At 41.5% G+C, this 70,026-nt stretch overlaps 6 protein-coding genes across 9 annotated transcripts in view; 4 read left to right on the plus strand and 2 right to left on the minus strand.

Annotated features, from left to right (window-relative positions):
* The first annotated feature begins 7,752 nt into the window (after positions 1-7,752).
* LOC133956963 (dysbindin-like) lies at positions 7,753-19,288 on the plus strand. 3 transcript variants are annotated; one of them, XM_062392341.1, is made up of 4 exons: positions 7,753-8,218; positions 16,491-16,640; positions 16,787-16,936; positions 17,401-19,288. In XM_062392341.1, exons 1-4 carry the CDS (start codon positions 8,176-8,178, stop codon positions 17,700-17,702), a joined length of 645 nt encoding a protein of 214 aa, XP_062248325.1. In that variant the 5' UTR covers positions 7,753-8,175; the 3' UTR covers positions 17,703-19,288. The 3 variants fall into 3 exon arrangements, with proteins under 3 accessions (XP_062248325.1, XP_062248326.1, XP_062248327.1); XM_062392342.1 differs by lacking the exon at positions 7,753-8,218 and adding an exon at positions 14,510-14,630; XM_062392343.1 differs by lacking the exon at positions 7,753-8,218 and adding an exon at positions 15,341-16,183.
* Positions 19,289-20,710: 1,422 nt separating this feature from the next.
* LOC133956965 (cadherin-like protein 26) lies at positions 20,711-30,047 on the plus strand. The gene is made up of 19 exons (XM_062392345.1): positions 20,711-20,758; positions 21,573-21,632; positions 21,725-21,820; positions 21,930-22,082; positions 22,187-22,322; positions 23,086-23,255; positions 23,362-23,490; positions 23,582-23,767; positions 23,885-24,156; positions 24,271-24,413; positions 24,525-24,755; positions 24,842-25,063; positions 25,156-25,280; positions 25,404-25,478; positions 25,929-25,994; positions 26,181-26,252; positions 27,295-27,333; positions 27,416-27,499; positions 27,816-30,047. The coding sequence occupies exons 1-19, from the start codon at positions 20,732-20,734 to the stop codon at positions 28,032-28,034; spliced, it is 2,505 nt and encodes an 834-aa protein (XP_062248329.1). The 5' UTR covers positions 20,711-20,731; the 3' UTR covers positions 28,035-30,047.
* A 4,989-nt stretch (positions 30,048-35,036) lies between these two features.
* Positions 35,037-42,221, plus strand: LOC133957126 (cadherin-like protein 26). Its single transcript, XM_062392568.1, has 12 exons — positions 35,037-35,189; positions 35,294-35,432; positions 35,780-35,949; positions 36,056-36,184; positions 36,276-36,461; positions 36,579-36,850; positions 37,029-37,171; positions 37,283-37,513; positions 37,600-37,821; positions 37,959-38,083; positions 38,207-38,281; positions 41,673-42,221. The coding sequence occupies exons 1-12, from the start codon at positions 35,037-35,039 to the stop codon at positions 41,889-41,891; spliced, it is 2,064 nt and encodes a 687-aa protein (XP_062248552.1). The 3' UTR covers positions 41,892-42,221.
* Positions 42,222-45,558: 3,337 nt separating this feature from the next.
* On the plus strand, positions 45,559-53,465 carry LOC133956952 (cadherin-like protein 26). The gene is made up of 19 exons (XM_062392327.1): positions 45,559-45,622; positions 46,103-46,162; positions 46,253-46,348; positions 46,458-46,610; positions 46,714-46,852; positions 47,235-47,404; positions 47,511-47,639; positions 47,734-47,919; positions 48,037-48,308; positions 48,475-48,617; positions 48,728-48,958; positions 49,045-49,266; positions 49,404-49,528; positions 49,652-49,726; positions 50,199-50,264; positions 50,451-50,522; positions 50,859-50,897; positions 50,987-51,070; positions 51,380-53,465. The coding sequence occupies exons 1-19, from the start codon at positions 45,596-45,598 to the stop codon at positions 51,596-51,598; spliced, it is 2,508 nt and encodes an 835-aa protein (XP_062248311.1). The 5' UTR covers positions 45,559-45,595; the 3' UTR covers positions 51,599-53,465.
* Positions 53,466-59,619: 6,154 nt separating this feature from the next.
* mtg2 (mitochondrial ribosome-associated GTPase 2) lies at positions 59,620-62,571 on the minus strand. The gene is made up of 6 exons (XM_062392335.1): positions 62,151-62,571; positions 61,054-61,201; positions 60,783-60,898; positions 60,462-60,680; positions 60,241-60,379; positions 59,620-60,117 (listed from the first exon to the last, which is right to left on the minus strand). The coding sequence occupies exons 1-6, from the start codon at positions 62,337-62,339 to the stop codon at positions 59,723-59,725; spliced, it is 1,206 nt and encodes a 401-aa protein (XP_062248319.1). The 5' UTR covers positions 62,340-62,571; the 3' UTR covers positions 59,620-59,722.
* Positions 62,572-63,175: 604 nt separating this feature from the next.
* LOC133956961 (calcium-responsive transactivator-like) overlaps positions 63,176-70,026 on the minus strand; it is a 7,564-nt gene continuing 713 nt past the window's right edge. Inside the window, exons 2-10 of one of the 2 annotated variants that reach the window (XM_062392338.1) lie at positions 69,743-69,819; positions 69,566-69,650; positions 69,150-69,267; positions 68,556-68,762; positions 67,657-67,821; positions 65,937-66,029; positions 65,672-65,791; positions 65,452-65,579; positions 63,176-65,043 (exon numbers count right to left, since the gene is read on the minus strand). In XM_062392338.1, the coding sequence (XP_062248322.1) occupies positions 65,017-65,043; positions 65,452-65,579; positions 65,672-65,791; positions 65,937-66,029; positions 67,657-67,821; positions 68,556-68,762; positions 69,150-69,267; positions 69,566-69,650; positions 69,743-69,819 (1,020 nt within the window). In that variant the 3' untranslated portion in view covers positions 63,176-65,016. The remainder of the gene's footprint in view (positions 65,044-65,451; positions 65,580-65,671; positions 65,792-65,936; positions 66,030-67,656; positions 67,822-68,555; positions 68,763-69,149; positions 69,268-69,565; positions 69,651-69,742; positions 69,820-70,026) is intronic. The other variant, XM_062392339.1, reaches the window with a different exon arrangement.

A 70,026-nucleotide genomic window follows, 5' to 3' on the forward strand; every position in this document is an offset into this window, starting at 1 on the left:
ACGTAATGATGTTAAAGGACGCAGCTTACGAACCTGGACTCGAATCATTACGTGCCAGCTTGTGTGAACACGTCTGTAAGTGTGACGACACCGTCCACCCTTTTTATGATATTTATGTGTTTTCATGGGGTCTGTTACGTGATCATTTTCTTGCATTCAGCGGCCTCGCTCTTTCACTCTCTTTCTCGCCTTCTCTTTCACTGTGTGTGTCTGTTTATGTGTGTGTGTGTGTGTGTGTGTGTGTGTGGGTGTAAAAGCATGTAGCACAGCCCCACTACCTGTATTTTCGACAGGCCGTGCTGTCTCATTATCAGAGTGACATTTGTGCAGTCCTGTGGAGCCATCTGGATCCGTCCCACACACATGTGAGAGAAACCAGCCTGGGTTTGGATCTGACTCACATCAAACAGCCTCTCTGCCCACACGCGCACACTAAAACACACTAACACACACACACACACATAGGAACACAGACGGCACGAATAGAGCAGTTTCCAGTGGCGAATATTTGACATTTAACGAATAGTGAGAGATTGAGTAAAACATTCCAGCAGATGCTTCACAGTAAGAGTTTCCAATCACAACAACGCAGGGTCATTGAAAATACAATGCATATAAAAGCTGTTGATGGCTGAAGAGCTTAGCCCAGTGGCCCACACTGCTGTAATGTCAGTATCGGTGGGGTGTGTCATCTCAAACTTGTGTGTATGTGCGTAGGTGTGTGTGTGTAAGTATGGGACAGCCCCACGATGAAAGCACATGGCTGGTTACATGCCACAGGTTGGAGTTGTGAAACTGCGTGCAGAGCGGGCACAGAAGAAGGAGCCGAGGTACCCCACGGCTTCATGGTCCCGGAAAGTCCCGAAGTTCACTCTTTAATCAAAGGTGTCACTTTGTTCTTAGTTTCTACAAGATGAAAATCACAGTGAAAGAACCTGGCACAGATAAAACGACCTGGCAGCACTGAGGAAGAAGAAATGAACAGTTTCTGTGTAAATAATATTTGCAAATAAGGAAAAAGTTACAATGGATGGAAGCACTGTTTTGTGTTAATTCACAGGTTGTTCTAAATTCCTAGAATCACTACTCTGTGAAAATGTCTGTGGTCTGGTTTGTGTTCCGTATACTGAAGTTATGGGAGAGAAGAGAAAGACAAAAAAGGCCTGTGTGAGTCAAAAACAGAAGAGATCTAAGAGTGTGTTTTTTTGTGTGTGTTTGTGTGTGTGTGTGTGTGTCAAAATGCTGCATCTGGAAAAATTGTATATCCTTGTTACCGAGGGACGTTATGACTGTGGTGAAAAGACCAAATGTAGTTTCACTATGACTGTGCCAGTTCAGGCTGTCTGCAGAGAAAAACAAGCATGTGCACATACACTGGTGACCCAAAAGACCTCGAAGTCAGCTAACAGGGTCATTATCAAACAAATGCTATTGGTGCAGTGTGAAAAGTGCATGCACATATGTGCACATGACCATTCTCTCTCTCTCTCTCTCCCCCTCTCTCTCTCTCTCTGAGGCTCTCTACGCAGAATCGCGGGCCTCCAGAGTCCATTACCTGAGTGGCTGTGTGCATGCAGGTTGCAGTGTGCCCCTGTGATGTTCATTTGCATGCTAAAGCCCTGCTGCATGCAGGGTAGGCCTCTCTCTATCCCCCCTTCATCTCACTCTCTTTTTTTCCCCTCCTACCTTCTCTCATCCATAATTGATCGCTCCCACTGTACCAACTTCATTTGCTGGCGGTGAATAATGAATGAGACACGGAGTGGAGGCGCTTTTTCCTCTCCACTGGTTTGATGCCCGATTAGCCGTTTACAGTGTATATAAGCTATCCGTGACCGGGCCTGGGGTTTTCCAACGTGTGCCACCGAGTGAAGAGATGCTGCCAAGAAGGCTGCCCCGCCACAGGGAGACGAGCCATGACAGCGTGAAGAATTAATAAATATATATATGTATATATACGTAGCATCCCATTGATTAACATTACATAAGACAAAGAAACAAGCATCATTCATCACCGAGCAGGCGTGTATTCATACGTGAATGAAGCTTGTGACGCAGGGAAACAGCTGGGCGGTTGCATGGAGATGAACCCCGTGACTTACGGTGAGTGTATGACTGCCATTAAAGCAGAGTCGTCACACACACACACACACACAAACACACACACGGCTGCACATGCTACATACTGTACCTGGCTCACAGTCGCACAGTTTCAAATACACACGCCAGCTCACACGCACAGACACAAACTGTGTCACCCTGCTGCAGTGAGCTGTGCCGAGGTTCATGCCATGTGATGCACATTCCACTAACCTCCTCGGCACAGCTCGATGGTCTCTCAAGCCGTGTCCAACACGCAGCCTCACTCACCCGCTCACACTCAACCACATTCATTAAAATGCACATTTCAGTTCCACAATGAGCTGCAGAAGTGCAAGGGAGGCAATTTAGAACATGCGGGCCTAAGGATGACGGTTCTGTTTGTTACGGGGGGGGGGGTAGAGTTACATCAAACAGAGCCTTGAAACGCCGCCTCACATGTCCTGGAAAAGCTGACACGAGTGGCATGCCCCTACCCGTCCTCCCGCACCTTCATCCCTTAGTAACACACACACACACACACATGCCCACGCAAACACAACCTCATTCATGAAAAAACATTTCGCTGACACAGGCATGCACAGATAAAAGAGCCACATTGTTACCAGTCTGCTGTTAGAGAAATTTGTAATTGACAGGAGGGGCTCAGTGTGGGCAGCAGAGGGCTGACCACACAGCAGCTGCTGGACTTGAACTGCAAACCGATGGAACCAGTGTGTGTTTGTGGTGGGAAGCACGGCGGCGGCGATGGTGAGAAGACGGTGACACGTGGAAGAGGAAGACAGCACTGAAGAGAAGGAGAAGGAGTTCAGTTTAATATCTGAAGTTTTAATATCTGAAAAGCACCAACATCCTTCTATATCAATTTGTATACCTCACTTTCTGGTCACACATCTACACAGACACAAACACACACACAGAGACCCTGTAGAGTTAGAGGCTGTCTGAGTCTGAATAAGTCCTGATCTGTGGAGGTATACAGAGGCTCAGCCAGAAAGACAGACAGGAGAAGGGTGACGAGTGAAAAGACGAAGAACACAAGGGAGCATGAGTGCGTGAGAATGAGAGATGTACTGTAGGGAGCTGGAGGGAGATGGAGAGCGAAAGAGCGAGCGAGAGAGAGAGAGCAAAGGGAGAGAGAATGGATGAGCATGAGAGTGTGTGAGAGAGATAAATAGAGACGGAGCGAGCGGGAGGAGGGGGAGAGTGTAAACAGCAAAAGGTTCACTGGGTTCAGTGTGCAGTAGAGGAGCTGAAAGATGGGCATCAGAACTCAAAGCCCAGGGGACCGGATAGTGGTGCGTGACTCACATACTCATGCATGCATTCACGCACACACACACACACACACACACGTACAGTATGCACATGCACACTCAGAATCCGGATGACAAACATCTAAACGCTATTTCATTTCCTAGCATGAACCATTACACACGGGAACCCCAGGGAGACAATATGAGACGTAAATAATGAAGCCATCTGAGGAGGGTGACACATTGACACATCTTTTTTTTTGTGTGTGTGTGTGTGTCTTTTTGTTGCAATACTGCCAACAAATGATTTTAACAACTTCTCATTAGTATTTGAAAAGATCTGAGCCGCTTTATGGCAGCATTCTCAGATTTACTCACAGTTATGCTTGACGAAACTCGCTGTGGTATTTTGTTGTGACTCACGAAATACAGTTTCACGGCCAAGAAAAACAAAAATATTTAAGTTAACAGGTCACTCGAACCATGTTACTGTGCGGTTAGCCATGTCATCCAGCAATGAATAAGATGCACAGGAAAACACAAGCTTCACTGCTGTGTATATCAGTGGCGAGAGCTCAGCGTGACGAGTCAGAGCGATACTGTCAGTCACCCGGTCCAAGCAGCAGCTTTTTCTCCACATGAGTCACCAGATCCCATTTAGACGCTGAACAACACTGCACACACTTTGCAAAACCATCGTGTTCGCCCATATAGCTGATCGCTCCGCGCACGCACACTTTCACGGCTCATGTGTGCAAAAAACACATTGCACAATCAAAGAGCTGTGACCATGTCAGATTTCAGACCTGACACCGGGTGAGCTGCGGCGTGCACAACACACGCAAAGATGTGTGTATCCACAGCCGTCGGAAAGTTTGAATAATATAACAGGTAGATACTGTAACTGTCAGATTCACTGCCGGCGAGGACAAAACAGGGAGAAGCGGTGGATGTGATGGTTGTATTAATAAAAACCCCGCCGCCCTTCAAAAGAACCTGTCACTCAGAATGTGGCTTTCTTCACAACGTCTGGTGAGACAAAGCTCCGCTGCGCAACAAAAGGTTGTGAGTCTCGCAGCCGAAGCGTCGCAAATCCCTAACAACTCTCTGCTCTCGAAATGGCTAATTAACACCTTGACAGAGCCGCCATGCTCCTTCTCTCTCCGAGAGAACAAAGACAATGCAACTGTCGCCCCTGCGTCCTGCCACATTCCGCAAGCGGCTGCGAGATGCTGTGGAACGCGGGGAGGCTCCGAGGCACGAGCTGGGGAACCGGCAGGCAGGTGCGCTCGTGGCACTTGGATGTCTGTTGCCATGGTGACCCCCAGAATATCCCCACACAGCACAATGAGATATTTTTAATAAAGTTCGAGGGCTTTGACTTTACTGTCTGGGGCGGCTGAGAAGATGTGAGGTGAAGATGTCAACTTTTTGTGCCTGTGTCTGTGTCTGTGTTTGTGTGTGTCTGTGTGTGTGTGTCTGTGAGTGTGTGCGTGTGTGAGATTGTGTGTCTGAGGCTTCGCTGCGTTGTTCAACCTGAGAAATGCCAGCTTCTAATGTCGGCAGGTTTCCTGTGTGTTTCTCAACCAAAGTTTAATATGCATGAATAATAAAAGCTATGGTGACCGTGAATAGTGCGTATGTAGGCGTGAAGACATGTGTCAGGGACTGTTGTCTTAAGTGTGTGAGTGTGTGTGTGTGTGTGTGTTTGTGTTTGTGTGTGTGTGCAGAAATGTGTATATTTACCACAGTATGACTCACAACCCACATCACAGACTATGCTGCAGAAAAATTGAGACAACACAGTTTCAAAGAGGAAGCCAGAACTGACAGAGCTCAAAGAGCAACAGGCACAAACACACGCACACACACACACACACACACACACATACACACACACACACACACACAGCCACATGTAGATTCACTCTCACAGATTATGACACTGGAAATCCCCCTTTGTTCACCTGAATGAATTAAACCTGGGAGCATCTGAAGCCTGAAATCTACATTTTAAGAATATGATCATGATCATGATTCATTTCCTTAAAGCAACTGGAACACGAGACACAGCTGATTGGTTGTTGAGCAAGATATCATCCAATGATAAATGTGTGTTTCCTGATGTTGAGAGTGATTGCTTCTGTGTATGTTATTTGTTGTGTTTCACGAAAATAGAAGCGGCAATGTCTTTTTTTTAAGCTCTCATTGTGGTTAACTGCACACAGCAGGTGCTTCCTTCAGTGCGAGATGAAAGTGTAATAGACCTTCTTCACCAGCAGATGCCAGTATCTTCTAACCAGTGAAGTTGACATGAGGAAACATAATGTATAAATGGACAAAGTGTTGTCATGTGAAATGTCCCTCGCACTGATAATATGTCAACAGTTGTATAAGTTGTTGTTCGAACATAATAGAACAGAGCCAACGCGTGGTGCTTCCATTTCTGAACAGTTTCCATATCTGACATAAATCAGCTCTCAAAAAATGAAAATACAGTTAAGAGACATCTCTGAGGTCAGAGGTCACTTCAGCGCCGGATGTGGCGGAAGGGGCCATGAATCATATCATGTTATACAGCATTTCTCCTTCTGCTTATGTCATCTGCAACGAGTTTCCCTTGAAAGTGGTTAAACTGCAACGAGCTCGTCCAGCTGAATGTAATTGGCTGTTAAAAGCCTCTTATTAGGGAACAGGGAGTGAGGACCTGCACGACTCCACGATGCAAGGCGCCTATTAACCCCCGAGTGTGACAGCTACAGTGTGTGTTTAATCCGGTGTGTGTGGGTACATGTGTACTTTGAAATGCTGCGTGTGTATACGTGTTTTTTGTAATGATGTGCATGTGTGTGTGTGTGTTTAATTACCTGTTATTACTGTATACTGATCAGACTTGCATTAAGAAACCTCTCTAACAAAGGCCGCAAAAAAGAGCAGGTTTTGATTTTTAAACAGCAGAGAAGTTACGCAATTCTTTTTATTGCATTTCACAAATGATATGCAGGCAAACCGCAAAAGATTTACTGTACCACAAACTCTACAAAGCCTCATGAGTGGAAACATCAGGGGCAGAGTCGGCTTTCGTTGCTGTTTATACATAATTAATGTCTTACTCTTTAATACGCTGCTTAAGACTAAAGGTCATTAATAAAGGGCAAAGGGGTTTTTCAGCTCTTAATTAGCTGCCAAGGCTGCAACAGTAAATGTTAATAACCTGTGGACGCTTCCACCAGAAGGGGCCAAATTGTCAATGCTACTGCATTCAAGTGCTTTCTGAACAGACAGAGCAACGCTGGGGGAGAATCTACGCGAGAAAAATTGATTTTGGGACCAACCTATCTCCCAATACAATAATTACCTATTATTATAATTATACATTTTTAATGATATCTAATTGAATTTGTAATTTAATTAGAAGATCATTTGGTTGATGACCAAAATACTACTGACATTCTCTCCAGACTCGGCTAATACGAATCATTAACTGTTGGCACCTGAGGTAATACTCAATCTGGTAAAGATCAGCTGCTTAAAGGGATAGTTCACTTAAAAATGAATCTACTCTCCGCTATGCTGGTGAGTGTTTGAGTCCTCAAAACACTTTTGGAGATTCAGTGGTAAAGAGGGTTGCAGCTAAATCCAATGGACATTAAGGCTGTGATCCCCACACTTCAATTGCATTGGATTTGGCTGCAACACTGTTTACCCCCTGAAACTCCAAAAGTGTTTTGTGGAATCAAACACTTCACCCAATCCTCCATCGGTATAGCAGTGAGTAGGTAATGAGTGAATTTTCATTTTTGGGTGAACTATCCCTTTAACATTGTTGCGCATTAGCGTGCCGCTGTTAGCGTTCCGCCGAAAGCTTCACTGTGCCTTACAGCCTCTAGGGATCGGAAGAATGTGCTCCTCTGTTGCATTGATTTTGTTCTTCCTTTCTTTCTCTATTGAGTTCCCTATGGGAATTGCGAAACCAGAAACCCCTTATAAATGTCGTAATCTTAAAATAGAATACAAATTAAAGGAAAAATGCAAAAGCGCAAACATGAAATGACCCGATGTAAAAATAAACTATGGGGTCAATTATATGTTTTTTGAAATATGTAGTAGGTGGTCAGAGTCAGTCGTGTAAATGCATCTTAATTTAAAGCATCACTTCTTCGTTCACAATAAATCACTTCAAACCATTTTTAAACAAGGTGTTTAAATAAATAAACAAATAACATGAAGATTGGGGAGTTTAATCCTGGTACTTTCCTCAATATTATGTAAAAAGCCTCTATGCTTCCTGATCCTGCTGACCCCCTCATTGTCACAAGATGGTACAGGCCACAGTGCAGTAGCCCACTATGAGTCTCTCCCCCCGTCCCTAAGCTGCACAGCTCCCTACAACCGTAGAGTGAGCCTGTCTGATAGAGAGCGCAAGACAGAGTGTGTGTCTGTTTGTGAGTGTGTGTGTGATCAGTGAGGCAGCCGCCGAGATGAGAGTGTGAAGCAGTGAGAGGGAAAACCCTAGAAAGAACAGCAGAGGCAATCAGAAAGAGTGAGAGGACGTCAGCAAAAAAAAAAGACAGAGCAGAGCAGAAGACAGAAGACAGAGAGGAGGAGAGAATCAGGGGAGGGGGGATAAAGGACCATGTGAATCTACCATCTTTAGACCAGGTCCCAAAGTCAACAGAGGCAATGACTAGATGACTGACCACCACAGACACACACCAGCATCCTGTCCTGGAGCCTCGACAGGGAGGGACGAGAGAACTCCACACACACTCCAGGAGTAAACAAGCGCTCTTCAACCAATCCCCACATCCACTGGATCATGTCGTCCACCGGGTCGACCAACCACAACAAGCGACTGGCATGTAAGTAACCAACACTGCCCAGAAATGTAGCCCAGGAGAAAGTGGCGCCTAATAGACCTGCAGTGCTGCAACTTTATGACCTGGAGCGGGAAACACTCTGTTGTATCTCTCAGTCATTCATCACATGAACTGGTCTCTTTGGGGTTTAAAGGAAAATGTCAGATTGCATGGGATGGGGAGGCATATTGAATTGTGCAGAGCAGATACATTCCACTGGTTGAGCTCCATATAAGCTCATTATTCACTATTCTGAGCAACAAAACAGTAACGGGCTAGTTCATCTAATAACCGTTTACACATTATACACAATATGCAATAGTCGGTTTATGCTTTGTCACTTCCTTTTAAGATTTTTGTAAGTTCTCAGAGAACTGCCCTGAAGGTAAAATTAAAATATTACTAAACTACAACCTAAAAGTAACATATCTTCATTTAATCACATTGCATCCTGTTCCAGCCCTGAACCCTCATTAGCAGCTCCTGCAAAGATCCAACTGTCCAAAGTGATAACAGCAGCCATTCACGCCTTTCTCGTTTTAGCCATAATAAGCCCGACGTGCTTAATGGAGATCCGACGCCGTTGAGCCAGATGAGGTGTAATTACAGCGAAGGGACAACTGCTGCTTCCTCGAGTCTGACTAAAATATCTGAGGAAGGTCTGTACTTAGCAACGCTAACTGCTACCTGCTCGACAGAGAAACGCTGACTTGCCGTCTAAACTGAACAAATGACCCCAGGAGAGCTGCGGCTTTAATGAATGAAGTTTCTCCGTGGGTGCGTGTGAGTGTTAATGTACAGAGAGCAGAGGCGCTGCACTACAGATGAGCCCTGTGCAAACTACTCAAAGCCCTGTTTTGATTGACCCTAATGGGGAGCAGTGGGCCCCGGCTGGAGGTCATCCTCGCATTTAGCCACGAGTGAAGTGCCTTAATGGCTTCGGCAATGGGAATGGGAATGTCCTGGGAATACACAATCTGATCAGACACTTAGAGAGTGGCTGGTCGGACAAGGTTCAAGGTATGAGCGCAGCATCGGGATCGTGTTGGATGACGGGGGAACTGATGGAACAGATACAGTCTTTCAGGATAGAGAGGAGTGGATAAGTAACCACATCGAATTTTGAATAATTTCATGTTAGTATTTATTTTTCAAGGATTATAAGGCTGAGCTTCCAGCAGTATGACGATGATGATGAGGATGGTGGGGGTGGGTGCTGTGGCAAGAGGCCGGACGTGGTTTCACAAGTGAATCGTCCGGGTTTATTTTCTACTATCGCTGTGTGTTTATGGATATGTGTGTGTGTGTGTGTAGAGACGGGAGTGGGAAGGCACTTCGAGGGAGGGGGGGGCTGTTGTTGTGCAGTGATCTCACCCATAAATGATTTATGCTCCATGGACTGCTCTGTCTAGCCCGGCAAGAGGAAAAGTGATCGGCTCTGTAAATAATAGCTGCAATACCTGAGAGTGATTTGGCTGTTTACGACCGGGAGCTGGGTGACACCATCTTTGAGTCCCAGCGGGGGACGACCGGGCTGAAAGGGGAGTTTTGAGATAGATGAGCTGTCACATGTGAGTGGTCACAGAGCGCAAACGGCCTTTCTGGCTCCATCTCAAACACGTAAACACCCAGAATCTCTGTTCTCTAAAAAAAACAGAAGGATGGTCATGGGACTTCTTTCCACTAGCCACAAGGGGATGGACGGCCCAAACCATGTGACTCCTTGGTTCAAAAGGAACATTTGTTCCCTGGTTCCAGTGCCGTTCCCAGGACTCTTGATATATGACTGCACCATTAAAGCGTTTTACTACATACGTATTGATTTAGAGGTTAATGTTTTCATCTTAGAGAAGGTGCTGGTACAGTAGCCAGAAATTCATACTGGGGGAAAATAACACAACACGAGGAACGGACGTGTCATTTTTCACACTTGTAGTTGACAAAAGAGACCAGCAGTGTGTTTTATCAGGAGCAGAGCAGTGGACGTGGTTAAAGGATCAGACCCTGGAATAAGCGCCAGAAGGATGAAAGAAATCATGTGCTTCAGCTCAACGGTCACCTCTGGCCTCAGACCACCCACCCCCACCCTGTGTCTAATTCTTGTGTTAGATTCTTTACGCGTAAAAGACACGATACGATTTCATGTGATATTACACCCGCTGAAATGATTCCTCCCACGTCTGCATTTGCCCTGACAAACAGCTTACACACCAAATATGCATGGAGTCACTGAACCCTCATATTTTTCAGTGCAAGGCTAAGCTGAGGAAAAGCCTCATTCAGTTAAGCTTAGCCTCAAATCACTGACACTTCATTTGATTTAACAGGAGTAAGGCACAGCAAGCTCAGATTGCATAACACCACGTCCTCCTTTTCTCCGACAAACACCTTTCTTTACTCATTTACTTGAAGAAGTGCATATATCTTCACCATAGTACACTATCTACACTGCCACTTGCATGCATGCACACACATTACAATCAAGGCTGTAAGCTGCAAAATCATGCTCTACAATGAGGTAGGAGTCCCATGTTACAGGGTGCACAGTTGAGGGATTGTAGCTGCATTATGTAAGAGTAAGCCCCAGGTAATTGTGGTTCAGTGTGGGTTTAATTCGTTTGTGTGTGTGTGTGTGTGTGTGTGTGTTTAATTCCCTATTATTACTGTATACTGTTCAGACTTGCATTATGTGTTATGGAGTTTCAGCAGGTTTGCTCCCAAAACAATGTAAAGCTAAACTGAGTCTTCCTGTAAACTGAAGTAACCCCTCCTCTATACTAAGCTAAGCTAGAATCTATAGGCTACATTAAAGGAGACGTGTGAGGCTGTTTCAGGTTTCCTCTCCTTCTCGTGTGGTATAACAGGTTTCAATGTGTGTAAAAGGTCAACAAAGTCTTGCAGTATACTCTACTTAAAGAGAACACTGCTCCTACTCAGTCATCCGGCCGATACTTCCAGCGATTCTGGAAGTCATGTGACATCACAAATCCCTACATTTGCAACATACACGGCCAAAGGCTGGTCCAGCGTGAACCCTAACAAAGCCGGGAGCAGCAGACCAATATTTACTTCCTGCGCTGAACGCGGTTAGCTAATCACAACAGAGTGGGCTAGACGGTCGATCAGAGGAGAATGGGCCAACCAGGAGGAAAGCCAAAAGAGACAAGAGCTAAAAACCAAGCATTTCAGAAAGAGTCTGAAAAAAAGGAGCTGCAGCAAATGACAGACTGAGGAAAGTGATAAGAGCATTTTAACCTTTTCAAATAATAGCCCAAATTAAAATGATGAACCCTAATACGAGCATTATATGTCTTATTTGATGGAGTGTCTCAGTATTTCATTTCATTATTATGGCAAAAAAAAACATTGTTGATCTGTTTTGAGACGTAATATTCCCATAATTACTATCCAACCTGAGAAGAGGTCATTAAGTGTCGGTTTCTTCTGGGCCAAAAGTACGAACATATTCACCTTCCCTAAAATGACACTGATAGCTTGTTACATCCTGTTCCTTTATAGTATTTGTCCAATTAAAGCTGAGCCACTATATGTAAAACAACGTCTGTCAAACTCTGGAAATAGCTCCACCTTTTAAAGACATTGTGTGAGGCTACATGTTGAAGTGCCTCAGGAATTTTCTAATATGCAAATAATGCATTGCTTTGATGGGAGTATTCTTACCCTGACTGGCAGCATTGAAAGGGCAGTCAGACATTATTTTGAAGGCGTAAAGGTTGTGTTAAAGGACAGGTTTGACAGGGGAATATTCCCACAGATTGAAGCTGAGACATTACATCCCCTTTAGGGTGAGAACCTACAATAATTCCATCGTAGGACATAAGATATTCATTTAATGTGAAGAGTAAAAACAGGTTCAGTGCAAAAGCCTTTACCCGTCAAAAGATTACACTTGCTTGGGCTGTGTGCCCTTCCGAAAGGTTCATAAAAAAAAAGTGGTCCCTGAAGTGAAACTCAATTTCTGATTCCTGGATCGTGTTATACAAAGGTGAGGGTAATAACACTGCTCCTGTGTACCAGGGTAGCCATTAGAAAAGTGGGTTTGAGATGTGAGACACTGCCAGAACCAGTTTTTGTTCAGCAGTTGTGCTGAACTTTTAATCCAAGCTTTTCGTTTCAGATCATTATGTTTTTTTCAGTTCCATCAGTAACGGTGCCGTGATGTGTGTTGGTGCAGCCACAGTAAATCAAAGTTATGAAAGCTGGTTCTCTCCTGCTCCTGTCCCCTCCTTACATGAGCTCTTTACATCCTGAGGCCATCACATCCCAGTCACGGACAAAGCAGCAGTCACAGCTGTTTTCTGTTCATTGACCCATCTACAGAAAATCTCTTCCACTTGACCTGTGTTTAATAGAATAAATGAGGGGGACGCGTTGACCTAAGAAGTAAATGAGTTGCACCTTTTAACACCATCACATTTTAATCACTGACCCTTCCACTAACTTGTCTCGAACACAACTGTCACAGTTTTGGTGCCAGCGTTCATAGATATTGTTATTACCAAGGAGGTTATGTAAACGCTTGGCCTATTGGTTTAATAGTTAACAGGATTATCGATTAAATTAAAGTGATTGGTGGACGGATGCGGTCTGAGCATGTCAACTAAGAACCCAGTGCATTTTGGCGCGGATGAGAATAAGAAGTGGATCGTGGGATAAAAAATAAAAAAGGTTATCAGACCACTTCCTTTTTGTCTATTACATTGTTACTATTATAACCTAATAATCATCTGTAGTATTGTTCAGCCCTGGCTGAAGTATGTGCTCCACTGAGTTCCATATGTTTTATTTTCAAAGTCTTAATTTAAGGTGGACAAGGAGGTCCTTTGTCCCCAGAGCCATTCGGCTTCATAACGCCACACAGAGGGAGAGTTGGGGGGAGAGATCTTCCCGGCATGAAATTACAATATCCGTGGCACCTATTGCACTTCTGTCCGTCCTGGGAGAGGGATCCCTCACATGTGGCTCTCTCTGAGGTTTCTACGTATTTTTACCTGTTAAAGGGTTTTTTCGTAGTTTTTCCTTACTCTTGTTGAGGGTTAAGGACAGAGGGTGTCACACCCTGTTATAGCCCATGAGAAGAATTGTAACTTGTGAATATGGGCTATTCAGGTAAAATTTGATTGATTGATTGATTGATTGATTGATTGATATTCCTATATATTTATATATATATATTTCTGCTGTTTTTATAATATATATACATATATACAGTTTATATTTTGTTGTATTAACCACTCCAGCACAAAATCACTTTAAATACTGGACACTGACACAATCACATCATTGCATTCCATACCTGTATCTGTATATATGCTCTCCGTATGTGATATATGTGATTTATGTGATTTATGTGATTTATGTGTATATGTCAGTGATGTGTTAAGTGTACAAGCTACTGGATGATCTGAATTTCACTCGGGATTAATAAAGTATCCATCTATCTATCTATCTATCTATCGAAAATGGCTCCACTTCCTCCCTCAATCCAGAAGAGAAGCTAAAATATCCGGAACCTTTTTTTAATTGCATAGAATAACTTATTACAACAAAACATACTGGAAAAACACTTGAAGATACATCAGTTTTATAAGAACAACCTAAAATGAAAGAAATCCTCTTTGAGAAAAAAATGAATGTAACTTTTTACATTGAATTTTTTATTTTGTCCATGTCCCACCCATTGACGTAAGGGAGACAGGATATATGCCCTCTACTGCGGTCACGTCATCTATCTTTTATAAACAGTCTGTGTTTATAGTGCTGCTTATTTTCCAAAAATATGTGTTTGGCCTTTATCGACCGCCTCTGAGAGACTGTAATTGAAGTATGAGTAAGAAGTGTAATATCGTCTGTCAACAACCAAGGATTCCCGTGTGGAGGTTGTCAACACCTCCGGGTCTCACAAAGCGTGGCGGTAAAATAATGTCTGTAGCCGGTTTGTATGGAGACCTCCAACATGTCTTCCCCAGCAGGGTTCATTTGGATGCGTCAGCCTGTCACATACATGTGTTTCTCCCACGCAAGGGCAGACCGTGTGTGTGTTTTTGGGGGGTTCAGGTTAAGCAGTAAAATATGATTTTTAGATGACGAGAGTAGGGGAGAGAGAGAGAGAGAGAGAGAGAGAGAGAGAGAAGTAGAGAGAGACAGAGAGAGAGAGAGAGAGAGAGAGAGAGAGAGAGAGCGAGAGAGAGAGAGAGAGAGCTAGAGAGAGACAGAGAGAGAGAGAGAGAACTTATTCAGCCAGTGGGCAAAGCTCAGGTTTACGTAAGCTGTGCAGTTTCATCATCATCATCAGAAGCCTCGTCATTGCCTGTTGGTGGCTGGTTTGTGTGTCTCAGGCTTTCCACTGCTGTAAAATGATCGTGGACACGAGCCGGGGACATCGAGGTGGCAGGTAGAGGCCGTCGCTCTCATGAGTAGATCTGGAGTCCATGCATTCCATCCACTGTTTTTACTATTTCAGGAGAATATAGACAAACACGTGGGTGACAAACGGAAAGCGGAGAATAGTTGTTGGGCCAACACGAGCCTTACCTCAGTGTTTTGCTGATGATGATGATGATGATGATGATGAGGATGATGATGAGGATGATGATGATGATGATGCAAGGCTTCGTTGGAACCCAGTGTGTCTCTTTCATTTGCCTCAGGCCAGTGCAGTGACACAGTTACAGTAACTTTCCAGGGTTGTGAGATCTGCTCTGACATGACCTGTCGGATCAGCTCTTCTCCTTTGCAGTAATTCATTTCTCTTTTTAGTGTTGAAAATTCGACAGCACGTTGAAGTGAGTGCAGTATGAAACAATCAACAGCAGCTGCTTGTGCAGAAGGTGTGACAACGTCTCACTTGATATTATTATTATAATTCCAACAAACTAGATGAAGCAAATCAATCCGTCGGAAATTCTTCATGACCTCAAACTGGTCCCTTCTTCTATTCATCCAGCTTCTCTAGTAATCAGCGGCAGTTCATAGTTCACATTTAACCACACCGTCAGCTTTTTATCCCTGTTCCCAGTTACTTCACCGACATCAGCAGCGAGAGGTTTCCTGCCTCCACAGACGGCTGAATGACAAAAGAAAGGTCCAGCATTAGTGCACAACAGTGGACACACACGCCTCCAGTGCAGTGACAGAATGACTGGCTGGGTCTCTGGGGTGGAAACTGTCTGTACAGGGAGGCTGCACGACACAGATGTGTTTTCATACAGGAGAGAAGGAGCACTCGATAGATCAGAATGTCAATGAAGGGAAACACGGGACCCCTCTGCAAGCGTGGAGTAAACATGTTGGGCATGGAGGGTTGTCACATGTTCGCAAACAGATTTATGTGCAGATAAACACACACAGTTTATACGACCACATTTCACAGAGACATGAATGCACAAGCACGGACATAAAAACACTGTTGACGTGAGTCAGAGTGTCAGCTCATGCAGCCCAATGGGAGAAGGCACAATGTGAGCTGAGGAGGTTACACAACCACCGGGTCGACCTGACAGAGGTCAAAGACCTGGGAACTGATGCTCCATTGATTTTAATGTCTATTCGCACCCAGAAAATAAAAAAAACAGTCCAGCAATGCGACACGTAACCAGTTTGAGGTTTGCAAAGTGGCACGCAAACAGCAAGAATGTAGTGCATGCTCATCCAAGTGATTCAGTGAGGAACGCGTCAAATGTTTATCCTAACCACACTCCAAGCCGGTGGCAACACACTGACAGAGTGTTGTTAGGATTCCACCCTATCTGAGAACAACAATGGTTTTGGCAAAATATTGGGCGCAAACTCTTTCTGTACTTATTCATCAGATAATTGTGGGATATGACAGGATTTGTTCTCATGAATTTAAACAGCAACAGCACAATGAGAACACACCGACTTGTGGTCCATAAACCAATCTTTCTGGCCATTGTTCCCAGTTTCACCCACTGGTTCCCCTCAGAGGTTAGTTAACAGCTCAATAAACAAACATTAGCACTTAACCCTAACATCTACATCTCAATTAAGACTTTTATAAATTTTTCTTTTTTCTCTTAAAGGTATTTCAGGGAATTATATCACAACAAAGAGCCACTGACACAAATCAGTGATTATGTGTTTCATGTTCGGTTAAATTTTTCCTAAACAAAGACTATTTAAATCTGAAAACTGAGAAACAAGTCCTTGTGTGTCAGGCAGAATAAGACATTTAATAATAAGACATGGTAAACTGCATTAATCGTTCATGTTTTTACGTTGTTTTATTGATCAGCGGAGACAGACAACTCTCAGCGGTTGTTGGATAACGATTCCACCGTGCACCTGAAGATGAGGGAGCGACAGCGTTTCTTCGAGGAGGTCTACCAGCACGATGTCGATAACTACCTGCCCTCTGCTCACTTGCAGATCGACAGCAGGAAACGTGAGCGACAGTCCTCTTATTTCAACACAGTGGCATGAACGATTAAATGAAAAGTCGGAATGAAATATTTTTGTTTGCTGATTGACAACTGTTTTGCCATCGTTCAACTTTTCAAGAAACGTGCACTGCTCTGCTCATGTGCACAGCTCCAATGGGCAGTATCTCATCTATGGAAGTGAATGTGGACGTCCTGGAGCAGATGGACCTGATGGACGTATCTGACCAAGAGGCTCTAGATGTGTTTCTAAACTCGGGCTCTGGAGCAGAGGATGGAGCGCTGGCTTCCCCACTGCCAGGTGCACGGGTTTCTTCAAAACGACCTTCAGCCATTAGTCTATAAAACAGAGTTTAAACTTTTAATAGAATTAAAATTGAATTCAAATTCATGAAATGCCCAGACATAATAAGACAGATGAGGTAAAAAAGTTTCAGTGTTAAATTAATCAAAGTCAAAGTCCTATCCTTCTGGTGATCACTTTTTTTCTTTTGACTAATGGAAAAACGTTTAAAGATCATATCTGGTTTCTTATTAATTCAGGTGAGGACAAAAGGCATTGAGATGGTTTGTTTTGTTGTATTTGGGTTTACCACTGTTGTTGATTGCTCTGATGTGAAAATTACCCGTAGAGATCATATCTGTGGTTTATCAAAACTGTAAATCAACACCTGACAGCCTGCGGCAAAACAGGGAACCACTGATCGACTATTTCTGAGATGACTAACGCTGCCAAGTGCTGACACATTTTACTTTTGTTCACAGAGTGTGAGGATGACGACGAAGAGGATGAGGATGAAGAAGCAGAGGTGGTCTACAGGGAGCGTGCGCCTTTGAAACGGCAAAACGAAGTCCACCGCGGCACCAAGTCTCGCATGTCGTCCACATCGTCTGGTTCCAGTGACACCAGTGGGGCCGGAGAGGACACGCCTGTGATCCAGTCTGACGATGAGGAAGTCCACGCGGACACTCAGCTGCTGACCTCTGCTCCCCAAACCAGGGATGAAGAAACAGAGGAGGAAGATGAGGAGGAAAGAGGCCTTGCGAGAGAGGGTAGAGGAGTCTGACATCCTTCAATCTGAGTGTCTACATTTGCGTTCCTTTCTTTTGGGGAGAACCTAAGCAAGGTTGACCTGGCTTTGATTCAATGTGTCTTCTGTACATCTCAAAATCATCTATGTTCCCCGAGTAACTTTTAAATACTCTGTGTTTGAGGAAATCAGAATGATTTGTGCCATGTGGCAATTTATAAATGAGTCAAAACACTTCCATGCACTTACATGTTCTGACCGAGATAAATTCATTGGAAGTTTGGCTCCTCTTGCTGTCTCCCCTCCTCCTCTCCATTTTTTTTTTCACGATTTCAAAGGAACAGGCTCAGAGCGGCCGTGTGAAGCCCGAAGGTGCCTGCGCTCGAACTTTATGGGCAAATCGCAAGTGAAAGAACTTAAAGCCGAGGGAAGCCATATAGTATTCACTGAACAAATGCAGGCATGTACAAAATAGCACTAAAATATTTAATTAGGGCTGCTGCACACATGAGGATTTTCAACTCTTGATCAATTTAAAAAAACGATTTGAAATCTTATAATCTTCAGAACACTAGATGACTTGGCCAGACCATCAGACCACACAATCACCATTTGTAGGAAACGATATCAAAGTGGCGATTCCAGAGACTTGAAATCTCACAGACACTTCAGGAAGAAACATGGAGGAGGAATTTTCATTGTGATTATAGGCATTTAGATTATGTTTAGATTACATTTAGAGATGCTGGAACGGTCCAATCGAACTGTGGTCTATCTTTTTATTTGTCTGCAAGTGGAAAATGGCTTTGTGCCATAGCATTTCGATTCCAAACCCTAGACTGCGTGAAAAGATAGACCACGTATCTCCATTTCCTCCTTAACCTTATCCAGTAATGAAGCCAAAATGTCCCAGATACGATCTCTGCCATCTTGCGTATTTTGGAGCCAATTGGTCGATGAAACCAACGCAGTGGTGAGGTGACATTAGATCAATGTATTTGATCTATACTTTTACTTTTTAGTTTGGTCCAGGTCCAAGTTTATGGTTGAGGATCTGTAATGTCATCCATCTTTGTTGATGGTTTATGCCTCAAGCTGACAGCTCCGTACCACACAGCCAAGAGGTCAAACTGTTCAGGGACCCTTCATTGTCCCATTGTGTTTTCAGATGATCCACATGAGGCAGAAATGAGTAAAATCAAACAAAAAGTTCCTTTTCCTCTACTTACCATTAATCGTTTGCCATGTGCATGTGCAGACGGTTTATAGTATCATCAAAGGAGCTGTGATAGTAAATGCATGCTGTTTTTGTTCTTGTCAATGAGTATTTCATAGTGTTTCGAACCTGTACCTACAAAGTGTTGTATTACGGAACGTATCAGCACCTGAAGCCAAGTTACTCCTCTCATCCAAGTGAGACGTAGTCTGACAGTTGAGTGTTTGTCACGTAGAGAGTGAGGGATCTCCTTGTGTGTCAGGGTGTGGGTGTGTGGATGTGTACGGTAGATGTGGACCATCAACATTTAAAAGACAACCGTGTTATTAATGTTGTGCATCTCTTACCCACTCTGATATCTTGCTGTGGACTGAATAAAAATAAGGCAGAAGTTAAACCAGTTGAATTTGGTGAATGTGGTTTTCTGTCTTTCTTTTCCTCACTGGTTATCGTTTCTAAACCTCCTTCAGAGCAGTTAAAAATTAATTATGACATAAAAAGAACGCTAAACACGCCTGCAAAAATAGAGCTCTACAAACTCAGAGTTTAACTAATAATCACATCACTTCCCATGTCAACATGTAAAAGTCCTGAAAATGCAGAGTTGAGGAACTTTGGCCCAGGACCAAACATACAACTTGTTGACCCCAGTCTTACTCTGCTTTCGAAACAACTGAGCACCAGCGTGACCGATCAAACAATATCCTGAAAGTCAACATTAGTTAATCCCTCCTTTCTAGTTCTACCTGTTTGCCACCCTTCAGTTTTCAAACATCACTATAGCTCGAGTCAAATTCTGCTTCCATGTCATTTGTGACATAACACCTTCAAAGCTCAGAGGGCGTGTTCTCATCTACTCATTACCAACATAACCAGAGTCTGTTAGACTGTCTTAAGTAAAATCACTATAGCTGTCACAATAGACAAACAGACAAACTTGTACAACTCTTCTTGTATTCATAAGTAAGAATCTTAATCTCTTAATTATGGCAATTACCGCATTACATTTTTGTGTTTGTGTGTGTGTGTCTGTGTGTGTGTGTGGGGGGGGGGGAACTGCCTGAACTGCAGATAATTAACCGTTGCTTGGAGTATAAGGTGAAGTTGTAACACCTCATTGTGAAACACGCAATAGAGCCTAAAGGGGGGTGGAGTAAGAGGCAATTTCGCTGCAAAGAATTTTATTTCAGTTTCCCTCGCATCTAACACCTAGGAAATATAAAAAAAAAAAGAGCAGGTTTACATTTTTTCCCGGAGGCATCTCGTCCTCAACAGTACCCCTCCTAGCTCCATTCTCTCACAGACACATTGACAATGGAGTCATACATATAGTTTACATGTCTTCAAAAGCATGTTTTGGTCCTTGCAAACAGACCTGAAGTGCTTGCCTATTTGCAAATGGGGCGTGGAAGTGAAATCTGATCAAGAGTAGTAATAGGACACAAATTCATAGTGGGTTTTAATGTGAAAAGGACAAACTTATAGCAACAACAGCTGTTCCAGATGCAATCGCTAAGCTTTGCATGTGAGTAGTTGGGATAAAAATGAATGCCAAATTCAAAAAGGTTGGGACGGCCCCCTGTGTAATGAGTGCTCAGGTAATGTCTATATACTGAGGCATCGTGAGTTGGAAAGTCAACGTATATAGGAGCTGGTCTGAAATCATTGCAAGATGGATCTATGGTGTAGATCCAAAAACACAAGGTATCACGTTGCACAGCTGAATGCATGAACAAAATGATCAGCCAACCCGCTGCCTGCAGGTATTGTGGGCTGTCACACTCTAACTCGAGCTGTATTGACTCTTTCTGAGCACTCCCACAGAGCACATTGTACAGAGTGGATCACAATGAGGACTTTTCCCCTGCTTCTGCTGGTAAGTTAAGTTGGGTAAAAGATTTGGTTCACAATGAACATGATGAACAATGTGAATGTTTGTTTTTATGGCAAACGTGAAAACTGAAAAAATGATAGCAGATGTACTGAGTGTCTAACCCTTATTTTTAAGATCAAGTTTTTCAAAACAAAACAGTTGCATGGATTAATAATTAGATTAGATTAAACTTTATTGTGATTGCACAGTAGAAGTACTTGTACAACAAAATCAAGCAGTTTAGCATCTAACCAGAAGTGCAAAAAAAGGCAGTAAAAGTGCAGAGTATTGTAAGTGGAATGTAAATAAATAAAATATGTACAGTAAGAAATATATATGGCATAGTACAGTATTAACAGGTATTGTTTGATATAAGAACTATGTGCCAGATAAATATATAAAAATATATAAATATTAATATACTACAGGCGTGATAATACAGTAGTAAAAAAGTAACAGTGTAGTGCAAATGTTCGGTGGTTGGAGGAGGGTGTGTGTTAAAAAAGTAAAAAAAAAAATACTGATATATATAATACCATGAAATGCAAGTTGTGGACATTGTAATATTATTAGTGCAACTTTATCTTATTTTTTTTACAGTTATTGATTCAAAGGTCTTTGATGACTTTACGTTTAACTTGAATGGTAAACTCAATTTACAGGACTTCTTCTTACGCTTTGGTTTTCCATCACAGTCAAAAGTCATAGAGCTTAGATGAAGTGGAAACTGTATTTGGATAAAATGCAGGGGGTGTTGGAGAGATAGTGATAGATCAAAGTTATATTGGATCACTTTGCACTTTTCTTGTCATTGTAGGTTGCATTAGCAGCCCTGGCAGAGTCTGACCATGGGAAGCACATGAGGCGTGCTAAGCGGGTAATTACTTTGCGTTTGGAATTGTTAACTTCAGCTAAAATGGTTTGATGTGAGCAAAAATAATAACAGCTATGAACTTCACTAATCCACAGGAGCTTTTGCTGCGTTCCAAAAGAAGGTGGGTTTTGTCTACGATTGAACTAACAGAGGAAGAACCTGTCTATGGGGAACGAACACTTGTTTCAAAGGTGAAGACTTTTTTTTGTAAATGAAATTACCAAACAGTGTGGCAGCTACTTCTTGTCCGGCTCAAACATGCAAACAATATCAACTCAGTTGTTTGTGTTTGGACTCTAGATGTATAATGACAAGAAAACACACGATGGGCATGACTCACAGTTCCATCTCAGTGGAAAGGGTGTGGATGAAGGCTTTTTTAAAATCGATCCAAATGACGGCAGGGTGTTTCTCTTAAAAAAAATTGACAGAGAGGAAACCCCCCATTTCGAGGTGAGTTTCATACTGGAATACCAGTGCCTCTGACAGTAGATATGCTTTCATTGCTTTTTTGGTAACCACTGGATATCATCTTTCATGTGTTCTTTTTCTCACAGATGAAGTTTGAAATCTTGACGGACGGCGTTGCAATAGACAATCCTCTAACTATAATTGTAGATGTAGAGGACATCAATGACAATGCACCTATTTTTAATAATCCCCTGATTTTTGATGTAAAGGAGAACACAAAGGGTGAGTATGCAGTTGTGCATGACTCATAGAGTATGAATGTTTTCTTCTTGCAGTCACTATTATCACACATAAAACTAGAAGGGTGCTCGTAGAGAGCAAACCTCTGCCAAGGCTAACGCCCTATCTCTCCAAGTTAAAGAAAAACAAAATCCTTAATCCATTTGTCCAGATCCACTTCAAAGGTTAATAATAATAATAATAATAATAATAATAATAATAATACATTTTAGTTATAAGGCGCCTTTCAAGATACTCAAGGTCGCCGTACAACAGTCAACAATACAGTTATTTCAATTTTTTTAAATGCACAAAGCAGAGCAGCAGCAGAACAACAACTTCAGCAGACAGGAACATTCAAAGTTATACGCCTGCCTAAACAGGTGAGTTTTGATGCTAGATTTAAAAAGAGCGATTGAATTTGGGTCAATGTTCCTGATGTCAGGGGGGAGGGAGTTCCAGAAGTGAGGGGCAGAGCGGCCGAAGGCTCTAGAATGGGTTCTTCCTTGGGTTGCGCTCCCAGCCCTCTAGAGTTGTCCTGTTCATATGGCTATAAAAATAGTTCCCACAGAGTCTAGATCAAACGGAGATGTGAGATAATTATAATTTCTATTCAATAATCCAATTTGGTCTTTATCTTTTAGTCTGTCTCGCACTCATGCTGGGTTCTTGTTCATCTTGGTCCTCACTTCCTACTTTTGTTAATGTTAATTATTATTCATACATGTTAATTATTTTGTGCTTCCTTTTCCTCAATGTCCTCAAGGGATCTTGCCAGTGGTGCTGGACGTTTTTGACAAGGATCAGGAGGACACGCCTAACTCTAAAGTCACCATCCGTATGCTTAAACAGGAACCGGCAGAACCCAAGATTGAGTTGAAACAGCTCAATAACACAAGGGCCCAGCTCACATTTAAAGGATGTTTTGACTACGATGTGAGGCTCTGTGACCTACTTTAGGAAGCTGGATTTAAACAGGCTTACACATTCATACAGATTTTTCAATATGATGTTTGTAAAATATCATACACATCTGTTACAGAAAATCAAGACATATAAAGTTACGGTTGAAGCAAAAGATCATGGGAAAGGATTTTTATCCTCCACTGCTGTTGTTACTCTCAATGTTGTTGACACAAACACCCATCTACCAAAGTTCAAGAAAAAAAAGGCAAGGATTATCATCATCCTAATTATTATTATTAAAGTTTATCTTTGGGCTGACGTATGATGTTAAAGATAAATCTGTCCTGTCTGTCCAGTTCTATGGTGAGGTGTTTGAATCACAGCTCAAAAAGAATGTCTTGAGAGTCGAAGTAGAAGACAAAGACACTCGGAACACTCCTGGATGGCGGGCCAAATATTTCTTTGTTGACAAAAAAGAGGAAGAATTTTTCAAAATTGAAACTGACCCTAAAACAAATGAAGGTATTCTGCACTTCATTAAGGTAATTCAGCTCATCTCAATCCATAAGAAACCTTCTATATTCCCAATGGACCAAGTCACGATTGTTTCATGAATATAACTTGCACCAGTATTGATCTAAACCTGCATGTCTTTCCAGGAGAAGCATTACGAGAGGACAATTAATATAACCTTGGAGATCGGAGTAGAGAATGAAGAACCCCTTTTTGTTTGTGCAGACAAATTAACCGGCACAGTCACACTTCCACCTATAGATAAAATCAATGTCACAGTTAAAATGTTTGAAGTCAATGACGCACCGCAGTTTGACCCAAAGAAAATTGATGTGTACCTAAAGGAAGAGGAGGAGCCGCAGGACTTTCTTTTCAAACCAACGGTTACTGATCCGGACTCTGACATAAAGAACATCAGGTTGGTGCCAAAGAAGTTTAAATCTGCTAAAATTGTTTCCGCATTTTGAATCAAGCACAATCTTTCAAGCAGATCTTTTCTCTCCACTCTCAAATATATCCTCTCTGTGATCAGGTTTGTGCTGTCAGAAGATCCAGCAGGTTGGCTGACCATTGACCCGATTACAGGAAAAGTCACATCAGTGAAGAAAATGGACAGAGAATCACCCTTTGTTGAGAAGGGCATTTACAAAGCAGTCATCTGCGCCATTGATGACGGTATGAAGGACCTCTACTCTGTATTGTGATCAAACACAAGCTGTAGAATAGGGTTCATTGGCAAACTGGATTCATAAGGTGATAGTTTTTTCCTTTGGTTTGGTTACCAAGGTGAACCTCCAGCCAACAGTACATGCCCGCTCCTGTTCCACCTGGGGGATGTCAATGACAACAAGCCAAAGCTGGCAAGCAAAAGTGTCATTATGTGTGGAAACAAGGGCAACAAGGCCATGGTGCCTGTTATAGACCCAGATGATCCTCCATACAGTGGGCCCTTTGCCTTTTCTCTGGGAGGTGTTGATGAAAATCTGAAGACGCAATGGAAACTAGACCCTGATGTTGGTTAGTATGTAGCTTTACACATTCGTCAATAAAATAAATTTCTCCAACCAAAAATACACTATTTAACTTTCTTGACTCCTCTCCAGGTACGGAAGGCGGCCTTGTTAGCCTGACGCCACTTGCTTATGGCAACTACTCTGTGCCACTGGAGATTAAGGACCAACAGGGAATGGGCGCACAAGAGACCGTCAATGTGATAGTGTGCGACTGTGGAGAAGCAGACGTTTGCCCAGCCAGAGGGCCGCTATCAACCAGCCTCGGGGCCGCTGGTGTTGGATTGATTATTCTGGGATTGCTCATGTTTTTATGTGAGTATAGAGCAGTCAATGGAAACATTAAGGAAACCACAAAGTTCCTGTTCAATAAACTTACAGTGACTTATTTTGATGTGTGTCTGCAGTGCTGCTACTCCTCTTTATATGTCAGTTTGGACAAGGGGCGATGGAACACATCACCCTCCCGTACGATGAGGGCAGCCAGACCCTTATGAAGTACAACGAAGAAGGAGGCGGCGCTGCAAGCACAGTGAGTTGGTTGTGTGCTATGTTCAACTTAGTGGGAGTAGGGCAGTGACATTATGTGCTATATTTCTACCCAGTTTGATGGGGTCTGCACTGTTATTTAATGTGTTTTCTCCCTATCTTCCAGGCTATGCCCACTATGCCATGGCTATCTTCAAATGGTGTAACTGTGACAGACAGCCTGAAACAGGCCAGCGGGCAGGTACGCCTGATACCGCCACACTCACCTCTCGTTCCACTTTATTGTGGTTGACCTTTTGAGAGACAGGTCTTTCGTGTTAGCGTGGGTTCAATTTTAGTGTGGGTCCAAAGTCAGGTGTCTAAAAAACCTAAGTAGGCAAACCACAAGAAAACAGATTAGAAAACACAAGTCTTAACCGTGAAGGAACTTTTCTGACAGCTCAAATCCAGCCGCTTTTCTGTGATTAACGCAGATGTGTGATTTTTTTATGGAGGTTCAATGGTATGTGGTTGACATATTGATCACTTTAATTACAGGGTTTGTGTGGATTGTGTGAAAAGTAGCTCACAGGATGAAGTTTACCAGTGTAGCCAGATACCAGACATTTTGAGTAACCTTGAGAACCTGCAAGGAGGGACTTCTTACACATTTTAAAGGGGTCTGCTTAATACATGTTCTCTGCTCCAATAGGTAAACACAGAGGATCAGGTCATGATCCAGAATGCGGGTAAATACAACACAGCAGGGTCCATCATGGTGAGAAATAAATAGTTTTCTGGGTTTGAGAGTCTATAAAACAAAGACTTGTGACCTGTGGATTTACAGGTCACACCTTGTTGAAATGGGGATTTCTGATAAAACGTCTGTAGTTGTAACAGGCGTTGTTCTTGTCCTACTACGCTCCTCCACCCTCGAGTTAACCTTAATGTGTGTCACTGACAGAGTCATTCTAACATGAGGGCAATGGAAATGCATCAGTGGGAAACTCGCAGATTTCTTGGAGGGAAGAGCATGGTGAGTGCACACTTTGATTTATTAATTTGTTTTATGATTATCAATTCGCTGTCTCTGGCCTTTATATAATATATATTTCTGTTTATGCACACACTCTTTTCACCATTTTAAGAAAGTAAAATGAATCACTTGATTGGGAAACAAATCAACTTTGATGGTCTCCACTGGTCGTAATGGTGTTTATGTCAGGCCGGGCGAAGGACAGGACTCAGACGCAGAGCAGATGTGTTCGGAGAAAGTTTATTTAATCCTCCAAACAGAGTAAGCTATGGTACAAAAAACAAAGCGCTCCAAAGGGAGGAAAAACCAGGCTAATGGTACAAAAAAACAAAGCGCTCCAAAGGGAGGAAAAACCAGGCTAATGGTACAAAAAACAAAGCGCTCCAAAGGGAGGAAAAACCAGGCTAATGGTACAAAAAAACAAAGCGCTCCAAAGGGAGGAAAAACCAGGCTAATGGTACAAAAAACAAAGCGCTCCAAAGGGAGGAAAAACCAGGCTTCATTCAAAAAAAACTAACTAACACTAAACACCGAAACTAAAAAAGGCTACAAAGAATAATCACTCTACTGAGGAAAACTATAAGCACGAGGCTAAGCAAAACGTGAACTATGGTTCTGGTAACTAGGCTTGGGCTTGAATGACGACAAAAGACGACACACTGGCACAAGACAAAGGGAGACACAGACTATATGAACACATGGGGGGAAAAGGGAACAGGTGGACACAATCAGTAATCAGGGGAGACGATCAGACCGGTGACACATGAGGAAGGGCAAGTGACCTGAAACGAGAGGAGAGTTACCCTTTTCAAAATAAAACCGGAAATGACGAGACAAAAAACAAGACATGATCTCACCGCGGTGTGACAGTTTAAGCACAGAACCAGGAAAGTCATTGCTTAAAATATGTTCTGGATTTTGTAACGGTGCTCGATCCAGAGGCAAATGTCCTAAAACATTTACAGAAAGAGAGCGACGAAATGATTGTGAAGGCAGAAGTTAGAAGAATGAATATGCTTTGTACTTGTTTTCGTCCTTTTAGAACTTATCAAGGAATACAAGCAGGAGCAACAGCTATAGGGTAAGTGGTGCTCTTTAATGATGGAACTTCATTTCATAAGTAGGCAAAAATTAAATGTCTTTGACTTGTTGAAAAAACCAAGGTACCCATGAAGGGAGGCTCCACCAGGTACATGCAGTCTTTCAGCATGCGGTCAAATATAATCCTTCCTGATCTCATCGAAAGGGTAAGTTCACACAGAGCTGAACGCCAGGCTTCCTCTCTTAATGCTTTCATAAGGCACTTGTCTTAACTTATTATCAAATTCAACAAGCTGTACAGGTTGCAGAGCACTGACTGATGGATGAGACACAACAATGATTTAGTGAATGAGAATAAATAACAAGCATATGCAGGACATGGATGAGAACGAAATCCCTATTATGTTTTACTGCTTTTGCCTTAAGCAATGCAAGATAGAGCCACACTGATTGGCTTTGCACATTCATTCAGCTCTTTTTGACAAACTGACAAAGAAGATCATGTTTTACTCAAATCCACAGAAACTATACTTGATTGATGGAGACATCATCAACCACCCGATGCAACAGCCCTTTGAATATGCCTACGAGGGTCAGGACAGCGAATGCCAGTCACTGGATAAGCTGTCCCTCAGCAACCTGGGAGATGATACAGAGTTTCTGAATGATTTAGGCCCAAAGTTCATGACCTTGGGCCACATCTGTCACCAAACAGCTCCAGACAACAACACACAGATTTGAGGGTTACAGCTGGAATATGAGTTTAACATCAAGTAAGGCACTCGTCTTTACCCTGCACGCCAGCATGGTGTGTGTGTGTTTGTTTGTGTCCCACAAACACAGACCGCCAACAACGCAGGGGCGGACTTTCATCAAACTTCAAAGAAATACTACAGTGGAGAGTATCTCCAGGTAAATCTTTGTTGGAGCAGATCAGTCAAAGTTCAAGGTCAGGTTCAACAAAATGATGGCGCATAAGGACACGTTTCCTAACATAACTCTCTGAATAATAGTACAAAATATTATTTTGATCAGAATATGATTCCCCATCCTTTGATGTCATTTAAAAAGGTATCATGAAGAAGTCGGAAAATTACATCATGCATAGATCATTGTAGTTGTAGTTAATTTTTTCGAGCTTTCCCTGCATCAAAAATTAATTCATAATCATATGGTATGAATGACATCATCATGACGATACTATGAAGTCAGAAAATAACGTGATATAGTGTAGTAACGCATTCATTTTTGCAAAACAATAACGTAAGAAACAGGAATCACACGTGTGGAAAACACTGAAAGGGGCGATGCTTACCCTGAACATGTACATACAGTGCATGTTCAGGGTAAGCATCGCCCCTTTCAGTGTTTTCCATGCCTTGTTTGTGACAATGATAAAGATCTGGATTGATATTAATATATTTATATACCGCAAAGTTTAGATTTTGTACTTTTTCATTACGCACTTAAACATCTTTCCTGCATTTTTCCGGCACCTCGAAGCAAATTACACATTTGTTGATACCAAGGCAATTTCCTGTATGTGCAAATATACACGGCAATAAAAATAATTCTGATTCTGATTCTGATTCTGATTTATGAAATGAAAGGAAATAAATACAAGATAAGAAAATACACGTTAGAATAAGCCTCTCCTTTAACAGTAATGCACTGCTTCTGCAGTCCTAAAATAGGTATTCCTCGTACTGTACCACCTTGGTTTTGTGCCCAAACTTTTGCAAATGACACATTTAGTTTCACTTCTAATTATCTTAAAGCCTTTTTTTTTATGTCTGTGTGGTTTAAATGTGGCATTTGCACCGGGGCCCTTTAACCTTTGCACTCTGTAAAAACTGTATTTTTGCAGATCCAAATATTTTATCGTGACAGGATTTGAAAGCAGGATTATGTGGTATAGGCTTTACTTTGCTTGGTTGAAGATTGATTGAATGCACTGAAATAATTGTCATGCTATGGGGATCTTGAATCTGTGTATTTGGAAAGTTACTGGGTGTGTTGGCTTTTTTTGGGGGGTACTTTGCTGCAATGAGTTAGATGCAATGCCTCAGTGCAAACCTGTGTTTCTATCTCTGGTTTTTTCAGTATTGCTATTTTTATTTTTTACTACACTAATAAGACCCTAGAAGGTTAACTGTGGATACTGGGAATAGTTAAGGTGTATGCAATGTTTTATTTCTGGAAGTGATTTATTTCCTAGAGCACCATTTTATAAGAGTTTCTTGTTTGTGATGGACCAGCAGAGATTTGACTGGTTGACAGCTCCTGACTACACGGCCAAGAGGGCAAACTGTGCAGGGACCATTCATCGTACCATTGTGTTTTCAGATGATCTACATGAGGCAGAAATGAGTAAAATCAAACAACAATTTCCCTTTCCTCTACTTACCATTAATGAGTTTTTCATAGTTTTTCAAACATGTACCTACAAAGTGTTGTATTACGGATTGTATCAGCACCTGAAGCCAAAGTACTCCTCTCGTCCAAGTAAGACGTAGTCTGACAGTTGAGTGTTTGTCACGTAGAGAGTGAGGGATTTCCTTGTTTATGCCGTGTAAAACATGTTTGTTTGTGTGGGTGTTTTGGGTGTGGGCGTGTGGATGTGTACGGTAGATGTGGACCATCAACATTAAAAGACAACCATTTTGCAGTGTTATTAATGTTGTGCATCTCTTTCCCACTCCAACATCTTGCTATGGACTGAATAAAAATAAGGCAGGAGTTAAACCAGTTGAATTTGGTGTGTTTCGTTTTCTGTCTTTCTTTTCCTCACTGGTTATGGTTTCTAAACCTCCTTCAGAGAAGTTAAAAATTAAACGTGACATAAAAAGAAAAGCTAAACATGCATGCAAAACCAGAGCTCTACAAACTCCAAGTTTAAATAATGAATCACATCACTTCCCATGTCAACATGCAAAAGTCCTGAAAATGCAGAGTTGAGGAACTTTGTCCCAGGACCATTGAAACAAACAGCTTGTTGACCCCAGTCTTACTCTGCTTTTGAAACAACTAAACACCAGCGTGACCGATCCAACAATATCCTGAAAGTCAACAATAGTTGATCCCTCCTTTCTAGTTCTACCTGTTTGTCACCCTTCAGTTTTCAAACATCACTGTAGCTCGAGTCAACTTCCGCTTTTATGTCATCTGTGACATAACACATTCAAAGCTCAGAGAGCGTGTTCTCATCTACTCATTACCAGAGGTGTGGACTCGAGTCACATGACTTGGACTCGAGTCAGACTCGAGTCATGAATTTGATGACTTTAGACTCGACTTGACAAAATGTAAAGAGACTTGCAACTCGACTTGGACTTCAACATCAATGACTCGTGACTTCACTTGGACTTGAGCCGTTTGACTTGATAAGACTTGCTCTTTTCCCCAAAACATAAAGATTCAAAAGTATGTTATTAAGGAGCGCTCTGTATCTTTCATCGTGTTTGTGTGCGTCTGTATGTGCAGCGCCGCCGCTCCCAAAACGCCCACTACGCGCTGTGCGTTGGGCACCAAGTCCTGAGGGGGCACCAAAAAAAAAGCAACTGAAAAATCATCATAGTTATAATAATTATGTAGCCGAGCGTTTGGTTGTAACATAAGTCCGGCTTCAGCCGACAAAGGACACGAGAGCAGGTCATGCGCTCGGGACAGCACACCCGTTTATTCTCCGTTCATTTTACAACTTCACTCATCACAGCACCCATTCCTTTAAAACCCCCTTTCAAAATAAGAGTCACTACCAACAACCCACTTAAAACCGGAAATACAAATCAACCCTCAACAATAACGTCATTAAATAAATTAGCTTACAATTATAATGCCGATTTTATTTCAGTATAGAAATATAAGGTACCTTTTAGACATGTATATCACAAAAAAGGCAGAACAAGAGATATATTAAATTGCTCAAAAAAAGTTAAAGAAGATTGACTATTCTTGTTTGTACTTATTGATGATTATTTAACGTAATCATAGAGGAGTTATGCTTAGGGCACCAAAATGGCTCGCAGCGGCACTGGGTGAAATCATACTACGTCCCCATCGTGCACAAATGACTGACAGACTTTTGGCCAATGTGGTCTTTTGCAAATGCAATGCAGCATAGGGCCCTGACATATAAAAAGCACCACCCTGTCCATTGTTATGTTTCTCACATGTACACACACACACAGACAATATGACGTGAGATAAACACAGGACAGGACAATGTTGTTAGCACTTTTGTACAAATAATTACAGTTGCACTTGTTTTTTCAAATGTGTTCATTCTGTAGGAGTGGTTTAAATTGAAGAATCTTCTTGCAAAATATGAGTTAAATGTTAAAAATGACTGGTTAATAGTGCAATAGGGAAGTGCAATGTTGGCACAATTTTTTTTCTGTAATTTCAATTGCACTTGTTTTAATAAATAAATACAGATTTTAAAAGCATACATGATCTGTGTAAATATATTATTACTCAGTGATCAAAAGGACTCGAAAAGACTCGAAACTCAAACTGCAGGACTTGGACTTGACTTGAGACTTGTCAGTCTTGACTTGGGACTTGACTCGGGACTTGCAAAGAATTGAGACTTACTTGGGACTTGCAAAAAAATGACTTGGTCCCACCTCTGCTCATTACCCATATACAGTAGGCATCTCGGCCTCAACAATACCTCAGCTTGTAGTGTTGGAGTCAGGCACAATCGCAACATCTACTACAGAAGGAGGTTTGAACTCTTGCAAGTGTTCACCATGACCCTGTTTAAACATGATGTCAACATCAATGATCATTTTATAAGTAGACAGCTCTTACAGGCTTGGACACACCCTATGCATTGAGGACGGATTAGAGGTAATTTGTCATAACTCAAACCACATTCACAGGTGGTCTGAGGAGGTGTGTGGCCCCATTCTTTTAGCTGAGTGAACACGAATATGCCCTGGGCTCCAATAAATAACCGCCTATTCTTAACAGACCTGCGGCAGTTAACTCAAGAGTTTACAAGTATTTTCACACTTCTCAGCGCCCATCATTGAATTATTTGCGGCCACCACCACCATAATAATATGACTTGCCCCATATTGTTATAATCAATATCTATAATAGTGTTTCACTGTAAAGCTATGCGCATTGTTTCGCTAAGCCCCTCCCAGCTCCATTCTCTCACAGACAAATTGACAATGGAGTCAAACATGATTTGGTCCTCGGAGACAGAGCTGAAGTGCTTGCCTATTTGCAAATGGGGCGTGGAATTAAAATCTGATCATGAGTAGTTACAGGACACACATTCATAGTGGGTTTTAATGTGAAAAGGACAAACTTATAGCATCCACAGCCGTGCCAGATGCTATCGCTAAACTTTGCATGTGAGTAGTTGGGATCAAAATGAATGCCAAGTTCAAAGAGGGTGGGGTCTGCCCCCTGAGTAATGAGTGCTAATGTAATGTTTGTATACTGAGGCATCGTGAGTTGGAAGGTCAGCTTATTTAGGAGCTGGTCTGAAGTCATTGCAAGATGTATTTATGGTGTAGTTTAGTTCCATCGTGATACAGTAGTTGTACGGATTCAAGTTTATCATCTTCCAGGCATTAGATGTAATATTGAGTGTTTTTCATAACGAGGATGACCAGTGTAGATTTGGAACACATTCACCTGAGGTCCTGGATACTGAAACATAACAGCCACCTTGCCAAATTCTGTATTGTAAGTCTATTTCCCTCGGATTATCCATCTATCTATCTATCTATCTATTAGCCTTCTTAGTAGTAAGCACGTTGTGAATCATAATTATGTTATTATTTCTTCATTCTTTTGTGACCGATCACTGAACACATTTGATCAAAACAAACATTCACTCTGTCCTTGATCTATTGTTGACAACTGTTCCCTAAATTCTCAGGTGACCATCACCTTGAAGGGAGAGCCGGTACATAGGTGGCACTAAAACTTGTCAATTTTTATTGCCTGTGACAACATAGACACAGTCAAGCTCTCATTATTTGAAAAGTTAGATAATTATGCCATTAACGTGAAAGATGTTATCCTATTTTATTTGATGTGTCTACGAGACAGCATGAGTGCAACAGAAAAGCACAAACATGTGTCTATATCCAGTGTGTGTGTATGGTAATGAAGTACTGAATGTATGTGACTGGTTGAATGAGTGAGAGTGAGGTATAATGTGTCAGTGACTTTAAGATCTTATTCCAGTCACTAACCAATACTTACAGGAATATTGTAATGTATGTGTGAGAATGACATGTTATTCTGAGCCGTGCCATGTTTCCCAGTACACCCTGCGTTCACTGCAGTCACTTCGTATTCACAAAAACACTCCCCCAAAATAAGGTCACATTTGGAAGTGATAAATGTTCATGACGTTCATCTCCACTGGGTTTAAGTGTAGGTATAGAAAAAAACACAAGGTATCACGTTGCACAGCTGCATGCATGAACAACGTCAGCCAACCTGCTGCCTACTGGGTCTAAGTCAGGGGTGTCCAAACTACGGCCCATGGGCCAACTGCGGCCCACCATCCATTTTGAATTGGCCCGCATAAAACAAAATTGGAAAAATTGAAACTAACAATTCAGTAGCACTTAAATAGCACTACTTTGTAGTTTTGCTTTATCTTTTGAAGAAATTGTATTTTCTTGATTCTTGTTGTTCTGGCTTTGTACCCTCGGGGTTGAACGACGAACAACGTCAGTAAAACCGCTGCCTGCAGGTATTTAAGGGCTATCACACACTAACTCGAGCTGTATTGACTCTTTCGGAGCACTCCCACAGAGCACATTGGACAGAGTGGATCATGATGAGGACTTTTCTGCTTCTGCTGGTAAGTAAAAGATTTGGTTGACAATGAACACGATGAACAAGGTGAATGTTTGTTTGCATGGCAAACTTGTAAACTTAGAAATGATAGCACATGTACTGAGTGTCTAGTTGTTGACAGTCCAAGTTTTATTTTATTTTTATCAAACAAAACCAGTTGCATGGATTATACCATGAAACGCATGTTGTGGACATGGTAATAGTATGAGTGCAGTTTTTTTTTTTTTTTTACAGTTATTGATTTTGTTTTACAGTTATTGATTGATGACTCTACCTTTAACTTGAATGGCAAACTCAATTTACAGGAATTCTTCTTCTTTCGCTTTGGTTCCCATCACAGTCTAAAGTCATACAGATTAGATGAAGTGGAAACCGTATTTGTTGCCCATATGTGCATGTGAACTTGGTTCTACACGTTGTGGACATATCTACATAGATGTTAAATGAATAATAAAATACAGTGAATAAAATGCAGGGGGCATGGGAGAGACAGTGATAGATCAGAGGAGTTATATTGGATTACTTTGCACTTTTCTTGTCATTGTAGGTTGCATTAGCAGCCCTGGCAAGGTCTGGCCATGGGAAGCACACGAGGCGTGCTAAGCGGGTAATTAATTTGCGTTGGAATTGTAAACTTCAGCTAAAATGGTTTGATTTGAGCAAAAATGATAACAGGTATTAACTTTACTAATCCACAGGAGCTTTTGCTGCGTTCCAAAAGAAGGTGGGTTTTGTCTACTGTTGAAGTAACAGAGGAAGTACCTGTCTATGGGGAACACACAGTTGTTTCACAGGTGAAGACTTTTTTTTGTAAATTAAATTACCAAACAGTGTGGCAGCTACTTCTTGTCGTCCGGCTCCGACATGCAAACAATATCAACTAAGTTTTGTGTGTTTGGACTTTAGATGTTTAATGACAAGAAAAGAGAAGATGATCAGCACTCAAAGTTCCATCTCAGTGGAAAGGGTGTGGATGACGGCTTTTTTAGAATTGATGAAAATGACGGCAGGGTGTTTCTCTTAAAAAAAATTGACAGAGAGGAAACCCCCCATTTCGAGGTGAGTTTCATACTGGAATACCAGTTCCTCTGACAGTAGATACACTTTCATTGATTTTTTTGCTACCACTGGAAATCATCTTTCATGTGTTCTTTTACTCACAGATGAAGTTTGAAATCTTGACGGACGGCCTTTCACTAGACGAACCATTAACTATAATTGTAGATGTAGAGGACATCAATGACAATGCACCTATTTTTAAGAATCTTCCCCTGATTTTCAATGTAAAGGAGAACACAAAGGGTGAGTATGCAGTTGTGTATGACTCATAGAGTATGCATGTTTTCTTCTTGCAGTCACTATTCTCACACATAGCCAAGGCTAATGCCCTATCTCACCACGTTAAAGAAAAACAAAATCCTTAATCCATTTGTTCAGATCCACTTCAAAAGTTAATGGGTTTTTCCTTGGGTTGTGCTTCCACCCCTCTAGAGTTGTCCTGTTGATATGGCTATAAAAAGAATAATTGTTTCTGATCAATAATCAAATCTGGTCTTTATCTTTTAGCCTGTCTCGCACTCACACCTCACGTCCTACTTTTATGTAACAAGTTAATTGTTTTTTGCTTCCTTTTCCTCAATGTCCTCAAGGGATCTTGCCAGTGGTGCTGGACGTTTTTGACAAGGATCAGGAGGACACGCCTAACTCTAAAATCACCATCCGTATGCTTAATCAGGAACCGGCAGAACCCAAGATTGAGTTGAAACAGCTCAGTAACACAAGGGCCCAGCTCACAATTAAAGGATGTTTTGACTACGATGTGAGGCTCTGTGACCTACTTTAGGAAGCTGGATTTAAACAGGCTTACACATTCATACAGATTTTTCAATATGATGTTTGTAAAATATCATACACATCTGTTACAGAAAATCAAGACATATAAAGTTACGGTTGAAGCAAAAGATCATGGGAAAGGATTTTTATCCTCCACTGCTGTTGTTACTCTCAATGTTGTTGACATAAACACCCATCTACCAAAGTTCAAGAACAAAAAGGCAAGGATTATCATCATCCTAATTATTATTATTAAAGTTTATCTTTGGGCTGACGTATGATGTTAAAGATAAATCTGTCCTGTCTGTCCAGTTCTATGGTGAGGTGTTTGAATCACAGCTCAAAAAGAACGTTTTGAGAGTCGAAGTAGAAGACAAAGACACTCGGAACACTCCTGGATGGCGGGCCAAATATTTCTTTGTTGACAAAAAAGAGGAAGAATTTTTCCAAATTGAAGCTGACCCTAAAACAAATGAAGGTATTCTGCACTTCATTAAGGTAATTCAGCTCATCTCAATCCATTAGAAACCTTGTCTATTCCCAGTGGACCAAGTTAAGAATGTTTCATGAATATACCTTGCACCAGTATTGATCTAAACCTGCATGTCTTTCCAGGAAAAGCATTATGAGAGGACAATTAATATAACCTTGGAGATCGGAGTAGAGAACGAAGAACCCCTTTTTGTTTGTGCAGACAAATCAACCGGCACAATCACACTTCCACCTATAGATAAAATCAACGTCACAATAAAAATGTTTGAGGTCAATGACGCACCGCAGTTTGAGAAAGAGCAAGTTGATGTGTACCTAAAGGAAGAGGAGGAGCCGGGGAAGTGTTGGTTCCCTCCAAAGATTACTGATGCTGACTCTGACCCAGAGAACATCAGGTTGGTGCCAAATAAGCTTTTATCTGCTTTTTTCACATTTTGAATCAAGCACAATCTCTCAGGCAGTTCCTTTCTCTTTGGAGGTTTTCTTTCACTTTTGCGTCGGCCATTTGTCAGAACTGTCATCCACCTAATATGTTATGCTCCACTCTCAAATATCTCCTCTCTGTGTTATCAGGTTTGTGCTAACAGAAGATCCAGCAGGTTGGCTGACCATTGACCCGATTACAGGAAAAGTCACATCGGTGAAGAAAATGGACAGAGAATCACCCTTTGTTGAGAAGGGCATTTACAAAGCAGTCATCTGCGCCATTGATGACGGTATGAAGGACCTCTACTTTGTATTGTGATCAAACACAAGCTGTAGAATAGGGTTCATTGGTAGACTATATTCGTAAGGTGATATTTTTTTCCTTTGGTTTGGTTACCAAGGTGAACCTCCAGCCAACAGTACATGCCCGCTCCTGTTCCACCTGGGGGATGTCAATGACAACAAGCCAAAGCTGGCAAGCAAAATTATCATTATGTGTGGAAACAAGGGCAACAAGGCCATGGTGCCTGTCATAGACCCAGATGATCCTCCATACAGTGGGCCCTTTGCCTTTTCTCTGGGCGGTGATGATGAAAATCTGAAGACGCAATGGAAACTAGACCCTGATGTCGGTTAGTATGTAGCTTTACACATTCGTCAATAAAATAAATTGTTCCAACCAAAAATATACTATTTAACTTTCTTGACTCCTCTCCAGGTACGGAAGGCGGCCTTGTTAGCCTGACGCCACTTGCTTATGGCAACTACTCCGTGCCACTGGAGATTAAGGACCAACAGGGCATGGGCGCACAAGAGACCGTCAATGTGATAGTGTGCAACTGTGGAGAAGCAGACGTTTGCCCAGCCAGAGGGCCGCTATCAACCAGCCTCGGGTCCGCTGGTGTTGGATCGATTATTCTGGGATTACTCATATTTTTATGTGAGCATAGGGCAGTCAATGGATACATTAACGAAACCACAAACTTCCTGCTCAATAAACCAACAGTGACTAAGGGGCCTGGTAGTTCCTTGAAAACACAACATGTTCTTAAATGTTATTATGATGTGTGTCTGCAGTGCTGCTACTCGTCTTTAAATGTAAGTGTGGACAAGGGGCGATGAAACACATCACCCTCCCGCACGATGAGGGCAGCCAGACCCTTATGAAGTACAATGAAGAAGGAGGCGGCGCTGCAAGCACAGTGAGTTGGTTGCGTGCTATGTTCAACTTAGTGGGAGTAAAGAAGTGACATTATATGCTATATTTCTACCCAGTTTGATGGGGTCTGCACTGTTATTTAATTTATTTTCTCCCTATCTGCCAGGCTATGCCCACTATGCCCTGGATATCTTCAAATGGTGTAACTGTGACTGACAGCCGGAAAACGTCCAACGGGCAGGTACGCCTGATACCGCAACACTCAACTTTCGTTCCCCTTTTTTGTGGTTGACCTTTTGACATACAGTTCTTAGCTTGTGTTAAATTTTAGGGTGTGTCCAAAGTCAAGTGTCTAAAAGACCTAAGTAGGCAAACCACAAGGAAAACAGATAGAAAACACAAGTCTTAACCCAGATGGTAAATTTCCAACAGCTCTAATCCAGTTGCTTTTCTTTGCATATGTAGCTGAGCCTATAAGATGAACGCAGATGTGTGATTTACTATGGAGGTTCAATGGTATGCGGTTGACATATATATCACTGTAATTACAGGGTTTGTGTGGATTGTGTGACAAGTAGCTCACAGGGTGAACTTTACCAGTTTAGCCAGATACCAGACATGTTAAGTAACCTGGAAAACCTGCAAGGAGGGACTTCTTAAACATTTTAAAGGGGTCTGCTTAACCCATTTCTCTTCTCAAGTAGATAAACAGAACGGATCAGGTCATGATCCACAATGTGGGTAAATACAACACTGCAGGGCAGTGGCGGTTTTGGGCACGGGCGAACCGGGCAGCCGCCCAGGGCGGCACTTGTTCATGTCACGTGGGGGGCGGCACAAGCACTTCTGGCCCGCGATGCGGTTTCCTATTATCTATCATGTCACTGTGTGGGGAATTTGGCAAATTGGCGCCCCCTGCAACTGCAGTAAACTAATTGATTACTTTGATAAAGCCCCTGCTTGATGCTGTGTGAGAAGGGGGAGGTGAGGGGGTGTGGGGGACAGTTCACCTGTGGGTCTCCCAAATGGAACGGACAAGGGGGGGGACGGGGGATCCACTGTATAGAGCAGTGATTCTCAAACTGTGTGGAGCGCCCAGTCCGCATCTCTTTGACGGCAGAGCAGTAAACAAATCGCTCTTTCGCCGTAGCAAGGGGTTTGCAACCCGAGGCTCTGAAGCCGCGGGCGGCTCTTCAGCTCCTCTGTTGCAGCGGCTCCCTGAACAGTGTTGTGCATGTCGCGCACACACAGACCCCGGGGCTCCGGCCCCCCCGCCCCCCGCCCCACTCACTCTCTCAGAGACACACACAGTGAGATCAGAGCTTGTTCACGTGGATCAGCCGGTCAGGGACAAACAAGAGACGGTGTTCAAAAACCAAGTTGAAAAGAAAGTACGATGAAGCCTGTCCTGCTCTTGGGTTCAAAGTCAATGTGGTAGGACATGAGGAGAGACCAGTGTGTATTTTATGTCTGAAAACTCTATGAGACCCAACGATCTATTGAAGGATATGTGCAATTGAGAAATGTAAGTTTCTCTTTCACTTATATTGTTTTAATAATAAAACAATTCTATGTAGAACCGCCACTGCTGCAGGGTCCATCATGGTGTGTAACAAATAGTTTTCTGGGTTTGAGAGTCTATAAAACAAAGACTTGTGACTTGTGGATTTTAAACCAATGGTTTAAAGTAGCAGAACTTGTTGAAATGGGGATTTCTGATAAAACATCTGTAGTTGTAACAGGCCTTGTTCTTGTCCTACTAAGCTTCTCCAACCCTGAGTTAACCTTAATGTGTGTCACTGACAGAGTCATTCTAACATGAGGGCAATTGAAATCCATCAGTGGGAAACTCGCAGATTTCTTGGAGGGCAGAGAATGGTGAGTGTACACTTTGATTTATTAATTTGTGTTATGATTAACAATTCACTGTCTCTGGCCATTATATATATTATATATATATTAGGGCTGTGAAATGATTACAAATTTTAATCAAATTAATCACAGGTTTCTATGGATTAATCATGATTAATCACATTACCAATTTTCTCGGTATATTTTTGTGAGATAAAAAAGATTTTTGACAAAAGACAGATATATACATTTAACATGTTTTCTTTTTTTATTCATAAATAAACAAAACAATGGTGCTGCAACTCGGCAGTTCATTAGCAGTTCTCTTTGCTATTCCATATGGAACATTCATCCGAAACAGAACTCGGGCTTCTTAGCCATTGTATGGTTGAATAAAACTTTTTTCTTTTCTTTTGAAATTAAACAGAAGTTATTTGGGCTTCTTAGCCATTCTTTTTATAGGATGGTTGAACATTTTTCTATTTTTTGTCAAACAACCATTCACCACACCATGACACAATCTAATGCCTCTAAAGGTCCTCTTAGCTAGTCTTCCTTTAGCCAGTTGGTGAGGCAAACTAACTTGTTCACATTCTATGAGAGTAAAGCTGACCGCTTCTTTTGCACAATGTGTCCTGCGAGTGAGTCTGGTTTGGCGCATTGCACTTGAACGCCCCTCGCCGACCAACTCATGCTGTACGTTGCGCCGGTACTTTAAGCGGCTTTGCTACGGTGAAACAATAATGTCTTCCCGCAGAGTGTACATATCACCTTGGTTTTATTGAATGTTCGATCTTTGTTTTTTTGGAACACGATCGTTGCATCCAGAAGGTTCTCAGGTTCATCAGTTCATCAGAGCAGCTGCCGTCTGACTGTATTAGAGCGACTAGTGCAGAATGGGCGGAAATGTGGGTATATTGGAAGGTCCTTCTTCGCATGCGTTAAATGCCTATAAATTATTTTTCACAGCTCTAATATATATATATATATACTTCTGTTTACGCACAAACATGTTTCATCGTTTTAAGAGAGTAAAATGAATCACTTGATTGGGAAACTAATCAACTTTGATGGTCTCCACTGGTCGTATTGGTGTTTGAGCACAGAACCAGGAAACTCATTGCTTAAAATATGTTTTGGATTTTGTAATGGCGCTCAATCCAGAGGCAAAGTCCTAAAAACATTTACAGAAAGAAAGCTAGAAAAAGATTGTGAAGGCAGAAGGTAGAAGAATGAATATGCTTTGTACTTGTTTTCGTCCTTTTAGAACTTATCAAGGAATACAAGCAGGAATAACAGCTACCGGGTAAGTGGTGCTCTCTAATGATTGAACTTCATTTCATTAGTAGGCAAAATGTCTTTGACCTGTTAACAAGGCATTTGAAAAAACCCAGGTACCCATGAAGGGAGGCTCCACCAGGTACATGCAGTCTTTCAGCATGAGGTCAAATATATTCCTTCCTGATCTCATCGAAAGGGTAAGATCACACAGAGCTGAACGCCAGGCTTCCTCTCTTAATGCTTTCATAAGGCACTTGTCTTAACTTATTATCAAATTCAACAAGCTGTACAGGTTGCAGAGCACTGACTGATGGACTGGACACAACAATGCTTTAGTGAATGAGAATAAATTCAATAACAAGCATATGCAGGACATGGATGAGAACGAAATCCCTATGATGTTTTGCTGCCTTTGCCTTAAGCAATGCAAGACAGAGCCCATGCATTCAGCTATTGTTGACAAACTGACCTAGAAAATCTATGTTTACTCAAATCCACAGAAAGTCTACTTGGTTGATGGAGACATTATCAACCGCCCGACGCAACAGCCCTTTGAATATGCCTACGAGGGTCAGGACAGCGAATGCCAGTCACTGGATAAGCTGTCCCTCAGCAACCTGGGTGATGATACAGAGTTTCTGAATGATTTAGGCCCAAAGTTCATGACCTTGGGCAACATCTTTCACCAAACAGCTCCAGACAACAACACACAGATTTGAGGGTTACAGCTGGAATATGAGTTTTACATCAAGTAAGGCACTCGTCTTTACCCTGCACGCCAGCATGGCGGTTTGTGTGTGTGTGTGTGTTTGTGTCCCACACACACAGACAACAACACAGGGGCTGATGTTTCTCAAACTTATCTCCAGATTATTCGTTTTTGGAGCAGATCAGTCAAAGGTCAAGGTCAAGGTCGACAAAAATATGGTGCATAAGGACAGGTTTTCATTCCTGATCATATTGTATCAATGACGTAGAAAAGTCAGCAGTTTAATGTGGTATATATGGTGCATGTTCAGGGTAATCATCGCCCCTTTCAGTGTTTTCCATGCCTTGTTTGTGACTATGATTAAGATCCGGATGGATATTAATAAATGATTATTAACTACAAAGTTTAGATTTTTTACTTTTACATTACGCACTTAAACATCATACCTGCAGTTTGGGCACCTCCAAGGAAATTACACATTTGGTTGATTTATTAAATGAAAATAAATAAATACACCACAAGAAAATACACGTTAGAATAAGCCTCTCCTTTAACAGCAATGCACTGTTTCTGCAGCCCTAAAATAGGTCTTCCTCGTACTGTACCACCTTGGTTTGGTGCCCAAACTTTTGCAAATGCCACACTTAGTATCACTTCTAATTATCTTAGAGCTTTTTTTTTACATCTGTGTTGTTTAGAATGTGGCTTTGCACCAGTGCTCTTTAACCTTTGCACTCAACTGTATTTGTATAGATCAAAATATTTTACCATGACATGATATGAAAGCAGGATTATGTGGCATAGGCTTTACTTTGCTTGGTTGAACATTGATTGAATGAACTGAAATAATTGTCATGCTCTGGGGATTTTGAATCTGTGTATTTGGACAGTTACTGGGTGTGCTGGCTTTTATTTTGTTTGTTACTTTGCTGCAATGACAGTGTTGCAACGCCTTTGTTTCTATCTCTGGAGTTTTGACGGTATTATTATTATTTTTTTTTAATACAATAATAAGAACCTTATAGAAGGTTAACTGTGGATACTGGGAAAAGTTATGGTGCATGCAGTGCTTTATTTCAGGAAGTGATTTATTTCCAAGAGCACCATTTTATAAGAGTTTCTTGTTTGTGACGGAGCAGCAGAGATTTGACTGGTTGACAGCTCCTGACTACATGGCCAAGAGGGCAAGCTGTGCAGGGACCATTCATCTTCCCTTTGTGTGTTTAGATGATCTACATGAGTCAGAAATGAGTAAAATCAAACAAAGCTCCTTTTCCACTATTTACCATTAATTGTTTGCCGTGTGCATGTGCAGACAGTTTGTAGTTTCATAAAAGGAGCTGTGGTTGTAAGTAAATGCCTGCTGTTTTTGTTCTTGCCAATGAGTATTTAATAGTTTTTCGAACCTGTATCTAAGTGTTGCTTTACAGAACGTTAAACACCTGACGTAGTCTGACAGTTGAGTGTTTGTCACTTTGAGAGTGAGGGATTTCCTTGTTTAGGCCGTCTAAAACATGTGTGTTTGTGTGGGTGTGTCAGGGTGTGGGCGTGTGGATGTGTACAGTAGATGTGGACCATCAACATTAAAAGACAACCATTTTGCAGTGTTATTAATGTTGTGCATCTCTTACCCACTCTGACATCTTGCTGTGGACTGAATAAAAATGAGGCAGGAGTTAAACCTCTTGAATTTGGTGAATGTGGTTTTCTGTCTTTCTTTTCCTCACTGGTTATCGTTTCTAAACCTCCTTCAGAGCAGTTTAAAATTTGATGTGACATAAAAAGGAATGCTAAACATGCATGCAAAAAAAGAGCTCTGCAAACTCCAAGTTTAAATAATAATCACATCACTTCACATGTCAACATGTAAAGTCCTGAAAATGTAGAGTTGAGGAACTTTGGCCCAGGACCATTGAAACACACAACTTGTTGACCCCAGTCTTACTCTGCTTTCGAAACAACTGAACACCAGCGTGATTGATCCAACAATATCCTGAAAGTCAACATTAGTTAATTAACCGTTGCTTGGAGTAAAAAGTTAAGTTGGACCACCTCATTGTGAAACGAAACAATAGAGCCTCACTGTGACGGATAAACCTATAAGGAGGAGTAAGAGTTAATTTCACTGCCAAGAATTTTATTTCAGTTTCCCTTGCATCTAACACCTGCAGAATATAAAAAACACTTTCATGATTTCCCCGAACCAACAGAGCAACATTTGTCTCCGGAGGCATCTCGGCCTCAACAATAGCTCAGCTTGTAGCGTTGGAGTCAGGCACAATCGCAACATCTACTACAGAAGGAGGTTTGAACTCTTGCACGTGTTCACCATGACCCTGTTAAAACATGGTTTCAACATCAGTGACCCTTTCACACATGGACAGCTCTTACAGGCTTGGAAACACCCTAGATCAGGGGTGTCAAACATACGCGGGTCTGATACGGCCCGCCAGGGGTTCCAGCTCACCCCACCAAGGGCAAAAGCATGCTCTAAATAAAAAAAAAAATGAAGATAAAAAATAAAATTTAATTTAATGTCTATATACTGAGGCATCGTGAGTTGCAAAGTCAACGTATTTAGGAGCTGGTCTGAAGTCATTGCAAGTTGGATCTATGATGTAGTTTAGTTCCATCATGATACTGTAGTTGTACGGATTCAAGTTTATCATCTACCAGACATTAGATGTAATATTGAGTGTTTTTCACAACGAGAACATCCAGTGTGAAATGGGAACACATTCACCTGAGGTCCTGGATACTGAAACATATCAGTCAACTTGCCAAATTCTGTATTGTGCGTCTATTAGCCTTCTGAGCATGTTGTGAATCATAATTATCTTATTCTTTCTTCATTCTTTTGTGACAGATCACTGAACACATTTAATCAAAACAAACATTCACTTTGTCCCTGATCTATTGTTGCAGACTGTTCCCTAAATTCTCAGGTAGCATCACCTTGAAGGGAGAGCCGGTACGTAGCCGGTTTGGCACTAAAACTTCCAAATTTGTATTGCCTGTGACAACCTAGACACAGAATCAGAATCAGAATCAGAATTCTTTTTATTGCCTTGTATATTTTCACATACAGGAAATTGCCTTGGTGTGGTTGGTGCACTTTACAAACAACAATATAAAAACAACAATATAGAGCAATATAAACATCAATATAAAAAACAACAATATCGAAAAAATAATATATACAGTAAATGTGTTGTGTGCAGTCATGCTCTCATTATTTGAAAAGATCCAGTGTGTGTGTATGCTAATGCTACACTGAATGTATGTGACTGGTTGAATGAGTGAGAGTGAGGTATAATGTGTCAGTGACTTTAAGATGTTCATCCAGTCACTAACCAATACTTACAGGACATGAATCTGGGATATTTGAATGTTTATATGAGAATGAAATGTTAACCTGAGCCGTGCGCTGTTTCCAAGTACACCCTGCGTTCACTGCAGTAACTTTATCGTATTCACAAAAACACAAATAAAGTCGAATTTGGAGGTGATAGGAAATGTTCATGACGCTCATCTCCACTGGGTCTAAGTGTAGGTAGAGAAAAAAACACAAGGTATCACGTTGCACAGCTTAATGCATGAACAACGATAGCCTACCCACTGCCTGCAGGTATTGTGGGCTGTCGCACTCTAACTCGAGCTGTATTGAATCTTTTGGAGCACTCCCACAGAGCACATTGGACAGAGTGGATCACAATGAGGACTTTTTCCCTGCTTCTGCTGGTAAGTTTTTATGAAAAAATTGTAAACTTAGAAATGATAGCACATGCACTGAGTGTCTAGTTGTTGAAAGTCGAAGTGTTATTTTTAAGTTTAAGCTCATGACAAAAAATATAGTTGCATGGATTATACTATGAAATGCAAGTTGTGGACATGGTGATAGTATGAGTGTAGCTTTTCTTTTTTTTACATTTATTGATATTATTTTACAGTTATTGATTCAACATCTTCGATGACTTTACCTTCAACTTGAATGGTGAACTCAATTTACAGGACTTCTTCTTCTTTCGCTTTGGTTCCCATCACAGTCTAAAGTCATACAGATTCTATGAAGTGGAAACCATAATTGTTGCCCATATGTGCATGTGAACGTGGTTCTGCACGTTGTGGACATATCTACATAGATGTTAACTGAATAACAAAAAAACGTGACAGACCAAAGGAGTTATATTGGATCACTTTGCACATTTTTTGTCATTGTAGATTGCATTAGCAGCCCTGGCAGAGTCTGGCCATAGGAAGCACACAAGGCTTGCTAAGCGGGTAATTATTTTCGTTGGAATTGTAAACTTCGACTAAAATGGTTTGATGTTAGCAAAAATGATAACAGCTATGAACTTCACTAATCCACAGGAGCTTTTGCTGCGTTCCAAAAGAAGGTGGGTTTTGTCTACGATTGAACTAACAGAGGAAGTACCTGTCTATGGGGAACAAACACTAATTTCAAAGGTGAAGACTTTTTTTTGTAAATGAAATTACCAAACAGTGTGGCAGCTACTTCTTGTCCGATTCCAACATGCAAACAATATCAACTAAGTTTTGTGTGTTTGGACTCTAGATGTTTAATGACAAGAAAACACACGATGGGCATGACTCACAGTTCCATCTCAGTGGAAAGGGTGTGGATGAAGGCTTTTTTAAAATCGATACAAAAGACGGCAGGGTGTTTCTCTTAAAAAAAATTGACAGAGAGGAAACCCCCCATTTCGAGGTGAGTTTCATACTGGTATACCAGTTCCTCTGACAGTAGATACACTTTCATTACATTTTTTGTATCCACTCGAAATCATCTTTCATGTTTCTTTTTCTCACAGATGAAGTTTGAAATCTTGACGGACGGCGTTGCAATAGACGAACCATTAACTATAATTGTAGATGTAGAGGACATCAATGACAATGCACCTATTTTTAAGAATCTTCCCCTGATTTTCAATGTAAAGGAGAACACAAAGGGTGAGTATGCAGTTGTGCATGACTCAAGGAGTATGCATGTTTTCTTCTTGCAGTCACTCATATCACACATAAAACTAGAAGGGTGCTAATAGAGCGTAAACCTCTGCCAAGGCTAACACCCTATCTCACCCGGTAAAAGAAAAACAAAATCCTTAATCCATTTGTCCAGATCCACTTCAAAAATGTATGGGTTCTTCCTAGGGTTGTGCTCCCACCCCTCTCGAGTTACCCTGTTGATATGGCAATAAAAAGAATAATTGTTTCTGATCAGTAATCATATCTGGTCTTTATCTTTTAGCCTGTCTCGCACCCATGCTGGGTTCTTGTTCATCTTGTTCCTCACTTCCTTCTTTTGGTCTTCCTTTTCCTCAATGTCCTCAAGGGATCTTGCCAGTGGTGCTGGACGTTTTTGACAAGGATCAGGAGGACACGCCTAACTCTAAAGTCACCATCCGTATGCTTAATCAGGAACCGGCAGAACCCAAGATTGAGTTGAAACAGCTCAGTAACACAAGGGCCCAGCTCACATTTAAAGGATGTTTTGACTACGATGTGAGGCTCTGTGACCTACTTTGGGCAGCTGGATATTAACAGGCTTACACATTCATACAGATTTTTCAATATGATGTTTGTAAAATATCATACACATCTGTTACAGAAAATCAAGACATATAAAGTTACGGTTGAAGCAAAAGATCATGGGAAAGGATTTTTATCCTCCACGGCTGTTGTTACTCTCAATGTTGTTGACACAAACACCCATCTACCAAAGTTCAAGAACAAAAAGGCAAGGATTATCATCATCCTAATTATTATTATTATCAAAGTTTATCTTTGGGCTGACGTATGATGTTAAAGATACATCTGTCCTGTCTGTCCAGTTCTATGGTGAGGTGTTTGAATCACAGCTCAAAAAGAATGTCTTGAGAGTCGAAGTAGAAGACAAAGACACTCGGAACACTCCTGGATGGCGGGCCAAATATTTCCTCGTTGACAAAAAAGAAGAAGAATTTTTCCAAATTGAAACTGACCCCAAAACAAATGAAGGCATTCTGCACTTCATTAAGGTAATTCAGCTCATCTCAATCCATAAGAAACCTTGTCTATTCCCAGTGGACCAAGTTAAGAATGTTTCATGAATATACGTTGCAACAGTATTGATCTAAACCTGCATTTCTTTCCAGGAAAAGCATTATGAGAGGACAATTAATATAACCTTGGAGATCGGAGTAGAGAACGAAGAACCCCTTTTTGTTTGTGCAGACAAATCAACCGGCACAATCACACTTCCACCTATAGATAAAATCAACGTCACAATAAAAATGTTTGAAGTCAATGACGCACCGCAGTTTGAGAAAGAGCAAGTTGATGTGTACCTAAAGGAAGAGGAGGAGCCGGGGAAGTGTTGGTTCCCTCCAAAGATTACTGATGCTGACTCTGACCTAGAGAACATCAGGTTGGTGCCAAATAAGTTTTTATTTGCTAAATTTTTTTCCACAATTTGAATCAAGGACAATCTCTCTTTGGAGGTTTTCTTTCACTTTTGCGTCGGCCAATTGTCAGTACTGTCATCCACCTAATATGTTCTGCTCCACTCTCAAATATATCCTCTCTGCGATCAGGTTTGTGCTGTCAGAAGATCCAGCAGGTTGGCTGACCATTGACCCGATTACAGGAAAAGTCACATCGGTGAAGAAAATGGACAGAGAATCACCCTTTGTTGAGAAGGGCATTTACAAAGCAGTCATCTGCGCCATTGATGACGGTATGAAGGAGCTCTACTTTGTATTGTGATCAAACACAAGCTGTAGAATAGGGTTCATTGGTAGACTATATTCGTAAGGTGATAGTTTTTTCTTTGCCCTGGTTACCAAGGTGAACCTCCAGCCAACAGTACATGCCCGCTCCTGTTCCATCTGGGGGATGTCAATGACAACAAGCCAAAGCTGGCAAGCAAAAGTGTCATTATGTGTGGAAACAAGGGAAACAAGGCCATGGTGCCTGTCATAGACCCAGATGATCCTCCATACAGTGGGCCCTTTGCCTTTTCTCTGGGCGGTGATGATGAAAATCTGAAGACGCAATGGAAACTAGACCCTGATGTCGGTTAGTATGTAGCTTTACACCCACGTCAATAAAATTAATTGTTCCAACCAAAAATATACTATTTAACTTTCTTGACTCCTCTCCAGGTACGGAAGGCGGCCTTGTTAGCCTGACGCCACTTGCTTATGGCAACTACTCTGTGCCACTGGAGATTAAGGACCAACAGGGAATGGGCGCACAAGAGACCGTCAATGTGATAGTGTGCGACTGTGGAGAAGCAGATGTTTGCCCAGCCAGAGGGCCGCTATCAACCAGCCTCGGGGCCGCTGGTGTTGGATCGATTATTCTGGGATTACTCATATTTTTATGTGAGCATAGGGCAGTCAATGGATACATTAACGAAACCACAAACTTCCTGCTCAATAAACCAACAGTGACTAAGGGGCCTGGTAGTTCCTTGAAAACACAACATGTTCTTAAATGTTATTTTGATGTGTGTCTGCAGTGCTGCTACTCGTCTTTATATGTAAGTGTGGACAAGGGGCGATGAAACACATCACCCTCCCGTACGATGAGGGCAGCCAGACCCTTATGAAGTACAACGAAGAAGGAGGCGGCGCTGCAAGCACAGTGAGTTGGTTGTGTGCTGTATTCAACTTAGTGGGAGTAAGGCAGTGACATTATGTGTTATATTTCTACCCAGTTTGAGGGGGTCTGCACTGTTATTTAATGTGTTTTCTCCCTATCTGCCAGGCTATGCCCACTATGCCCTGGCTATCTTCAAATGGTGAAACTGTGACAGACAGCCTGAAACTGGCCAACGGGCAGGTATGCCTGATACCGCCACACTCACCTCTCGTTCCACTTTCTTGTTGTTGACCTTTTGACAGACAGGTCTTATGTGTTAACGTGTGTTAAATTTTGGGGTTGGTCCAAAATCAGGTGTCCAAAAAACCTAAGTAGGCAAACCACAAGGAAAAAAGATTAGAAAACACAAGCCTTAACCCTGAAGGTAAATTTCTGAAAGCTCTAATCCAGTTGCTTTTCTTTGTTTATGTAACTGAATCTATGGGATTAACGCAGATGTGTGATTTACTATGGAGGTTCAATGGTATGCAGTTGACATATGTATCTCTGTAATTACAGGGTTTGTGTGGATTGTGTGACAAGTAGCTCACAGGATGAAGTTTACCAGTATAGCCAGATACCAGACATGTTAAGTAACCTGGAGAATCTGCAGGGAGGGACTTCTTACTCATTTTAAAGGGGTCTGCTTAACCCATTTTCTCTGCTCAAATAGATAAACAGAGTGGATCATGTCATAATCCACAATGTGGGTAAACACAACACTGCAGGGTCCATCATGGTGAGTAATAAATAGTTTTCTGGGTTTGAGAGTCTATAAAACAAAGACTTGTGACCTGTGGATTTACAGGTCACAACTTGTTGAAATGGGGATTTCTGATAAAACGTCTGTAGTTGTAAAAGGCGTTGTTCTTGTCCTACTACGCTCCTCCACCCTCGAGTTAACCTCAATGTGTGTCACTGACAGAGTCATTCTAACATGAGTGCAATGGAAATGCATCAGTGGGAAACTCGCAGATTTCTTGGAGGGCAGAGCATGGTGAGTGCACACTTGGCCTTTATTTATTATATATATTATATATATATATATATATATATACTTCTGTTTATGCACAAACTTGTTTCACCGTTTCAATAGAGTAAAATGAATCACTTGATTGGGAAACGAATCAACTTTGATGGTCTCCACTGGTCGTATTGGTGTTTGAGCACAGAACCAGGAAACTCATTGCTTAAAATATGTTTTGGATTTTGTAACGGTGCTCGATCCAGAGGCAAAGTCCTTAAAACATTTACAGAAAGAAAGCTACAAAAAGATTGTGAAGGCAGAAGTTAGAAGAATGAATATGCTTTGTACTTGTTTTCGTCCTTTTAGAACTTATCAAGGAATACAAGCAGGAATAACAGCTACCGGGTAAGTGGTGCTCTCTAATGATGGAACTTCATTTCATAAGTAGGCAAAAATGTCTCTCACTTGTTAACAAGGCTTTTAAAAAAACCAAGGTACCCATGAAGGGAGGCTCCACCAAGTACATGCAGTCTTTCAGCATGCGGTCAAATATAATCCTTCCTGATCTCATCGAAAGGGTAAGATCACACAGAGCTGAACGCCAGGCATCCTCTCTTAATGCTTTCATAAGGCACTTGTCTTAACTGAGTATCAAATTCAACAAGCTGTACAGGTTGCAGAGCACTGTCTGATGGACGGGACACAACAATGATTTAGTGAATGAGAATAAATTCAATAACAAGCATATGCAAGACATGGATGAGAACGAAATCCCTACTGCCTTTGCCTTAAGCAATGTAAGAAAGAGCCACACTGATTGGCTTTGTACATTCATTCAGCTCTTTTTGACAACTGACCTAGAAAATCTTTCTTTCTCAATTCCAAAGAAACTTCGCTTGGTTGATGGAGACATTATCGACCACCCGATGCAACAGCCTTTTGAATATGCCAACGAGGGACAGGACAGCGAATGCCAGTCACTGGATAAGCTGTCCCTCAGCAACCTGGGAGATGATACAGAGTTTCTGAATGATTTAGGGCCAAAGTTCATGACCTTGGGCAACATCTGTCACCAAACAGCTCCAGACAACACCACACAGATTTGAGGGTCAAAGCTGGAATATGAGTTTTACATCAAGTAAGGCACTCGTCTTTACCCTGCACGCCAGCATGGCGGTGTGTTTGTGTGTGTGTGTGTACAGACCGCCAACAACGAAGGGGCGGATTTTCATCAAACTTAGAAATATACTACTTGGGAGAGTATCTCCAGGTGATTCGTTTTAGGAGCAGATCAGTCAAAGGTCACGGCCAAGGTCGACAAAAATATGCCGCACAAGACCACGTTTGCTAACCTAACTAATATTATGTTGATCAGAAAATGATGCCCCATTCTATGATGTCATGAAGAAGTCCGAAAATTACATCATGCGTAGTTCATTGTAGTTGTACTTAATTATTTCGAGCTATCCCTGCATCCTTTAGGACTATGGACATGACCGGAGGATTGTATCGATGAATTTATAATCATATGGTAGGAATAACGTCATAATGAAGACACTATGAAGTCAGAAAATAACGTGATATAGTGTAGTAACACATTCATTTTTGAAAAACATTAACATAACAATCAGGAATCAAACGAATCTACATCCTAGTTTATATCAACCAATCATTCCTCATCATATTGTATCAATGACGTAGAAAAGTCAGCAGTTTAATGTGGTGTATACGGTGCATGTTCAGGGTAAGCATCGCCCCTTTCAGGGTTTTCCATGCCTTGTTTGTGACTATGATTAAGATCCGGTTGGATATTAATATATTTACTGCAAAGTTTAGATTTTGTACTTTTACATTACACACTTAAACATCTTACCTGCAGTTTGGGCACCTCGAAGCACCTATAAGAAAATACACGTTAGAATAAGCCTCTCCTTTAACAGTAATGCACTGTTTCTGCAGTCCTAAAATAGGTCTTCCTCGTACTGTACCATCTTGGTTTTGTGCCCAAACTTTTGCAAATGCCACACTTAGTTTCAATTCTAATTATCTTAAAGCTTATATTTTCTGTCTTTGTGGTTTAAAATGTGGCATTTGCACCAGGGCCCTTTAACCTTTGTAACTGTAATTTTTACAGATTTATCGTTAAATGATATGAAACAAGGATTATGTGGCACAGGCTTTACTTTGCTTGGTTGAAGTTTAATTGAATGCACTGAAATAATTGTCATGCTCTCGTGATTTTGAATCAGTGTATTTTGACAGTTACTGGGTGTGTTGGCTTTTATTTTTTGGGGTACTATCCTGCAATCCACTAGTCCACCGCCTCTAGTGGCAGAAACTTGGACTATGGGCAGAGAAGGTCTCTGGTTCGTCTCTGGTTCGACTCCACGGAGAAACATCAAAAAGACGAACCTGGATTGATCTGTCCAAAAATCGAAGAGGATTCTCCCTACCCTGTCTAGTTCCCCTGAGCAAGGCACCTTACTCCCCCAACATCTGCTCCCCGTGAGCCGTAGATGGCTGCTCACTGCTCTGTGTGTCCTGCACCAGATGGGTTAAAAGCAGAGGTTAAATTTCCCTTACTGCATGAGTGTGCCTGTGCATGTCTGTGCATGTGTTTGGGAGTGTTGCAACTTATCTGTGAAAACCTGTGTTTCTATCTCTGATATAATGTTAACTGTGGATACTGGGAATATTTATGGTGCATGCAATGTTTTATTTCTGGAATGATTTATTTCCAAGAGCACCATTTTATAAGAGTTTCTTGTTTGTGACGGACCAGCAGAGATTTGACTGGTTGAAAAAATTGCTGGTCTACAGTGGTACTATGACCAGAACTGTTGTTGTGGTGTCAAATTAACACTGTAAATATCATGTGAAAAAACAAAGTCATTGATTTTCTTAGTTTCTTTCGTGCATTATTTCTAATGAACTGTAATATTTGTAAATAAATCTGCCATTACTAAAATAAATGGTGGTAACAATCTCTTTTAGGTCTGTGTGTTCCTATGTTTTATTTTACCTGGATAGAAACCTATATATTTGTCTAAGTCTTCATCCATTACTTATATATAAATGTAAGGAAGTACCATAAATATATAATGCTTTAAACAGCACACTAATCGTCAAACAATAAGACGGTGACATGAATAGCATGAGAATAAGAAGTTGTTAAAGGCCAGCATAATATCGCTGTCATTATCTTGTCAAAAAGGTATGTCTTTGAAACAAACGTCAACAGCAGTCTTCGTGGAAATCGTGTCTTGTGACCATGTTATACAACCAAGTGCCTGTGTTGCTTAAGTCTGGCCTGTATAGGTTTATTTGACTAACATACAGTAGGCTGTGATATTCTGGCTTTGTGTTGCTGAAGCAGCAGAAGTTGTGTTTTGTTTAATATAGCTAATGAACGCACCAGTTGAAGTTAAGGTGTGACACGAAGAGCGATATGCAAATCTGAACTTGCACGGCTGCCATGCATCGTTGAATATACAGGAAACACACACGGGCTATTGTATATTTTAGTTACGTCAGGTCAGGTCAGGAACTTGCTGTCTCACGGGAGGAAATTCTGTGAAGGTGTCATAAGTACAGGTATTTCATCATACAGCAGGACAGGGCAAATTAGATGTAACGACACAGAACTGACAGATACGTACAGTGCTGTGAAAAAGTATTTGCCCCCTTCCTGGTTTATAATTTTTTTGCATTTTTTTCACATTTAAATGTTCCAGATCATCAAACTAATTTTAATATAAGACAAGGATAACCCAAGTAAATACAAAATGCCATTTTTAAATGATGATTTCATGTATTAAGGGAAAAACCTATCGAAACCTACCTGGCCTTATGTGAAAAAGTAATTGCCCCCCCTTGTTAAATCATGAATGAACTTTGATAAACCACATGTTTGGGAAAGCTGAGTTCAATTTCACTAGCCACTGCCGGGCCTTATTACTGCCAGACCTGTTGAATCAAGAAATCACTTATATAGAACCTGTCTGACAAAGTGAAGTAGGCTAAAAGATCTTAAAAAGCAACACATCATGCCGCGATCTAAAGAAATTTAAAAACAGATGAGAAACAAAGTAATTGACATGTATCGGTCTGGAAAGGGTTACAAAGCCATTTCTAAGGCTTTGGGACTTCAGCGAACCACGGTGAGAGCCATTATCCACAAATGGAGAAGACTTGGAACAGTGGTGAACCTTCCCAGGAGTGGCAGGCTTACCAAAATTACTCCAAGAGCGCATCGACAACTCAGCCAGGAGGCCATAAAAGACCCCAGAACAACAACTTAAGAACTGCAGGCCCCACTGGCAGGTGTGCGTAAAACTAACACATCTTTTCAGTAGAACAATATCATACCAACAGGTAAAACATGGTGGTGGTAGTGTGATGGTGTGGGGCTGCTTTGCAGCTTCAGGACCTGGAAGACTTGGCATTATTGATGGAACCATGAATTCTGCTCTGTACCAGAAAATCCTGAAGGAGAATGTCCGGCCATCAGTTCGTGACCACAAGGTCAAGCGCACTTGGGTTATGCAGCAGGACAATGATCCGAAACACACCAGCAATTCCACCTCTGAAGGGCTCAAAAGGTTTTGGAGTGGCCTAGTCAAAGTCCGGACTTAAAGGACTCATCGTATGCCCATTTTACGACAAGTTGATTTGGTTTCTTGGGGTCTTAATGAAATGTCTGTAACATACTTTTGTCAAAATACCACAAGGTTCATTTAAAACAGCACCTTTTTACCCTGTCAAAAACAGCCCTCCTCAGATTGACCTGTTTTGAGTGCCCCGCCCCCCTCTCACCCCCCCACCCCCACCCCTCACGCACAAGGGGGGACACCCTGGTAACGATGGAGCAGAGAGGATCAAAAACCACTACTTTGGGATGGTAGACATGCCAGTTATTAGGTTTAGGGGGCAATTACTTTTTCACAAAGGACCACATAGGTTTGGATAGATTTTTTCCCATAATAAATGAAAACATCATTTAAAACTGCATTTTGTTTTTACTGGGGTTATCTCTGTCTAATGTTTACGTTTGTTTGATGATCTGAATCATTATAGTGTAAACAAATATGAAACCAAATACAAATCAGGAAGGGGGCAAATACTTTTTCACAGCTCTGTACTTGTAAGTCAAACTGGCAGCTCGACCTGTTTGCTTAATGACACGACATATGAAGAAACTGGCTGTTGCTCAAGTACTCCGACCACGCATTCCTTTTCTCCTGAGATTTTATCAGAGCTGCCCTTTTTCACTGGAAATCTAAATGGCTGATTCATCGACCGAAACACAAGCCCTGTGAACACAACACGATCTGTAACATCAGCATGGAAAAGGAAAATACGCATTATCCTCGTGAGAGGTAGCATCATTAGATAAAATGTGAAAATAGAGAAAATTTGATTTTGAATGAAAGTTATTTTTGATTAAAAATTCAGGAAGTAAAAATAACTTATTTGCTATTTGAAATATTTGCTCATCACTCCCATCATATGGGGGAGTGATTAAGTTGGAGCCTAGACGCCAAACACTAAATCTGTTGTAATGCTGCAATAAATGTTCGAATGTGAGTTGTCTGACTGAACTTACAAACAGTAAACACAGATGTTGGTTTTGTCCGTCCATCCACATTCCACAGCTTAGTCACAGCAAGGCCAAACTGTTGATCTTCCGAATCTCTCCCTTCCACAGAAGCTTATCTTCAACTGGAAAATATGCAGGTGTTGTGTGTCACCGAGTAGATGAAGCACTTCCATGGAAGTGTTTTGATTATGGATGCCCTGTGATAATTCCAGTCAGTCACAGCCAGCTTGTCGAGCCTGTTTTAGTTTGCGTGTGGGCGTGCGGTCCTGTTCCAATACCTTTGTCGGGACCTTTTTAAACAACGATCCCACAGAATGAAGACATTTTTGCCGGTCCGCACTTTTTCAAAGGGCTGATTGAGGGTTCAACCTTGGTTTTAGGGTTAGAATTAGGTTTAGGTTAGGGCAAGGGCTAAGCATTTAGGTGTGATGGTTAAGGTTAGGGTAAGCGGCTAGGGAATGCATCATGTCACTGATGTGATGTAAGTGTCCTTAAAACTTTTGCATATGTGTATTGTTTCTATAGAGGATGAGGTTTACCTGAGTTATGTCTGATGTACAGATTGAATATGAAATAAATGTGCAGATTCACTATAAAGGTGCACAGATCGCAAGTCAGGTTAACATTTTCTATGAAGCCAAGTCTTATTCAACTTTGACACTTGTCTGCCAATATGCCTGAGGTCATACTAATTAATAATTACTGTAACATTAGTCATCACCTCCTCTGCACAAAATGACTATATCTTAAGGTTTTCTCCTCCCGGTGGTTATGAAAAACATAACCACTGCCATGAGTCACTTCATCTGATGTTGCTCAGTGTTACTCGGGATATTTGAGTTTCTCAAAATATCTGCATCATTTATCTAAGAAATTATAGAAGTGACTACATTGCTGATGCTTTTTGAACGGAAGATTATGAATTCCTCCTGAACAAATTTCATGGTTATTCTAAAAGTGTAGGTCTAAAGAAATCAGTCAATATGAACTGAAAAATATATAAAACTTAAGTGTGATTTAGTTTCATTTTCTCTACAATGGAGGCAGTGTGAAAAAAAATATATTTATCTTCTGTGAAATGGCTGACTCTTTAACTGATTGCACTCTCGGCATGAGGGTGTGTTTACTTGGGGGACCTGATGGCCTCTCTCCATGAGGTCTACACAGCAGGACCATAGAAACAATAGAACACCACAACATGCATGAAGTGGCACATCAAACTAGGAAGCATTCGATTCTGATGACACACAGCGATAAAAGAACTAAGCTTGTAAAAGATCAGATTCTTGGCCTAACAGGGCCATTAGTGCGAGTTCAGTCCGGAGAGGTGGCATCATGAACCCATAGCTCTATGAACGGCTGCTGCGACTGGATCACCATGGAAGCCTGTGGAAAAACCTCAGCAATTAACGGATTGACGCAACTGAAAACAGAGTTTAATAATTGTAACCTAGAAATAAGCGACACGGTGGTTATATTCAGCTGTTCCACGTGTTATGCAACAGCTGTAATTTTGAAGGTTCAACTAGAGAGATCCCAACTGGAAAGTTCCTCTCCTGAAGGAGTTGGTGGGAGAAGTGAGGACCTACTCCAGTAAGCTGTTTCTCCGTGGAACCCCCATCTGCTGAGCCGCATCCAGAAAAACAGCTTCTTCATGTCGGGTCAATACGGGCACGTGAAAGATGTGCTCCTCATCATTAACTGTGTGTGTGTTTACGTGAAGCAAAGATGTCAGCGTGTGTGAGTCAAAAATGAAAGAACAGACGTTTCTCTGCTGACTCCTTATCTGCGAATCTCACGATAGGACGATGTCGTGCAGTCATGATCAGATTTGATATATTTAAATGTTTTCTTCCATATCTGTCAGTTAAACTAGCTTTAGGTATAACTGTTGAGCTGAGTGACAGTCACATACTTGGCCGTGAAGAAAACCTTATTCCAGTGAGAGAGTAACACCAGGTCATAGAACTCCAGGCCCATTATCTCTGTCAACCATAAACCGGTTTTCTCAGTTACCTCAGCATTCTGAATCTATAAATCATGATGAGCGCAAATCAGTCTGAACTAAATTTCACCTGCAGATAAATCATGTTTAACAGAAGCCAATTTTCTACTGAAGCTGACTGGTGGAGAAAGTTGATCAACAATTGTTAGCCAAGCCCCACATATTTTTTGATGGAGACTAAACCTGGGCTGAAAGCTGGTAATCTTGTTTTCATGTATTATATATTTATATATTTAAGCAGCAATTTGACCCAAAAATAATTTTGATTCCTTACTTTACACTTCACCTGCCCCCTGCTGGCAACAATTCCAACATGTAAGTACTGTAAACTGTCAACATATTAAAAAACAAGTTTTATGTTGAAGGAAATCTGTTGATAACTCATGACATGATTTGTATGCGTTACACACTGCTCACTCTGCCATGTGATACTTTTTTAAGCTGACGAGGCAGACGAAGACAGCCCCAGGGGGATTGTGGTCCGTTTCTCACCCTCCTTATTCATTCCTGTCACATGCTGATCTGTAGAAAGAGGGAGGAAGCAGACCTCATGATCATAAACCACACCACAGACAAGTTTAGCAAAATTATGACCACGATGCCAACGCAAATAGCTCCCTGTTGGCTGACATGTTGGGTTTTAAGTGTAAACAAAGCACCCGATCTACAAACAGAAAATGCGTGAGACAGCCAAATAAGACACAATAGGCTCCATTAGAAGTTCCAGGGAAGGAGGCTGACGTTTATTCTGTTAAAACGAAACCACAGGAGTGGCACGTTTCCATAGAAGCTTTTACCTCTTCAGTATCACAGTGCAACAGCTCATGCCATTCATTCTTCGACCTTCCTTTTCATTAACCATCCCTTCCAACTAAGGCTTAAGAGTAAAAGCTTCCATTATATCTCCCCTAGCAGCTGTTTAATACTATTTTTAGCTTGATGCAGTTAAATTATTTATCCTCCCATTTATCCCAGTGCAGGATCAAAGGCTGGTACAGCATCTTTGTCAGTAGTGGTTTTCTTGTGAACGAAGAACATAAACAACAATCAACCTTGGAACCAAGTTAAGAGATGATCGCCTTATTTTATTCAAGCCCTGACCACACCAGGCCTCTGGGAGACAATTTGCAAGCTCGACAGTGTTTTTCCGTTCTGCTTATTCACCGGTTTTCTTGATTTTATTTATTTACCTCTATTTCTCCATTAAGCTCGATTTGCTTTTGGAGCTGAATAAGCAGTGATTAAATATGACACATCACAATAAGTTTTTTAACCACAACTGGTTCAATTGTAAATGTTATGTGATACATGCCCTCTGCTGGTTCATTTGGGAACTGGAAACACAGTATTTTCCGTGTCCTCAGTTTTGATGTCCAGGATTTGTCTAAAAATAATACTGTATATTTGTATTATTTGTCAGATGTGACAGGTAGTTGTTAATCCTAACACTACATTTAAACATTGTCAGGATATTCGTGTTTTCAGCCTATATTGGAAGTCATCAAGAAAAAACAAACATAAAATTGTCTTGTTCATATATTTATTAAGCAAATAAATACATTCTTCATCTTCCAGTGTGTATATACATTACAGAGATATCATTAAAGCAAAAGGAAATCGTTTTTTCTACCACTTAGTGGGTTTCCCTTCCCCACCACCTTGTCCTTGGAGGTAGCCATCATACAGCTCCCTGAGGTGGAGGATGAGCTCCTCTGTGTTCTGTCCAGTGAGAGCCGACACGGGAATGACCCGCTCCATGACAAGGCTCCTCAGAGTCTCAAGCTTCTCCCGGGCCTCGGGCAGGTCCACTTTGTTGGCTATGATGGCCTGAGGCCTCTGGGACAGACCAGGCTCATACTGGTCCAGCTCATAGCGTAAATGTTGGAGCTGAGTCCAGGGCTCCGGAGCGGACAGATCCAGGACGAAGAGGAGGAAACGACAGCGCTCTATGTGACGAAGGAAAGAGATGCCAAGGCCTCGATTTAGATGGGCTCCTCGGATGATGCCTGGGATATCAGCAACTACACAGAGCAAGAGTAAGAGTAGAACACGTTATAATGTTGTGCTGGAAAAGAGCTAGTTTAAACTTTATTTTTATTTTGAAAGAATAATAAACAATACATGAAATAATTAAAAACATCTACCTGCAACTTGCTCATGATCCCTGTAACTGACAATTCCTACATGTGGGCTGAGTGTTGTAAATGGGTAAGCAGCCACAGCAGGCCTGGCATTGGATATGGCTCTCAACAACGAGGATTTCCCAGCATTGGGAAAACCCACCTGATGGGATATTAATTAAAACAGATCAAAAACAAGTTTGTGGTGTTGAAAAGCGATATGTCAATGTTGTATAAGTTCTCACCAGTCCTGCGTGTGCCATGGTGCGTAGCTCCAGCTGGAGGACCCTCTCCTCTCCTGGCGCACCTGAGGTTGCCGTCATGGGGGCTCGGTTCTCATTGGACAGAAAGAATCGATTCCCTTTTCCTCCGGCCCCTCCAAATACAGCCAGATACTCTAGCCCGTGTTCAGAGAGGTCCACTACCGTTTTTCCCTCCTCCTTCACCACAGTGCCTAACGGCACCTTTACAAATAAAAGAATCACAAAGGCAAGGTGAGGGTGACGAAACACGATAAATTAATTTATAAAGAAAAAAGGGATTTATGATCAAAAGCATGGACTCACAGGAATGTAGGTTGGGCTGCCGTTCCGACCATAACAGTTCTTGCTTCCACCCGATTGCCCATCCTCTCCCTTATACAACGGAAATACTTGTGCCAAGGATTTGACAAACCGATTCGCTGAAAGCACGCAAATGAAGAATAAGGAATATGGAAGCATGTTGAGATATAATGCCGAATGGAGGGAGCTCTATCAGGGGCTGTGTATTTGTTTTTTAGTGTAGTAAGTGAAGGAATGGAAAGTGTTGCGGATACGTCATTCAATAACAGCTTACCCTTGATAATGATGCTTCCTCCATCACCTCCATTCCCTCCATCTGGTCCACCCCACTCTTTTCGGGGCTCACTGTGAAAGCAGCAGGCCCCTTTACCCCCTGACCCAGCCATCAGCTTCACACGGCGATGGTCCACAAAGTGACGGGTCTACGGGACCAATTAACAGAACAGTAACACAGCTGAGTGACCCACACTTCAGCAGGTCACCATGAACACAACACTATAGGCTGGAAGAGAATGTTCAGATTCTACATCTGGTGGACTGGCTGTGGATAACACTTGTAACTTTGTGTAAGTGTAGAAGTGTTTTAATCCTTTTTAAGATGTTCTGGGTTTTTGAGATAAATGTATCTGTTTAAGATTTGGTTAAGTATTTTATTAAAATCATTATATATATCACACGATGAAGATTACATAGTGCTGTTTCATAAAGCCTCAGTTAACCAAGAGTTGAATTTAATCAGACTTAGATTAGTGCTGGCCAATATAAAAAAAATGATGACAATCAATGTCACATTATCATTTCTTCTTAGTTTAAAGATGTTTGTGATTAGGGTTAGAAAAAAACTTTGCATAACCAGCACGTTGATATATAATCAGACTTTTGTTGTATTACAATTAATTCAAATTGTATCTAAAAATTAATACGGTTCCATTACCCAGCAGCTCTACGTCAATACATTGAAATTAAAATAAAACATTTCCAGAATATCTCTATTTTATTTAAAATATCACAGGAGGAAGGTGATGTTTTTTTACTGAGCAAAGAATCCAACGACATGACATTATTCTTACTTTATTATCAATATCAAGGCAGTTGATATTAATATATTTTTCATATTAAATCTGATGTTAGCAATAATCTAATGTGAGTTTCTAGTTATTTATTTTATATAAACAAATGAAATTGTTCCAAATAAATAATCAAAACATTACATACATACATTTAATGCATATCATTAAATAAAATAACTTAAATAAAGTGTTGCCTTGTTGTATGAATAAACAAGAGCCTCAGGGTCCAGGACGTTTTGACGAAAGTGTTCAGCTGAAGATCCTGAAACATGGCGGAAAGGTAAACAACACATTTACTCACCAGCTTCTTCTCCGTCATCTCTCCCCTGCTCTGCTGTCCTCGGGCTTTAGCGCACATGGCGCAGGAGGAGCTGACATGTCTGACCAGCTCCAGTCCCTGTCCCCTGAACTCTGGTCCCAACGCGAGTCCCGATATGATGTCCGTGGGAAGACACCTTGGGATTCGAACCCTCCACAACGCCGCCAACATGATTTCTGAGAAGCTAGTTAGTTAGCTTAGTTAGCTTGGTCAGTTAGCTTACATCTGTTCAGCCGTGTCTCCATTACCATCTTTAAACAGTAAGAGAAATAGGAAAACACCCGCATGCGTCACGTTGATATTTCACGTTGCACATTAATGTCTCTGGAAAAGTGAAGGAAAGTCAAATAACTCAAATCTTCCTCATGCTCAAGGGTCACGTAGAACTCTACGGAGACTGTGAAGGGACAATTCGGATATCTGTATAGGCCTCTTTCGCCCCCTCTGTGCTGGAAGGGAAGCGACATGTGCACCAAAAGCAAAAATGGGTGATGTTTTTCTGGCCATTAAAATTTGACAACAAAGTTAACAGTGTAATCTTCAGTTCTCTGGAAGAATACATATTTTAAACTGTGTTTCAAGAAGGTCGTTGGTCAGATTAAGTTTAAAATAAAGTACAAAGTACAAAGATATGTAATTCCCAAGGTGCAGGGATGACGTTGGGATTTCACAATGTTTCTTTATTTGGTCATTTAATATTTATTGTCTTATATATTTATTAGTTAATTTATTAATATTAACCTGCATATCATATTTTCACTACCCTTTGTCCTGAAGACATTCTGATAATTTCCATTGCTAGAAAACTTTGTACTGATATCTATCATTTTAGCTTGCCTAGAGGGGCAAATGTAAAAAATGTTTTTTAGTTTTTTTCCCAATTGTTTGTATAATCACTTTTTATTTACATGTTAATAAAATCTGATATTTGGATGCAGCCTTTCAGCACTTTTATAAAATCTGCAAGATTGATTTATATATACACAAAAATACACAAAATGCAAACGTATAAGAGGTGAATGTCAGTTTATTTGTTCTATAACAAACAGTAACAAAAGACAGCAGAATCTCTCTATCTCTCTTTCTCTCTCTATCTCTCTCTCTCGCTCTCTCGCTCTCTCTCTCTCAGGCACGCACAGTGATTACACACGACAGAGAACTGGAAAATAATTGTCATATTGTACATGGCAAATGAAACACTGACACAGATTCATTGTAGGTCAGAGAAGCCTGTGATTGTCGCTGTCGAGTGGTACATTGTTATTCAGCTGTTTGACAGCCAGGTGTCTCTCCTTCTCGATTAACCCTGCAAAATGACTGCATTTGTTGTGCTCAATCCCCACTGAGGTACAAAGAGTTTCTACAGGATATACTGCAAAGCTGAACCCCCACACAAATAATCCTTTATATCCATATTACCGATTTAACTGGAGGAAACTGAGACATTTTCTTTAAATCAATAAATCGACATCATCATATATACCCACACAATATGATAGTTGGACAGACAGACAGATGATAAAATAAATGTGTAAAATAAGGCAAGTGTGCTTGTACACCATCTAAAAATAGTTTTCCAATTGTTAGCATTACTAATACATTAATACAATGCAGATGATTGATAAAGTTTTCACTGACAAAAAAAACAGAAGGGCTGAGTTTTGATGTTATGTTCAGAAGACAGATAAATACATAAAATACACATTTCTGAAATAGGATGCATCAAAAACATATTCCATAACATTGAAAAAAACATAGACGCTGCCATGATTATAAGTCAAGAAATTACAACAGTAAAGTGAAAGTTTATAAGAGCCGACCTCAACATGACTGACTGAGTGTATTTCACTTTTTAAAGCAGAGGTGTAGGAAACGTGACTGTTCCTGTGATACTTTGGCTTTTTGAGGATCATTTGTTTAAAAAAAATATGTGAACATGCTCTACAATACTACAGCACTACAGTGTAGCACTACAATACGAAATATCAAATAATTCTCATACTGTCACTGCAAATTAAAGTGCAAGACAAAGTAGCAATAATTTTTATGAAAAATCCTTAGTGAATGGTAATATAACACCTCTGAACTCTGCGCATCTGTGCAGGGCAATGCCACTCCACATATAAGAGTCTATAAAAATACAACCACAGTGTCTGATCATCATGGACAATGATAAACACACTTGAGTATTGATCAGTCAACTATCAACCATGTAGACATATGAAGAGTGAAAACACGTAATGTTTGACAACACACAGCAACACGTCACAGATTGACTAACACGGACAAACCAGCCCGATCAAGTCAGGTTAAAGGACCAAACGTTTTCACCTTTACAGAATTAATTTCCATTAGTGTGAGATATAAGAGTGAGTCTACGGGGCTCAAGGCAAAATCTGGACTGAGTCTATTAAATTTATATTAAGGAGCGTTTCCCTCAAGGCCAATTTGCTTTTTATAGCAACAGTCTCACAGACCACAGACTCGCGTCTCTGTGCACCAAAAAAGAACAAAAAGGAAGAACGGCTTCTAAAATGAAATCAAAGCGGGGGATAAGTTAAAGATGAGCGGACAGAGACAAAGTGAAAGGCAAAGACAAAGAGAGAAGATAAGGACATCTTAGGTTTATCGAATGACGTTACTGCTCTATAAGGAAGGTCAACATTAACCTTGTTTCTATACGCTACCTGATGAAAAGCAAAAAGAAGCATTATTTTTTTCCCCTCTGCATGAATGAAAATCAATGTCATGTTGAAAGGATAATAAAAGAGATGCAGCCAGGTCTTCTAATCCACAGCTGAGCTCAGTGCGTCTCATTCTCTTCCAACGCGAAAACAATGTTGTGTGTTTATTGCTGATAATTCCCATACTGACCCTGCAACGCAAGATGATTCACACTGAGAGAATGGATTGGATCTCACACATTTTGCCCCCCTCTTGTTTGTTATCACATAATACATCCTATATTTCCTTCATGCATCCGCTTTCTTAACGTTTTATGGAAAATCATATGTGGGAACGGGACGCAAGGTTTTAGATCATTGGATATTATCATCAAATTTTGATCTTAGTAAAAAAGTAAGATCAAGAAAGTTTTTATTCCTTAAATAGTTGCATTAGCAATTATTTTGACATGGGAAATCTGATTATGGCATTAAGCACCTAGCAATTATGTTTTCTAACTTAAGTAGTTGAAAGTTGACAGATTTATCATATAGAATGAGTCTTTTGAACTGTATCGAATATATTTTTGACAAATGTTTAAAAGGCATTAGTCATGTACCTGTTCATAAGTGTAGGGCCTCTGTGTCTGTGCACCAGGGCCTCCCTGGGACGAGCGGTAGGAACCATACTGTTGGCTTTGACCCTGTTGATACTGTGAATACTGGGAGGATCCCCCCTGGCCAGGCCCTGCGGAGGAGCGGGTACATTGAAGATACTTGCTCATTGTGTTTATGTTGGTTTGAATGCACAAAATACTGTAATATCACGATTGTTCTAACCGTATCCCTGTGGCTGTCCTGTGTAGCCTTGTTGAGACGAGTACTGCTGTTGGCTGAAGGTCTGCTGCTGGCCAGAGCTCTGCTGATACTGGGCTTGCTGTTGGCTGTACTGAGAGTTTCCTGGAGGTGCACATGCATAAGCATCTGTCAGCTATTACATCCGTGAGATAGTCCTTTACCAAAGTTTTGGGTTGGAAATCCCTCAGACACACGGAGGCATGAAGGTTCAGAAAAATGACACCTGATAAAGACAAAGAGCTGTTACCTCCTTCGTAGTAGTGCTGTGAGGATTCATCGAATGACCTGTCGTAGCCTTGCTCGCCGTATGAAGACTGCTGATATGAGAACTCTCCGTGAGCTGCAGAGAACAGGATTCAACATATGCAACTACTCCTCTGCAAACTCACACACATAGGAGAAATTATTATCAACAGTGTGAAGCTGAAAAATGCACCCGTGTAACAACAAAGTTACAACCACAGATATTCACTTTCACAAAGCACAAAGAAACACCCTGAAGGAAATATATGCGTTCTCTCCTGAACACGACTGCTACAGAACTGACTGAAATCTGAAAGCTCGGCACACCAAAGGGGACAGTATGGACACAGAAGCTTCTGCACTGGTGTAAATAAGGCTCAGGCCTGTGGGGTTGCAGTAAAAAGGAAATGGCCTGACCCATTATGGGGATTTGTGTGTTTGAGAGCTGTGTATAAAGTTTATGGATGTGCATGATTACCATCAGGGTAATACTGCTGGTTAATTGGCTCGCTGGAGCTCTGAGTGTGTCCGGATAATAATTCCATGGGAAGATTGTACAAGAAGTTAATTTGGAGGAGAAAATGAGGATTGCAGAAAGCCAGTGATCCAGGAGAATCTGTTCTCTGCTGGATGGTGGTGTGCAGAAAGTGCAGATTCCACTCCTTCCCTTTCCAATCTTATCTAAAATACTCAGGAAACCAGCGGAACAAAAGAAAACTCTCTGGAAGATGCAGCAAAACCACAAAGGACCCAATATAGTACAAATACAGAAATGAACTACAGGACGAATACAACAAAAAAAATAAATACTTTCATAACAACAAATCTGACATGTCCCAATATAACCGAGGAGCCACAGTTGAAACATACGCCCTAGCGACAGACCCACAACCAATCAGGGATGAGGCTGACCGAGTCAGCCGGGTTAACTATGGACGAAACAATTCTGAAACGCGGTTCTATTTGGAAACACATCACCCGGTGATGCAGGGATAACGGTGCACCAGGTGGAATGAGGACTTACAACCATTCTTTTTATACATCAGATCTACAATGTGCCTCTTCTTCAAAAGAAACAACCGGGCAGGGAGCAGCTATTATTAGGCGTACACTGACAGAGCACACATTATGTGACTTACAGAGACGGGAACTTAATGGGATCTGAGTGATACATCCCCAGTCTGCCTCTTAAAGCGACAGGAATGCAACTGTGATGGATTCATTAGTACACTTTTAATACGGCTCTCACTTTATGGTGGCTAATTAATACCATGATGCAGTGAAACGACTTATCAGGGGACAGAAAACAGCCGTTCCAATGACCACTGGATGGTCCAAGTGCTCCCACAGACACTCACGTCCATCCATCGATGTATGCCACCATTCAAACACACCGCAAACAAACCAAGCCCACTGTTTAAAGGAGACGTATTGTGCTTTTTCAGATGCTCTTTAGTGTGTTACGAAGGTTTTTGTGTCGTGTTAAAGTTGTGCAAAGTGGGAGCTCCTCTTCTCCCCAGAAAACACTGAGACGTGTCGTCAGCAGTCTGCCCGATACTTCCAGGGAATCCTAATGACATGTAATATTTGTATGATGCACACCTAGCTTTTTTTCTGAGAATTAGAGGATGTAAACATTTTCAAGAAAGATCCCAAATCAAAAATGTGAACCTGAATGTGAGCATCACACGTCTCCTTTAACCAGAGTAGCATGGATCACCTACCTTGCTGTGAAGAGCGGTAGGATCCAATGGGCCTCTGAGTCATCAAACTGTTTCCTTGACTGCCCTGACCCATCATGCCCATGGCCTGCTGTCCCTGATAGTGTTGGCCCCCAGCCTGAGCTGAGGAGTAGTGCGGAGTGGCAGATTGCTGCTGCATCATGGAGACTAAAGGAAGGAGGTGGGATTGTGGAGAGATCTCATACGTTAATACGCACAGAGGAACCCTGTGCACGTCTCAGTATTCAAGCGCATACACAACATTCAGGGAACTGTGCAAAATTAAACAGACAAATAAACAAATGGAGGACCATGCCAATAAGGGCACAGGGATAAAGCCAAAATGGGTCCAGAGCATTCAGTGGCCTCTTTCAAGAAAAATCTCTTATTTGGAAAAGATGCTGCTCTGAAGAGTAAATGCAAACAAAGCCAGTGAAGTCAGTCCATAAACAGAGGTGCAGTTAGTACACACAGACATCCAGGGAGAGGAGGGCTGCATCTCAGGGTCAAGGGTCAGAGATCAGAAGACGTCAAGCCTGGAGCAGAAGGGAGGAGGGAGGAGGATGCACACCTCCCTGATAAACTGAATGTGTCTGGTTGTTTTGATGGTTAAACTGCGTCGACAGGTCGGGATTTAAAGATCGATGAATGAATGTAGGCAAATGCATTTAAGCAAGATTGAGAGGTAGTTTATCATGGATACATGGACGAGATAGTTCAGAAATCATCCAACTAGCTATGGTTTCAACCTTTAACATTATTGTCAACCTTCCCTTCCTCTATTATCATATTCCCAATTCTTGCATCATACCAAAATAAATAAGCAATCAGGCTTCTTGTATCTTAACAGTGTTCCTTTCCATAGAAAATCTGATTACTGGGCTCTTCTTCCCCTGGCTCACCTTGGTTGGACTGCATGTTGAGGTTGTTGCTGAAGGAGGAGGAAGAGGAGGATGAGGAAGAGCCATAAGCAGGGCTCTGAATCATGCTGCCCTGGGAGGAGGGTGCAGAATGGCTGTAGCCGGAGGCCGAGGAAGAGGCCGAGCCACCGTAACTGCTGGCTGGCAGGCTGAGGGATGTCTGCTGCTGCATGGGGGCATGGCTGGAGCCTGACGACACACATGCACAGTCAGAGCAGCCAGCACTCGTTCTCATGTGCTGCCACATGAGTCATGGCCCCACATTCAGTTCATCTCTTACGGGACGTTATGCAAGGATAGATTCATGAGATGAGTGTTAATGATGTCTTTAGAGATGGAAGAGAAGAAATAAAGGCTGCAAAAGCTCCTGCGAACAAACTACTGGATTATCAGATGATTGTGAGAACATAGATACGCTGACAATAAAGACGAGATGCAACAGCATGACAGACCGGGCAGGCTATTGGATCTGCAGACCAACATGCGGCAATGTGAGGATCAGACCAGCTCTCGGGACAGAGGACGGACAACAACAGTGAGCTGTGTTATGTGCACACACAAAGTCTGAACTCTAACCATTGCTCATCTGACTCTGCATCATCGATGTGGCGGCCAGTCCCGGTGCCATGGTGTCGTTGAGGTTGCTGGGAGCGGGTCCCCCACTCTGACCCATTGGCATACTGGAAGTGGGAGGCTAAAAGGTTGAGACGCACGTTTCATAACTTTATTGGCAGTCACAACAAGACATGTGGTTGTAAAGATTTGTTTTACACAGTATGTTTATATATGCTGTTCTCCATTCATTTTCCTTTACTCTTTCCTGTTTTGACTCAGTGTGCTATGGTGTTCACATTTAGAATAAAAGAGGACAAACTACATGGAAAACAGAATGTGAGTAATTTGTTCCAGAACTAACTTCCTTTAATGTCATGGAACCGATTCATTTTAGCATTAAGGGAGAATATGAGGGAAATGTTCTGATGAGGACTCACCGCAGGTAGAAGTGACTGCATGTTCTGATTTGAATCTGCTATTGTTGCCAAGTAAACCAGGTTTCTGTGCAGGACCTGCTGATACCTGTCGGAACAAACCAGCTTTAGTTCATCACGTTTGCCATAATGTGACATTTACAAAGGTTTGGTCAGTAAGGGAGAAAAGGGGAGACTTACTGTGTGCATTCAGCCGTCTTCCCTTTGCTTTGGTAATCCATTATACATTGTATTAAATAATGATTTTCATCCAGCATCTTTGGGAGACAATAAAACTTCATTGGTATCTGAAGCCAGAGTGCAGTGGTCCATTATTCACAATCATACGTCCTATTCAGACATGAGAGTGATCATGTCCTGGATTCACCAGAACTTCACCCAGCCTGGAATATTTTTCTGGGTCAGTTTCATTTCTTTCTATTTTTGGTTCCATAATGGAGTCAAATCAAATAGCAGCCTCTGTC

Source organism: Platichthys flesus, chromosome 7 (genome assembly GCF_949316205.1).
Source record: "Platichthys flesus chromosome 7, fPlaFle2.1, whole genome shotgun sequence".
NCBI classification, from domain to species: domain Eukaryota; kingdom Metazoa; phylum Chordata; class Actinopteri; order Pleuronectiformes; family Pleuronectidae; genus Platichthys; species Platichthys flesus.

What these genes read in the sequence shown, in the direction of transcription:
- LOC133956963 (XM_062392341.1), top strand. Translation starts at nt 8,176, where the DNA reads ATGTCGTCCACCGGGTCGACCAACCACAACAAGCGACTGGCAT. An exon ending in CCACAACAAGCGACTGGCAT is followed by an intron (nt 8,219 to 16,490) that starts GTAAGTAACCAA and finishes TTTATTGATCAG; the next exon opens with CGGAGACAGACAACTCTCAG. An exon ending in GCTGGCTTCCCCACTGCCAG is followed by an intron (nt 16,937 to 17,400) that starts GTGCACGGGTTT and finishes TTTTGTTCACAG; the next exon opens with AGTGTGAGGATGACGACGAA.
- LOC133956965 (XM_062392345.1), top strand. Translation starts at nt 20,732, where the DNA reads ATGAGGACTTTTCCCCTGCTTCTGCTG. An exon ending in TTCTTGGAGGGAAGAGCATG is followed by an intron (nt 26,253 to 27,294) that starts GTGAGTGCACAC and finishes TCGTCCTTTTAG; the next exon opens with AACTTATCAAGGAATACAAG. An exon ending in GCAGGAGCAACAGCTATAGG is followed by an intron (nt 27,334 to 27,415) that starts GTAAGTGGTGCT and finishes GAAAAAACCAAG; the next exon opens with GTACCCATGAAGGGAGGCTC.
- LOC133957126 (XM_062392568.1), top strand. Translation starts at nt 35,037, where the DNA reads ATGTTTAATGACAAGAAAAGAGAAGATGATCAGCACTCAAAGTTCCAT. An exon ending in AAGGATGTTTTGACTACGAT is followed by an intron (nt 35,950 to 36,055) that starts GTGAGGCTCTGT and finishes CATCTGTTACAG; the next exon opens with AAAATCAAGACATATAAAGT. An exon ending in CATCTGCGCCATTGATGACG is followed by an intron (nt 37,172 to 37,282) that starts GTATGAAGGACC and finishes TTGGTTACCAAG; the next exon opens with GTGAACCTCCAGCCAACAGT.
- LOC133956952 (XM_062392327.1), top strand. Translation starts at nt 45,596, where the DNA reads ATGAGGACTTTTTCCCTGCTTCTGCTG. An exon ending in ACACAAGGCTTGCTAAGCGG is followed by an intron (nt 46,163 to 46,252) that starts GTAATTATTTTC and finishes ACTAATCCACAG; the next exon opens with GAGCTTTTGCTGCGTTCCAA. An exon ending in TGAAACTGGCCAACGGGCAG is followed by an intron (nt 49,727 to 50,198) that starts GTATGCCTGATA and finishes CTGCTCAAATAG; the next exon opens with ATAAACAGAGTGGATCATGT.
- mtg2 (XM_062392335.1), bottom strand. Translation starts at nt 62,339, where the DNA reads ATGTTGGCGGCGTTGTGGAGGGTTCGAATCCCAAGGTGTCTTCCCACG. An exon ending in CCATGGCACACGCAGGACTG is followed by an intron (nt 60,380 to 60,461) that starts GTGAGAACTTAT and finishes ATATCCCATCAG; the next exon opens with GTGGGTTTTCCCAATGCTGG. An exon ending in GGATCATGAGCAAGTTGCAG is followed by an intron (nt 60,118 to 60,240) that starts GTAGATGTTTTT and finishes TGCTCTGTGTAG; the next exon opens with TTGCTGATATCCCAGGCATC.